Source organism: Dermacentor silvarum, chromosome 10, assembly GCF_013339745.2.
Source record: "Dermacentor silvarum isolate Dsil-2018 chromosome 10, BIME_Dsil_1.4, whole genome shotgun sequence".
Classification (NCBI taxonomy): Eukaryota; Metazoa; Arthropoda; class Arachnida; order Ixodida; family Ixodidae; genus Dermacentor; species Dermacentor silvarum.
Genome location: NC_051163.1, coordinates 21,513,651 through 21,576,022, shown reverse-complemented (window position 1 = coordinate 21,576,022; position 62,372 = coordinate 21,513,651). Strand labels below are relative to the sequence as shown.

At 46.2% G+C, this 62,372-nt stretch overlaps 3 protein-coding genes and 1 long non-coding RNA gene across 4 annotated transcripts in view; 1 reads left to right on the top strand and 3 right to left on the bottom strand.

The window, feature by feature from the left end:
• Nucleotides 1-2,269: 2,269 nt before the first annotated feature.
• LOC119466188 (sodium- and chloride-dependent neutral and basic amino acid transporter B(0+)) lies at nucleotides 2,270-9,091 on the bottom strand. The gene is made up of 5 exons (XM_037726682.2): nucleotides 8,971-9,091; nucleotides 7,842-7,973; nucleotides 7,017-7,186; nucleotides 4,603-4,787; nucleotides 2,270-2,429 (listed from the first exon to the last, which is right to left on the bottom strand). The coding sequence occupies exons 1-5, from the start codon at nucleotides 9,089-9,091 to the stop codon at nucleotides 2,270-2,272; spliced, it is 768 nt and encodes a 255-aa protein (XP_037582610.2).
• A 15,607-nt stretch (nucleotides 9,092-24,698) lies between these two features.
• LOC125940516 (uncharacterized) lies at nucleotides 24,699-27,362 on the bottom strand. Its single transcript, XR_007463717.1, has 3 exons — nucleotides 27,255-27,362; nucleotides 25,957-26,085; nucleotides 24,699-24,793 (listed from the first exon to the last, which is right to left on the bottom strand). It is a non-coding gene; the product is annotated as an uncharacterized LOC125940516 (long non-coding RNA).
• A 46-nt stretch (nucleotides 27,363-27,408) lies between these two features.
• LOC119430917 (sodium- and chloride-dependent glycine transporter 1) lies at nucleotides 27,409-44,869 on the bottom strand. Its single transcript, XM_049657492.1, has 9 exons — nucleotides 44,644-44,869; nucleotides 43,494-43,625; nucleotides 42,295-42,467; nucleotides 37,346-37,521; nucleotides 36,691-36,823; nucleotides 36,145-36,282; nucleotides 33,592-33,695; nucleotides 32,256-32,380; nucleotides 27,409-27,434 (listed from the first exon to the last, which is right to left on the bottom strand). Exons 1-9 carry the CDS (start codon nucleotides 44,867-44,869, stop codon nucleotides 27,409-27,411), a joined length of 1,233 nt encoding a protein of 410 aa, XP_049513449.1.
• A 7,129-nt stretch (nucleotides 44,870-51,998) lies between these two features.
• LOC119430916 (sodium-dependent proline transporter-like) overlaps nucleotides 51,999-62,372 on the top strand; it is a 20,255-nt gene continuing 9,881 nt past the window's right edge. The window contains exons 1-5 of the mRNA XM_049657491.1: nucleotides 51,999-52,185; nucleotides 53,398-53,529; nucleotides 54,290-54,459; nucleotides 60,828-61,012; nucleotides 61,533-61,797. Coding sequence (XP_049513448.1) covers nucleotides 52,065-52,185; nucleotides 53,398-53,529; nucleotides 54,290-54,459; nucleotides 60,828-61,012; nucleotides 61,533-61,797 — 873 coding nt within the window. The 5' untranslated portion in view covers nucleotides 51,999-52,064. The remainder of the gene's footprint in view (nucleotides 52,186-53,397; nucleotides 53,530-54,289; nucleotides 54,460-60,827; nucleotides 61,013-61,532; nucleotides 61,798-62,372) is intronic.

The window sequence follows — 62,372 nt, the reverse complement described above, 5'->3', positions numbered from 1 at the left end:
TTTCGAAACTAACAGTAAATATATTAGATAACAAAAAAAAAAAAGCCTTTGAAGCGAACGTAGTTCTTACCAGAGTGTCAAACCGAAACGTCTTACGCGCAAGCGTAGATGGCCCGTCTGTCATATCGGAGAATTTATGTTTGTTGTCGCGAGGGAAGCGAGCGCCGGATGAGAAATGCGCCCGGAGGTGGAGAAGGAAATTGCGCGCCGGGGAAAGTACGGAGGAGCGCGCTGAGTGCGCGGAAAAGCAGCGCTACTTAGAGGAAAGTCTAGGTGATGTTGAGCGAAGTGGGAAAAGAGGCGAAGCATCGCATAGGAGGAGGGTAGGCGAGACGCACTGGGTTGACCTCCTCTGGTAGTTGCTACGGGTTCTATGTGCGCTGTGGACGTACCGGGTTCGTCTGTAATGACATCGTCTCCACGCGCCGTATGCTGTATGAGCGACTGAAAGCGCGCGACGGTGAGCCGACGATGGCCGCTCAATCTCGCGCGCGCAAGGAAGAAAAGCGGGAAGGAAGCGCGCCGTCTTCCGTCGCACGCAAGGCACCAGTGGGAGAGGTGGGAAGAGGGGGGGGGAGCATTCTATTCCGGCCACTGCTGCTCATGGAGCGGAACTGAACCGCGCATGGCGGTTCAGTTCCGGTTCAACTCCGGGTAGAGAAAAAATAACAGCGCCAGCCGGTTCGAACAGGTTCAATTTCATTTGCATAACCGAACAATAATTACAGGAAAACAGCGCAAATTTATTTTGTACAAGAACTCGGCACTACTGATAAGCTGTACTGAAAGATTGCGCCTGTTGTGAGCTCTTCAGGCCACCGCACGTAGTTACAAAATATTTATGCAGATACAACCCCAATGCTGGAATCTGTGTGAAGCGAAGTTTTATTGAGGGAGGATAAGAGAGAGTATATTGACGAAACGCAGAGAGGTCCTCCAACCTGCCACTCTGCTTAAGGGGAAAAGGAAGAGAAGAAAAATAGGGGACGGACGAGTAAAGATAAAAACAGACATGCGATACGTTCACAGCCTTGAATATAGGCCTGTGATAACTAAATATTCTAAGAGAGCCTTGATAGCTCGCTTCACTGATACGTCTGGTCGACGGCCCAGTGACAGTTTTACACTGAACGGCCAACGAAGAGTTCAATGGCTGCCGTTCACATTCATACTGGGGACAAGCACCAACTATATATGTGCTGCACTGTCTCGGGTATCTTGCACGCGTGACAGTCTGCCGAGTGCGCGCGCCAGATATTATCGCCAGATATTATCGCTTTAACACAACACCTAGTCCGCTCAGACCCCCCCTGACGCAATACGCTAAAAACCGTACTAACGGGTGCTGCTGATTTTAAAATCACCGGAAGATGGCTTGTATTTACAACTGAGGTAGCATATAGTTGAGGCACAAGCGTAAAAGATAGTTGTGTGCGTAAGCGGATAGCCGAGCCTTCTCCAGCCGCCCTCTTTCAAAGCTGTGTTGTCTACTGGAGAGGGCTGCGGCGCAGCTACAAACGTACTGTTTAACGGCTCCGTTCTCTACGGAATTACGCAATGAAACAAAAGGTTGTCGCAGTTTCACCTGAAAGGTGAAGCATCAATTGCGATAGCAAACTTGTACAGAGCTATACGGAGTAATGATATTAGCTTTATCAGCTGTATAAACTTGGACATGCAGCAGCATCGGCAACACGCAGAACTGTTGTCGACGCCATCCGCGTTTTGCCCGCGTTCGCTCAAAATGCGTGCGGCGTTGGTGACTGTTGCCGGAGCCTCTGATATAAATAGGCACTGCGTGCCGCAGCTAAACGTCGCCTCCTTTCCCTCCCCCTCCCCCACGGCCTCTCGCTCGTCGGAAGAAGGCGCGTTTGCTCTACATACATGGTGATTGTGAAGGAGAACAGAGACGCCTACTTCTGCAGCCTTAAGCGAGCACGGCGCAGAACGCGCGTTTGTTCTCTGCCGTGCGTTCACTCCCCGTGAAAGACGCGCCCCTCGCGCCCTTTCACTCGCACGGCTCCGTTCTCTACGGAATTACGCAATGAAACAATAAACGCTACCTAAAACGTCCTAACTGCAAGGAACATATATACTCCTTCGAGCACATCATTCCTTTATTAATGCGAATTGCTTTCGAGAAGTGTTCTGCTATTAGCTTACATTGGCAATCATCGTCATTTGTTTTCTGCCCTTTTTATTTATTTAATGTTTGTTAAATACGTGTTCTTTCTCTTCTCGGCATGAGGAAATCATCTCGATCACATAGCTAAGCGAGACAGGCTGCCATGCGCACCTTGCCAGACGACTTGATACCCTTAAAGACGCACAGGAAGATGCAGATCCAGGCGATCAGCAGACAGACCAGGAGCTTCGGCTGCACCTCGCCTAGGTTGTCGATGCCGTCGCTCAAGTTCACCACGTGTTTCCTGAAAAGCACCGTCCGACGCGTGCAACTGCTATATTACACGACGCACGCTGCTCAATATTTGATGGAACATGTTAAGAGTGATACAGATGGACGGGTCAAAGGGACATGAGTGTACAGCACGGGCACTGGGCATCAACTGAATTTAGTGCGAGCTTAAGTTCGATGGAAGCCCGTCTGGTCGGGATGAAACATGACAAAGAAAGACGTACACAGACCAAATAAAACTATAAAAGCAAGACGTTACGGCTTCCATACGGAAGCCTTGTTCACAATCTGTTTCTGAACAAGGCTTCCGTTTGCGTGAATGCATTATTTTTCTGTGCGCAGCTCTCTGCGTCTTTTTATTTCGCGACATATTGGCTGGCGCGGGGCAAACCATGGCAATCGAAACAAGCGCGAACGAGACCAAACAAAGCAAACCAAACAAGATCGCGTGAGAGCTGGAGCTGAGGCGAGCAGACGATAGTACGCAGCGAGCGGTCCGGCTGACACCCCATACGAGTACGCATCGTGCGGTCGGGCGGGTCCACATGTCATCAATTTCCCGCGCAGACGTCACTGAAGCGGCCGCTCTCATTGGTCTCCGCCGTTCGCGGCTCGCGTCTTTCATCTTCCCGCTCCGCGTTCGCTCTTTCATCTTTCGCTGTGCTCGTTCGCTCGGTTACGCCGACGCTCAACGCAGGAACGGGCGCCTGAGCTGCGCTCTAAAAAAAAAAATTCGTACCTTGCACTCGAGTCGCAAATAAAGAGACAGCGGAGCTGATGGACACCTAGCTAGTCCTGGCTTTTGGGCTAGGCTGAGCACTATACCAAGTCATCCTCAGCATTTTACTTAATTTATTGATTATTGATCGAGTATTGATTAGCTATTGACTGGCTATCGATTGGCTATCGCAAGGTATTGGCCCCGTATGTGGGCAAGGCTATGCACTACCAAGTCATCCCCAGCATTTACCGGAATTTATTGAATATTTGTCAATTATCGATTAGCTATTGATTGGATATCGATTGGATATCGATGACTGACTATGCTTAAGTAGTCCCAACCATGCTTAGCTGGACTTAGCCAGGCTCAGCTTCGCTAGTTCACAGGGGTATGTGCCATTGCGCTTGGACCCTTTCTGCACTGCCACCAGGATCGGCCCACATTTTTTCCGACGACGGACGGACTAAGTGCCGGCTTAAACAGCTCCGCTGTCCATAAGTAGGAATAAATAATATTGACGAGAGAACGGCCTTGAGGCAGAGAACGGCCTTGAAGGTAGACCCTGCGCAAACGAGAGGTGGCTTCACTGCACAAATGTGGATGGCAAAATGGCGGACTTATGCGCAACTCTGGCTCCCTGCGGGAGCAATATACAGTAACTTTACGTGACCTAACAGCGCTGGTGTGCGGGCTCGGGTGACAAACCCTCTTGAAGAAGTCCCTCCACAAGAGAACTACGGATAATCTTTTGCTTGCTTGCTCTTTTGCCCGTGCTTTCTGCTTAACGGGTCCCTTAAAAGGGCCCTGAAAAACCTTTCTCTCACTCTCGTTACAACAGAAGCTATGATTCTCACTCTTTGCTGTGTGCTTTATTTCGTAATAGAGCACGTTCCCATACGCGGCTGCTATTGGTCGCTGCGGTCGGCTACACCTGGGCCGCCGCGAAGTGCCGCCACGAGTCCACTGACTAAGTTCACTGCAGCGTGCTGAGGACAACCGCATTTGGCGTACGTTTAGTGTGTCGTATACGCACCAAAATAAGAAATCGTGGGCTCTACGTTAGCACCCAAAATGAAATTTGAACTGCGCGCCACAGTGACATTTCGAAGGTGGAGCGTTGTGGCCCCACCCCGCCGTAGCCTTCGCAGTGCAAGACATTGAAGAAGCACAGGGGAGGCCATGGTTGATTGCCAATGACTCCGTTTCTGCTTAACGCACTGAACTACAGTTTCCGGCAGGGTATTTCTGAAATAGCATATTTTCACTTCGAATAGCTTTCTCCACTTCAATAAAAGTGGTTCAGGGCGCCTTTAAAGCCAACTTTACTAGAGTAGGCTTAAAGCTCTCGCTTTAAAGACATTTGCCCTGTCGCCCAATTGCATATGCATATAGTAGACTCCTATTACTCTATCCTCTCTACATGTTATCACTTCTCCCGGTCCGTTTGCATCCGGTCGCGGCTTACCAGAAGAACTGCTGCGTGGCGGGCTCCGTTGCGTTGGTGCAGTTTGTGAGGGCCGCCCTGTAGGTCTTGTTTTCCACCATGACCACCTTACCTAGCCACTTGACCGGCACGGCGTCTTTATCGGTTGAGTTGGCGTGCTCGAACGTGTTGAAGAGCTCGCGGTCCACTCGGGAACACGGTACACGCTGCGGTCATTGACGTACCGATTGTTAACATAAAAAAATCCTTCGCAGGTGATGCCAACCTGAGCAACTGATATGTCCATAACAGCGATGCTGTATATTAGCGAGTTCGATCTCGCCATTCAGAACATAAAAGGGCTTGTTTGCTATAGCAACAACGCCGCCCCGGCCCGGGGCTCTCCGTTGCTTTACGATGATACCGGGTGTTTCCAGTGAACACTTTAAAAAATGTTTAAAGTTGACTGTGGCAGATAGCACAATTCTGCTTCATGAGCTGGTATACTCGAAGAGGCGAACATTAACATTACTCGCGCAAAAAAATTGAAATCCATAATCGAATAATTGACAAAAGTTCGCTAATAAGGTTTTTACCTAATTATATCTTATGACCTCCATTGCAATTTACAAATTCTAGCCGTGGAATTGGTAAGGTAGATCAGGATGACACAAGTTTCGATATAATAAGGCGAAAGCTGCAGGTGCGCATGTTGGCGGTGCCCTTGGCGGTAAAACACGTTGTGGGGCTAGTTGGTGCATAGCTTTCAAAAGATGAAGCGCCAACAGTGACAGCACATTAGGAAGGAACAAAGACAGGCGCTTCATCTTTTGAAACCCTTGGCGGTGACCTTGGCGAAACTGGGCCGTGACGAAAAATGGCAGACGCCGCAAGAAATGCTTGGATTGAGGTCACATTTTCCACGGAGGTTCCTGTAAACAAAGTAAGTTAGTGGCTTTGAAAAGAAAATTCGGTATGTTTTGGTCTGGGTGGGAATCGAACCCAGGCCTCGGGCGTGCGAGGCGAGTACGCTACCCTGAAGCCGCGGCTGCTCCACGGTTCGGGCATACTAAAGGTGTGCCTAGTGCGTGCGTGACTGCACACGTCACGTCGCAGCCATCTCGCTGACTAAAGGCGTGGCCTAGGACCGTGCACTAACATGCTGCACTTTAGGTACAACGTTAAGTGTTCATATGTGGCGTTCAGGATGTCGTCTCACTGCCACTCGTGTACTTCCCATTGCGGCTCGTTATGTCTTGCAAGAAGTCTAGTCCCGATTGTATAAATTAGTGCATCACCAATATGTCATACAAACAAATCTAACCCCGATTGCATAACTTTATGAATTACCAAATGTGCAGCAGGCTTTTGCCTTCTTGAGCTGCAAGAGTGTAACACCTGTCCGAACTTTTTTCATTCCCGAACTTTGCGCAGAAATGCATTGGGCATTCCAGTTAATCTTGTGCTTCAACGCATAAAACGACGTTTCGTTAAGAAAGTAACTGGAACGCCCAATGCACTTCCACGGAAAGTTCGGGAATTCATATCTCGAAACTGGTGTCATCCTGAGAATTCGTTCCAAGTGGACACGTCTTGCAGATCTCCACGGCTAGAATTTGTTAACTGCAACATGGGTCATACGGTAATTAGTTTAACACTTAATCAGTGAATTTTCGTTAATTAGACGATTATGCATTGAAATTTTTCGTGCAAGTAATGTGCGCCTCATCGAGTAGACCAGCTCATGAACTAGAATTGTGCTATCTGCCACAGGCAACCTTTAAAATTTTTGAAAGTGTTCGCACGTCGGGGCTCTGCCAGTCGGTGCGGTGATCTGTGCGATGCCTCAATATATCGCGAAATTAAAACACGTATACAGTTGCGCTCAAATTTCGCATTATCTTTTTTTCTAAACTTCGTCCTTTTGGCTTTAAACAGTTTTGCGGATTTGCAAGACCGAACCATTTTGAAACAATATAGCGCGTTAGAAATGCGAAAACTCGCAATTATTATGCGTACGTGCAGAAACTTGCTGCCTTCATGCGTTTCGAAAAGTACGATTTCTTGGAATTTTAGAAATATAAGGCGTGATAAATAAAGCAACAAGACCATCTGAAGCCACGAGCACGAAGAATAGACCAGTACATGCACTAACCCATTAATTTCCATGGCAGCTGAAAGATTGAAGCGCGAGATTTCCCTCTGGCGATTTTAGTAGGCAGCTTTATTGCACATATAAGTGGAACCTCGTTGTAACCAAGTCGTAGCTATCGCAAAAGTACATTCGTTATATCCGATATACGTTATAAGCACCACATTCGTCCACCTGCCTCATATCGGCAAGAAGAAACATTTCCAACTTGCTTCGCTATATCCAACATTTCGTTACATACGTGTTCGTTATATCGAGGTTATATACCGCTTGCCACGCGAAATGGCGTAAGTGCAAGCCGTACCGCGTTGGCGCCTCGCACGTAGCAGTTCTCGTCGGCCCAGGCCGGGTCGCAGAAGGACCACGGCAGCACCTCGTAGCACGAGTAGTAGGCGTACAGCAGCGCGTACGCCAGTATGACGTTGTAGTAGATGGCGATACCGAAGCACGCGTACGGCATGCACAGCCCCACACCTGCAGGATTGATTGATTGATTTGTTTCGCCACAGTACAGTGTAACAATAAGCGGAGGGACTCCTGCGCATGCACATTCTCACAGCGGTATACACCTGCTGAGGGTTCGGCAAGCTTTCGACGTCTTCGTGTATGTGGTGTGAATCACACTCGTGCATACAGAGATCAGTCAGCCAATTCGCTAAGTTACTCGGAACTTGCCAAGTTTAGGCTCTGGCTCCGTCCTCCGTTCGAATACAACGTAGTCCGTTTTTAATGATAAAGAATTAACGAGGCATGAGCAGGCACCCTCAAAATTTATGACGTCACGATTTTTGCGTCTTTTTCTGGCTCACCATGGTAAGAGTAAGTTTTATCGCACTGCAGAACGGTAATTTACTAAAACATACCAAATAATTTTTTTTCTCTTAAGCAAAATTGAAACAAAAATTTAACAAACATTTAAATACTTTGGTAAGAATACTGCGTCCATCTAAACTGATTCGGTGGTTTCCTTTAGCCTCCCTGTTAAACGTGTGAAGATTGCCTGAACGTTCCTTGAATAAACGCAACATTCGTACAGTCCCTAGATCGCTTCCTGCGTAAGAACGGTGTCCGCGTGTGGGTTGTTTCGGCGGCAAAGGCCCCTCTGCGAGGACGTCACGGGTTCGCGTACCTTGCGCCAGGGGCATCGCGTTGAAGGCCGAGACGGCGCCAGCGCCACCGAACTGTCCGAAAACGAGCTCCATGTAGTACATCGGCCGGCCAATGAGTGCCACGATGATGACATACGGGATCAGGAAGGCCGCTGCATGGCAGCACAAGAGGCACGTAGGCACCCATTTAGTACGGGCTTAATCAAAGCCCTTGCAGTACGCGTCAAAATAGCGAGTGAATAATAATCGTGAACTTCCAGGCCAATCGCAACGAGATTTTGGAAGGAGTAAAACAATAGAGCCTAGTTTCCGATAGCGTTGATAAATCAAACCTCGCTATAAGGAACCTGGCACCTAACACAGAAGTACCTTCGTTATATCCGATATTTGTTATAAGCAACACATAGGTAAAACACGCGCAATCTTGCCAATTCCAGTCATGCGTTCAGGAACACTTACTAGCACGTGAAAAGCCTAGTTTCCAATAGCGCCGATAAATCAAACCTCGTTATAGCAAAGTTGCATCCGACAAGCAAATACCTTCTTTATATCCGATATTCGTTGTAAGAAACACCGAGGTAAAGCACGCGCAATCTTGTATGTTGCAGTCATGCATTCAGGAACCTAAACTCGCCATGCTATGTCTGCGAATGTGGCCATCTGTATTACAGATTCGAAAATACACTACCAGGACATCGTTATTAGGCCGCCACTGACGTCTACGTCGTGCATTGACGTAACAGCTCCAAGCCTACACGCTTAGACGTCATTCGCAGCGAAACAGGAAAGGACGCGGCCTTTTTGTTTTATCCTCATCGCCAGTAAAACACTTCGCATCGTTTCTTGCTTGCCTGTTTTGTAAGGGAAAAAAATGTTTAATATATAAAATAAAAACCGTCAAATGAGCACCTCAATATTGGAGAAGCAAGCTACTGCAAATGCGTGGTTAGTGTGGGTGCGTGTCGGCAAATAAGCGTACGGACGAACTAGGCAGAACAACGATGCATCTCGTTGCTTGACATAACAATTAAGTCTGATAAATAAAGGAACGTATAATGAGAATGTTTATTAAAACCAAAGCAGTGGTAATCTTTCTAAAGTTGCTAGAATGAAGGCGCAGGTCACTGTATACGTCACAGTATCACGTGCCTCCTCCGTTCTCGTAGACGAGGTAGGGAAACCTCCAAATGTTGCCCAAGCCGACGGACAGGCCGACGCAGGCGAGCACGAACTCGAACTTGTTCGCCCAGCGTTCTCGCTCCACTGGCATCTGCACCAACGAGAGAACTCGTTAATCACTCGACCGTTGGCGCATGCGCACTGTGTCGCCACCGGTAAGCTGGAGTATAGCCTCTTGCATTTTTTTTTCAGGGCCTGCTCAGTGAGCGCTAAAACTAGCGGCCAATTAAAAGGGTGCCATTTTCCCCAATAGTTGTCTAGAGTTTATGGGCATGTTTAGGGTCACTTCACATTTCTTAAATCAAACGTCATGCAGAAGCAAAGCAGCGGGCCCGGAAAAGTCAGCAGCACCGGACAAAAGTTGGCGTTGCTATAGCAATAACGGGTATAAAAAAAGTCACAGGCCTGCGCGGCACACGCAGCACAGTCACAGCGTAAGCTGGTGGAGCGGCTCAAGAGTAGCTCCAATTTGGGCACCACGCACAACAGGGTCTTCGCGGCAGTCTGTTCGCCTCGTTTTGACGAGGACGATCTGAACTTCCGCCGGCGTCGGCGGCGAGCTGCGGCTTGTAATGCTCTCTGCACAGCAGTCTGCTGAGCCCGATCAAGCCTTACAACTGCAACTTAAATCTTGGGCGTTTGCAGGCAGGCTGCGTTTGCAGGCATCTTAACTAGATGGCGCCACCATACTGGCGGAGGCTGGGGATCGCGTTTTTTTTATTGCGCGCCTCGTCTGAATGGCATCTCGTTGTCTGCGCCTGCGCACGATGCGTTTGCAGGTGCCTTAACTAGATGGCGCCACCATACTGGCGGAGGCTTGCGTGGACGCTTGCTTGCCTCAGTGTTAGAGTATCTGGCTCCCATGCAGTGGGCGTAGGTTAGATCCCGGCGAGAACCGGTTATTTTTTTCGTATTTCCAGCGATAACGGTTACGTTCGCCGGACGCCGTCGGCAGAGGCGGCGGACACCATCGCGAACCGAAACGGCTATTGGAATGAGCCCATAACAGCTTACGCAGTAAAAATTGAGAATATGCTTACGTAACGTGGTGCCGCCAACGTGAGCAATTTTCTCGTATCCCGGAGTCGATAAGGCATTAAAAAAAAATACAGGAGGCTATAGGTTGGAGTTCTCTTTTCATCTACTTCGATGACAAGTCCGCTCACAGACGAGATATTAGATCATTTTTGTTTTTCCTTATTAGCATTTACGGATTACCGGAGTAAATCGAGTCCACAACAGTCCTTGTGGCGCGATATTGCGACGTTAATTGAGTTCAACCAGAGCGCATGTAGCTATTCGCGCAGTCACAGTCGATGTTCAACTTAGCTGGCGGCGCGTAAAGGTATCGGTAGCCTCACAATCACGAATAGTCGTTTTTGTTTAATTTTCGTTTGAATAGAACAGCATGAAGTACATTGTTAATGACGTTTTGTGGTTCAACAAACTGTCGGAAGATGTCGGTACCGTCGCTGCTGCTGCTGTTTACACATGTCACTGCTACAGCGGTATTCAGTGAATTGCAAAACGTACACGAACAGGCTAAAAGTTTCCATTGAGACCCTGCACTCGACTGTCATATCAGCGCGGGAGGCCACTAAATCTCTGTTGCATTTTTTTTCATGCGTTAGCATTCTTAAGGCCCGGCCGCACGCCCTGCCCTGGTCACACACAGTGGACACACACGAGTGCTTGCGTGTGTCCACTTGCTTGTCCCCGTCTGTCACTGCCCTTGAACAATCCTAGGGAATGAACAACGTATGGGTTCTTTCTGAAACTCGTATGGGAAGTCCTGTGTGGGTTTCCTGTGGAGCTTCGTGCTAGTCTCTTGTGAATGACAACGTTTCTCTTTCATTAAACTTCCGCCACCTTGGCAATTTCCGCAAAACCTCTTTTTTTTCCCACAAAGCGACATACACAACATCCCACAGCACCGTTTCCCGCGGACACGTCCTCGAAAGTGACAACAAGGTATCTCTGACACAAAGCGAATGATCTCCACTCACGCTGAAACAGGTTGTTCGGAACGCTTGAGATGAGAGACTGAGCTTCGGTAGTGCGCGGAGGTGCAAACTGCGCTGACCGTTGGAATAGTAGATGACGATGATAGTGATCGTGACGTCAAAGATTGTGGCGCACGCCCACTAAGGAAGAAAATATAAATAAACGAAATCGAGATGAAAATGAAGTCTTTGACTTGAGCAATGAGACGTGGACGAAATAACTCGTGTGTTTGAGTTAACAGGAATGAGATCTGCAGCACATCATTAAAGAGTTATCTCTATTTCTCTCTCTCTCTCTCTCAAAAGAATCACCGAAAATTGCCGGAAGGAGACACAGACAAAAATAAGTAAAAGAGTGTTAATGTTAACAATTTAGCCGGCGGGAGTCACAAAGAAAATATTTTATAGCGATGCATACATTCCAGTGGGTGTCCCTGTTGTGATGATGACCGTTTAGAAACGAACGTTTCTTGTTAGCATACTTGTTAGAAGATGACGAAGAGAGAGTGTAACACCGCAAAACACGCGGATGGTGGAAATCGTTTGGGAAGGAAATAATAATTAAGGTAAAGCTGGTTTCCCTTCTTTAATAATGACTGTCTTTCACATCATCCATGAATTTTATTTAGTTTGATTGTCTTGTATTTTATATTTTCAATATTTATAGGAAAAATTTGCCATATCTTGTCCATTTTTTTCTTCGTTAAGTCATTTTTGCATTTCTCTGCTCTTGCAAGGCTGACTACTGGTTTACGTATTCTTCCTTCATTTACTACCTGTTTCATCGGAATATTAGACTAACCTGTTCTGTAAGATACTCTAACCCCATTCTTGCCTATTCCTCACGGTTCGCTTGTGCCATTTTGATGGAAGAAACAAACAAAAAAAAAAAAAAACGGACCGACATACAGAAACATAGACAGAAGAACTTACTCAGGAAACTAACAACCAAGAAACAAGCAAATTTCAGGAGCTCCCTTTGATACGGCACAAGCAACTTGAGTTATGGGTTACGCTCAAAAAAAGCATGTTCATGTGCTCATGCGAATAATCATGTCCATAATATGTTGAACATGATTCATGTGCATCAGCTTCCACCTCTTACTCATGAACACCGCCTTTTCATTTAGGTTGAATTAGATTTACCTGAGGGATCAGACGGAGGAGTTGGGAAAATTGTGCTTCCTAGCTGTTGCTCCGTTTAATCTAGCAGAGGGGTGAAATGTTGTTTGGACGGAACGTTCTGGTTCGAGCCGACGTCTTGGCTTACCCTTCTAATCTCTTTTTCTCTGTGATGAAGCGGCATGGCTTGTATACCTCCAGGGCTAAATAGTTGGTGTAGGTGTCATAAATCCCCATGACACCAACACTCTAAAAGGTGTTTACACGCTTTGGGGCTTATCTTAATTGACTCTGAACAATAATAATGTTCATGACACCCACACTATAAAATAAGTTTACACCCTTTGGGGCTTATTTTACTCTAAACAATCATAATGTCCATGACATCCAAACTCTAAAAGGAGTTTACACCCTTTGGGGCTTATCTTGACTCCAAACAATAATAATATCCATGACACTCACACTCTAAAATGAGTTTACACCCAATGGGGCTTATCTCGACTCGAAATAACAATAATGTCCACGACACTCACACTCTAAAATGAGTTTACACCCAATGGGGCTTATCTCGACTCCAAATAACAATAATGTCCACGACACTCACACTCTAAAAGGCGTTTACACCCTTTGGGATATATCCTGACTACAAACAATAATAATGTTCATGACACCCTTACTCTAATAGGCGTTTACACCCTTTGGAGCTTATTTTGACCCCAAACAATAATGGTCATCGATCTCGCGCGCCTTTATTTTTTCTTTAACGCTGTGCGCCCGCCACTTCCAGGTCACGAACGGCATGCGCGTTATCAGCATGACACAGCATTCTCGACAGGGAAGTAGCGAGCGCAGCACTCTAAAAAAAAGTTTACACCCTTTGGGTTGTATCTTGTCCCCAAACAATAATAATCGCCATCTGCGTTGCTTGCGTGTCCGTTCTTGAAAACTCAGCGCTCGCTACTTTCCTGCCGAGAATGCTGTGTCACGCTGATAACGCGCAAGCCTTTCGTGACTATAGAAAGTACCGGGCTCGCAGCGTTAAAGAAAGGAAATGCGGACAAGACAGATGACGGATTATCGTTTGAGGACAAGATACTACCCAAAGGGTGTAAACTTTTTTTAGAGTGAGAGTCTTCAAGAAAGTAAACGCAAGCAAGACAGATGACAATTTTTGTTTGCGCACAAGATATGCCCCAAAGGGTGCAAACCTTTTTTCCGAAACGTACACCCAGGGGTTGGTCGAAAATGAGGTGGGTAATTTGAGATGAAATAGTAGTCGTTACGTTGCAATCATAGAAACATTTGATAAACGTAAAAAAAATGGAATTAACATCATCGAGGAGATAGGTTTAAATTTTGAAGCAAACATTTCTTCGGCCGAACCAATTGAATAACATAGGCATCAAATATAGTTTCGGTCGCAAATTATATATTGTTTGGGTCGGTCGGTCGACTCTCAGGGACATGGTACAAATTACTCTGCAAGATCGGCCGAGACACCGGGAGGGGTCAAGAATATATATATATATATATATATATATATATATATATATATATATATATATGACAATATATGTAAAAGATCAGGAATTATAAACATGAAACGAAACACGAACTTTGGAGGTCTTCAATCAAGTCATTTCCGGCATCTCCGAATCTCTCCCCCCCCCCTGTTTACATTTTTTCGATCATGGGCTGGTATGCTATATGTAACGGGTTTCGTCAAGGTTTCTATGGTCTATTTCTTGCCACCCACCATCGCAGGTATACGGTCATATGTATCTGAGATAACAACTGATGCAGCGTATTCCTGGCATCCTTTATAATCCCGCCATGCGGCTATCTGCCACGTTTAAGGAACACCGTTTGCTTGTAACAATGGCGAAAAGGACTCGTATTTGTTGCAAGAGCTTACGTCTATGGAACTGTAACGGCGGCGATGGTGACGTTCCCGTCGTGCAACCTTTCTGAAAGTAATTTACCCGCTATCGATCGAGCAAAGTCTTAAACGTGCACGTGGCAGCGTTTGCATATAAAAAGCTTGTTAATGCTTCTCTATCCCGTACAATGTCACGGGAACTAAATACAATTTAAACAGAGTGGCACATGGAGCAGCTAAAATTTTTAACAAATTTGGGGCTAAAAGTGGTGCGAAGACTGGGCTAACAGCGAAGCTGGTGGCCGTTCCCTAACTTTGTCTTTGCTTTCTTTGCTTAACTTGGTTTGGCTTGGCTGGTTCTTAGCCAAGCTTAGCCGACCCCGAGTATCGGGACGATACTATAGGCGCGCAGCACTCTACAGTCCGGCGCGAGGCGTGGCCGACGGACGCCGGTTACGTCGGCCACCCTCGCGCTGTGGCGAGGGTAACCTGGGAGAGGGTGGTAACCTCGCCGAGCGATGACGTCACGTGCTTCGCGTAACAACGCCTCGCACGGTCGCACCAGCTGTGCGAGGTGTTGCTAGGCAACGCGCGGTGACGTCATCGCCAGGCGCAGTTTTCTGCTAGTGCTCCACGGCCTAACCAAACGCTGAAACAGCTCCGCTGTTAAAAAAAAATAGCTCAAGTTGTGAATTATCACTTGTCAAAACTGGAAACACGGTTGGTTGTGAGGGGCGCAGTAGTGGATATCTCCGTATTATTTTGACCACCCGGCCTTCGTTATGGTGCATGCACAACAGAGAGTACACGAGCATTTTTGCATATATACCGTCTATATCGGAATGCAGCCGCCGCGATGAGGAGTCTAACACGCGTCCTCGTGCCCAGCAACTCACCGCGATAGCCACTGAGCTACCACGACAACCAAATTGAGAGATTCACAATGCCATGGTAATAAAGAAAGTGTAAGAGAAGAGGTATCAAGCAATATTGTATGGTCAGCATAAGTAATGGCTATTATTATTATTATATTTGTATTGTTCGCACTCCTTTCAACAAACACCAAAAAGAAAACGTAGAAAAATGGTTCTGCGCCCAGCGCGCGAGCTATCTTAGTCAGGCCGTGATAAGAAGATGTACACAGCCGAATGGCGCCGGTGACGGCGACGATATATGTTGCGGCGATCGTCTCCGACCCTCACTCGTTGTCCGGGCCCGACAACGCCGACATTAGGGCGATCGCCCGGAGTCGCGCCAGTTCTTCGGGGCTGAACGTCGACTGGCCGGCCGAGTCCCCCCCGGGAGGGCTGCTGGGCCCGCTGACAGAGGGCCGCGTCGAGGACCGGCGGTCGGATGGCACCATCGACGCGGGACCTCCGCTGACAGAACGTCTGGAAGCGGCGGACGGATGCGCAGGAAAGCCGCCACTCACGGACGCACGTGGAGCGCCGAGCTCCGGATGGAATTCGCCGGGTGGTCCGGCACTGCTGGAGCGCCGAGGAAGGCCGTACGAGAAACTTGCCCGGCTCATGGATCGCCGGGGGCCCGTCATGTGCGGAGATACGCTGATGGAAGGTCGCGAAAGAGCCGAACCCCGCATGAGATTCTCTTCGCTTACGGAACGGCGCGTTGGTCCTCCGAGAGGCTGCAATCCGAAGCCGGGACCGCTGATGGACATCCTGGAAGAAGCGCCGGGCAACCCGGCAGCTGATGGACTTTCGCACGGCGGCGATGGACTTTCGCCGGAAGTCTCTGACGGCCTTCTTGACCTGCTCCGCCGCTTGCAACTCCATCTCGGGCCCGGATTCCGACACCGACTCGAGAAGCGTGACCTTGATGCTGGGTCGCCGCAGGACATCGCTGTAGCTCAGCACGGGAGGGCCGTGAACGGTGCTCAGACGCCGCGCGTACGTCGAGGTCTTCTTTATCCTGTTCTCGGACTCATCGGCCGGCGCGCTGATGGTGATGTGACCCTTGGGCCGACGTTTGGCGGGACCTTTGGCGTGGCTGTCCCAACCTTCTGCCTGGTGCGTCGCCCCCGGAGACATCGTCGCTATTCCGGATGTGCCCTGGGTGTGTGGTGGGATACCGATGCCGAGAGATTCGGCTACCGGAGCACCCATTTGGCTCGGTGATCCCAGCTGGACTGGAGGCGCTGCTGATGCCGGCGCCGGTTCTTGCTCGGCAGTGTCCGGTGGCTCGAACGGCTTCTTCGGCTTCGATTCCGGCTCTGTGGCGTCCGAAGTCGTACCGGCGGACATGGTCAACCTGCGCAGCTTGTGCAACACCTCCATTCGCTTCAACTCGTTAGCGGTGCGGCCCGTTGCCATCGACATGCGACGGATGGCGGCCTTGCGGAAGGCGTGTGCGTCGCGCTTGCCGTCTTCATCTGGCGCCGCGTCCTCGGGCAGCGCGATTCGAATGCCGCCGGCTTTGGGCGGTCGCTTCGTCACAGCATCGGCGGTCGGTTTCCCTGAGGGGGTCGTGGTGCCAAGGCGGCTTGCCTGGCGGAAAAGAGGAGAGACTGATGTTACCATTTAAGGATTAACGAAGCCAAGTTGTCTACAGAATAACTGACGGGTAGGCTGTGGCACTGGTGCTCATTTGTGGGTACTGATAGTCGTAGCGTGGAATGAATTGGACGCAGGAAAACACCCAAGAACATGCGTTGTAAGTGCGACTTTCACCGTGTCTTCCACCATAAGCTAGTAAATCGGCGAAGATTTCATTCATTCATTTTCAAGTTTCAAGATAGTTTCACAGCGTTCAATATTGTTTGCATTGCATCACGTGTTCGCGATGAACTGAGAACAGATTCGACCAGTGCACGCAATACGGGCAACACGTCTGTCAACTCATCACAGGCCACGATGACGGATATGAGGACATGTTTGTTTAAAAAAAAAACATTTACGACCATCCTTTGACCTGAAGTCATGTGGATTACTCGTAGGGCGTTACGATCATCCTGTGACCGAACTCATGTAGGTGACACGTCATGGAGTAACGAAATCAGGTTGACATGTACGCTGTAGATTCGGGCTGGAGCAGACGACCGCCATTCTTTAACGCCTATACTACATACGAGTTTTAAAACGATTGTACAGGCTCAAGTCAACGGTTCCGCTGGAGCTCACGGGATATAATCTGGACCGCTTTAATTTACCTAAGAATTTATGATGTATTGCTAGGTGAAAAGTGACAAAAAGTAGGTACGACGATATTTTGAGCAAAAACTTGTACCCCCTTTGATGAGCTGCTGTGTACAGCTGTGACCAGGGGACTAAGACCAACAAATTTATGTACGACGCATTTTGACAGCTCATTGCCGTTATATATATATATATATATATATATATATATATATATATATATATATATATATATGAGGACATGTGAGGACATATCAGGAGATTTTTTTTGCCAACCTACTTATTAAAAAAAAAAACTGCAGCACACTCCTCCACTCTCCTCACTGTCATAGCTAGTCTCTGCTTTTGAACACTTCCAGTTTTCTCAGTCGCCTATCTATAAATGTAGGATGAGCTATATTCATGTTAGGAACATAAAGTCAGAACGCCGACCATAGTGGTGATGTTAACGTTACGGCTTCCCACCCGTAAGCCTAGTTCACTGAACTAAAATACTTAAAACATCGAAATCGTTTCAGTAATCTCTTCAGATAGCCTGCGTAGGAAGTTGGAAAATTACTGTCGTCCCGAATAAGCCTCTATTTCCTGCCTTTATGCTTTGTCAGTATGGTCAAAGATCCCAGGTATTGCCGCTCCATCCAGTTCTTTTTCCTGGAAACAATACAACCATTTCTAACGCGTTGATTTTTCATTTACTAACGTAAAAACCAGTTAAATGGGTATTCTTAATTAAATGAACGCTGCGGATCACGGTTATGTACATATATTTTGCCTCAAATACGCCAGAGGTTTTCTTTGCGGTGTGTAATGTTGACGTGTATGACCACGTGCCAACAATGCTAGTAGCTTGGTTGGTTTTGGCCGGGCGGTTGAATCGAGTCACAGACGGACAGATAGACAGACGGACAAGTTTTTTCGCGTTTAGGTAGCCCAATTTAAAACTCGGGCAGCGCCGCGCGCGCAGCTGGGTTCTGCAGCACCAGCAGATGGCGCTCGCCTCCGCGCATCCTTAGGGTGCCTACATGCAACCTCTGTTTTAGGGTGGTGACAACAGCAAAATTTTGACTGCTATTTACCGCCAAATTTGGCAAGCAGCCATTTTGGTTCCCGATCTCGCTAGAAGTCGCGGCGCATTCCTGCTTTCTTTTTGTCACGCTTTTATGTCCACATGTTGATACGCGATCTATTAAATTTGTTTATTTCAGTTTAATACCAATGCGCACACGAAACCTGCATACATGTTTAATGTACTAGTTGCCTCTTCCTTTCATTTTAACACATTGCATTTATATTGCATGTCGTGCAACACGTTTAAGCCAACAAGTTATAAGGCACGGTGGCATGCTCGTGGTAGTGTTATCTAACACCAAGAATGTGAACTTCATTAAGCATTGTCGTTGCCTTCCATTTGTACGTAATATATAAAGGGTGTTTTTCAAAGTGTGCTGCACTAACTACTGCACTTCGCATGTTTAGCTAAAACGTAGACGTGCTGTGCATTGCGCTCACACACGCTTCATGTCTCTGGCTACTGAGGCCAAAGTTTATTGAAGAAACTTAGTTTCACGTCAACAGAGGTTGCGGCAAACGTGGTCTGTATGCGGTTCTTTCGCCATTTCGATTCCCACATTTTACAATTCGTCGGAACGTTTAACCCGCTCATTTAGCTGACGGCGGCAAGTACCCTTACAAAGGATGTCAGCACCCTAAAGCAGCGCTTGCATGTAGGCTCCCTACGCATCCGCAGCAGCGGCGGCGCCGGCCGTGCGGGGAAAAAAGAACCAGAAAGCTCGCCTTTGCTCATAGCGTTCGCCGCCAGCGCTTCCCAGTAAAGATTACGGTTAAATAAGCTGCAGTTGCCGGGAAGCGGCAACTGTAGCATACGAAGCAGGGAGTGACCTAACTACACATTCGTATGTAAAATAAGAAACCGCCTAGCAACTGATTTGTGTTGTGACAATGCTATGGGAAAGCAACATATAGTGAGGACTCCTGAAGAGCAGCGTGCATACGAGGCGCGGCAAAAGTATGGTTAAGTGCATTTCTCTTCTCTCTCGTCCACTTCTAGGTGCTTCTCTCTTTGTAGGTGCACTAAGTAGCGGCGCAAGCCAGGTCGCGTTCCGTTGAAGCGTCTCAGGCTAATAATTAGGTAAAGCTCATTTGAATGTCGCTGTGTGAATAATTTCAAGCTACGTCACAATCGGTAATTGTTCTAGTTGTTTACAGTTTCGCTGTCCAACCATCTTCGCAGCGTAAATTGGAGACCATTTTTTTTCTGTTCCTAGTATAAATTTACTTCCCAACCACACGAGAAATCATTGAGTTGTCGATTTCAGTCTGAGACACCACTCAGATTTACGAGTCAAGACATTGCTGAGAAAAGCAATTGTTGCACTGACAAACCCAAGTCCCCCTATCGAAGCGTGGGCTACAGCCTTAGATGCCTTTTTTTTTCGCTCACATGTTGATTTCATGAAATCTCTATCTGCCTGTCAACACGCGTTTTCTCGGCGTTTTGTGAAAAAACGTATTTAAGCGCCAACTTCCGCACCTTAGTGATGACAGTCGGTGGAGACGACGTCAACGGCGATTTGACGCCACCGTGCTTTTCCAGAAACTCCAGGTATCCCTGGAACAGTTCCGGGTTGTCGGGGCCCCATATCGGTTTCGGTCGGCAAACTGCGCCGAAATCCTGCGGCAGTCCGATATAGTTAACCCATTATTTGTGGAGTTTAGGCTGGTCTATATACAGTAAATGTTCTATTATCGAGATCTGTCTGTAGATAGCTTATGTCGAATAGTGTATAAAATTGTAAGGCCGTAAGTCAATATGCTGTCTATAGACAAGTCCATTGAATATGTCCATAGAAAGTCTGTAGAATTGTCAGGCATTCTATAGACTGTAAATAAATGTCGTAAGGGGTAACGTTCCGAAACTGCACAGTGGACTGGTCTATATGAATATTCTAAACACAGACATCTGTCTATAGATAGCTTATGGACAATAGTCTGAACTTCAAACTGTAAGGCCGTAAATCTATATACTGTCTATAGACCACCCTAATGAATATGTCCATAGAAAGTCTATAGAGCTTACAGACAAATATCTACAGATATTCTATACATTGTAAAGGAATGTTGCAAGGGGAACGTCCCGAAACTTCACAATAGAATATGAGGGACGCCGCGATGCAGGACTCTGGAGTAATTTTCACCAACAGGCATTTTTTGACGTGCATCCAAAGCACTGTACGGGAGCGTTCTTGCATTCAGCCTCCACCGGAATGCGGTGGGCGGGACTCGAACCCGCGACCTTAGCAGCCGCTACTCCACATCGGGCGGGTAAGTTGGAAAAGGGTTGCAAAGAAAGTACAAGGGACACACTCAAGAGGATCTCTCATGGGACGCCTAAAGTGCTTCACTAAATCGGTTTTGACGGTTAAGATGATAGAGTTTTGTACATACAATCAATTTCCATTTATTTGACGGGAAAACCGTTATTGTTACCAGTCAAAAAGCCGGACATATTAGCCCCCCCCCCCTTCTTTTTTTAAGGCAGAGTAAAGAGAAAGATTAATTTCAGCTGTTGTAGTAAATTACCTTTCTACAATACCAGAAGAGGCCACTCTTACCGTGAGGAAAGAGATACTTGGCAAGCTAGAAGAGACGCCAGAATGAAAGGCTGGTGCCGACGCCACCGTAGAATTCCCGCAACAGCTTGTCGTGACGTCATATGGCCTATGACGGCGTCTACTTGGATTTAGTTAGCTTTTTTATCGTTGTCTTTTTTATCGTTAGAAATAGACCACATCGTAATCTGAAAGTGCCAAAAGCTGAATTCAGCAAGTCTAAATAAATTTTTATTCAGCCGCAACGGCTCAAATACGAGAAAATTTACTTTGAAATCTGTGACGTCACACTAACGTTTCGGCGATGGGGCTTCGGCGCGAAGTTTAAAAAAATGGACAATGCAATTCGGCCTTCATTTTCTTCCTTGATCAAACTCTTACTGCGAAATTAAGGACAAAAAAAAGAATTTTATATGAGCGCTTGATCAACATAAACTGATTCAGAATTTTCTGTAGTGTCTATTTTATATTTTTCGCCGAAACCTAAGCTCCCGTCACTAGGTCACTAATCACTAATATAATCACGCTAAGTCACTACTCTTCGCCTATCTCCATGGATTGGCAACATATCACAATTGCGAGTCTTTGTTTTTATTTTCATTCCAATGGGATATCTTTGTTGACAAATGTGGCCCGGAGCAAGCGCTAATGCGATCCATGACGTCACACGTATAAATGCTTCGCAGTTGAAGAAAAATTTGTCCCGGTCCGTGGTGGATGGTAGAGCCGCCGCCCCGGAAAGGCGTTGGTCCCGGGTTCGATTCCTCCCTCCCCAGACCAGGATAAATTTTTGTTCAACTGTGAAGCCTTTCATCTCCTTCTTCCTTCATTTCCTCTCCCCTTCCTTTTTTTTTTGTTGAGGAGCACGTATTGGGTTTCCTTTATAGTCTCGGGCTACTGTCGGACGCATGAATCGACACATGAGCATGCAGGAGTTCATGTGTCGATTGAGTTCACGTGTCCCAAGGTAATCCACCGTGGAGGGAACCTCGTATGCAAGTGGCATACCGGAAAGGAAAGTGTTGTGATCAAATCAGAGAAACGCGATTTGTTTGACGTCACAGCAGCTGACGAAATGGACATGTACACTAGGTGGGCACCTAGTGAACATGTCCATTTCTTCTGCTGCTGAAGGTCTGATTGGTTGGGCTGGGTACACTTCAGGAGGAGACAGGCGCTCCTAGCCAATCAGCACTTCAGCAGCAGACGAAATGGACACGTCCACAAGGTGGACACTGTGCAATTCGGTTTTGCGGGAGGCGCTTTTATAGAAACGTATGTTATTGACGGATATATAGCGTCGATTTCGCTAATTGCGGAGCAGGATCGATGAGGTTCTTACAAAGTGCGCAGCGTACAGCTCGGCGTACGCGAAGAGGGGGATCTGCAGCAGTCCAAAGGCGGAGACGCACCAGCCGATCATCTTGGCGCCCACCGGGTACTTGTAGTTCTCGAAGTACAGGTCCCGCTGCTTGCCGAACAGAGAGAACAGCATTGCGAACTGCAACGCGCGCAAATGCGACACCAAGTACTGTCACTGTATTGATTCCCGATTCAGCGAGGAAGGAAACGGAGACTGGACAGGGGAACATTGGCTTTATCGTATCTGTTCGATTACATCGTTAGTCGCAATCAAAGAGGTGTCTTTGTTCGCGGTTTCTTAATATAGATTGTTGTTATACATTTGGTTCAACTTAATGCATTTAACTCTTCGCTATGCTACTTTTTTATGTCATCAATACAAGTATCGGTGTGGTTTGTAACCTTGGGACCTCTGCATATTCCTATATGTATTACTACGGTGCGCTCATAGGACAGACGGACGGACGGAAATTGACTGCATGGCATGGGCGTGTCGTGTGCAAATAATCCTCGGGCAGTAGCCATAGCCCTTTTTGCTCGCAGCTTCGAGTTCGGTTCTTCTTGGTTCCGCGCTAAGTATTCTGTACTCTCTCATGCCAGGGCAGCGCGAGGATTTTAGAAAGCTGTAGGCGTGTGGGGTGTGCGAATGTTCGATACTTTCGAATAACGAATCAAATAGGACACTATTCGATTCGTAGACCGAATCGAATAGTCACTATTCGTAGATAGGAATATTTTTCGAATAGTTTTCGAATATCTTATAATGTCAACTGCACGCACTCAAACACAAAATTGGAGAAAAAGTACGATAATTTTCATGCCCGCGAGCATAACATACGCATAAAACTCGAGAACTTACGTAGTGCAACAGGTTACGTACTGCAACAGGCTACGTTACACGGATCATTCGCACTCTCTGAAAAGGCATGTATATGCGAACAAACTGCTTAATTGTTCCTAATTGTCCATTCATGCATTTCAATAAATAACGATTGGTAATGCGCAGTGTAATGACAGAAAATTATTAAGCCTATGAATACTAGGATGTGAATACCGTTTTAAGTCAATTGTGAAAAAGTACGCTTATTTACTATTCGAAAAGTATTCTACATTCGATTCGATTAGCTTCTGACACTATTCGATTCGTACTTGATTCGGTTTTAAAAAAAAATCGCTATTCGCACACCCCTAAGCGTGAGTAATCACTTAGGTGGAGATTCGCTGAGGAAAAACGCACGCCGAGAGCGCAGGGTGCGAACACACGCAGGCAGAGATCCAGGTAGCAGCACTGGCGACGGCCCATCGCGAACTCGAAGTCTAATCCCAGTCTTGTCACTCCTGAAACACACACGCACAAGATGGCATAAAAAAAGAGTTCTCGCATATGGCCTGTGAATATGAGCTGACCCGAAGATTAATCTTGAAGTTTACGAAATAACGAAACACAAGAGACAGGCGTGCACAGTGGCGCCGGTGGCGTCATCTTGTGACGCCGGCCAGAAGCACTAGTCGCAGCATAACCTGTAAGATTTGTAGGTGCGCGCGAAAGCAGGCGTGCGCCTACAGATCTCGGAGGACTTGCATCGACCTATAGCTGTAATTGCCGTGTTCTACCTATATGCTCATGCAAGGCGTTGGCGGCAACCATTGGCGTATCGTGGATTTGTTTTCTGTTTTCTTTTTTTACTGCGATAGCAATTGTACGGACACTCAATGCAAGCTCGCGCCGCCGTTGGCGCCGTTGCCGTTGTGCTCTTCTGACATCGACGGCGCATGCGCAGCCCGCGCGCGTATGTTTAAGGTCTCGAGAGACGCGCAGTGCGATTGGCTGCAAAAAACGGCGAAGCCAAGTGGAGCCGAGTGAAGCCGAATGAACGCTCCACTCAGTGGACTCTGCAGCGAAGCCAAGACAAGCGTTCTACTTTTCTCTGCTGGCCAGTGTTCGCGTTCCAGCGCTGTCGTGACCTCACCATGGTCCATACAGCGCATTATGAGCCGGAACACACTGTATAAAGTTCAAGCTGCAAACGCCGACGGTTTTTCCTTCGGTCCATATCGTGCACCATCGAGGTGCCACATCCGCAACGCCAATGGCTGCTGCGCACCACATCACGTCAGTGTTTTGAGATGACTGGTATCTGCAAGGGCGCTGTTTCCACTGCGCGGTGGCACCAGCTGCCTCGTTTGCTGTGTCACAAGATGGCGCTATGACGTCACAAGACGCCACAGTGCCGCCGCTACCGTCAACGTTTTCTGTGCTCCGGTACACTCCGTAAACGGCAACACGTTTATGGACAGGCTAATTAAAAGGATCTGGATTGTGTGTGCTACACGAATTGTGAACTTTCGTTCCCAATGCTCAACTTTTTTCAACACTAAATAAAGACGGAATAAAAACGCGTGACCCGAGGCTACCTGCAACTACCTCCTTACGCCAGCTAAACAGCGAGCCCGCCAAAAGAGACATTTCCGATTTCACAATGGAATAGGCGTTATTGTAGTCGTGGGAAGAATGCAAGTAGGCCCCCTGTGAAGGCAGTGCTCACCGTAAAATATCACGATGACGCAGATTTCGACGAAGGCGATTATCGGTATCAGCATTCCCCCTACGTACGCGTCAAGAAGGAAGGCCAGGTAAATACCATTCTGCCAATGAAAAAAAGGGAAGGAAGAAGAAAATCAAAAGAAGAGTTGGCATCACTTTCGCGTTGTATGCGTTCGCGACATTCTGTACCGGCTCCTTGGTTGGTAGGGGTTGGGGGCTAACATCTATTATGTGTAACTATTGGTTTAATATACAGGGTGTCCCAGCTACCACGCAGCACGATATAAAAAAAAGAGGAACGGCGTTACGCGAAGCAGACCTAGTGCGTACTGTTTCCAGTGCAGTGGAGTATCCGCCAGTAATTTTTTCGTTACTGAGATTTAATTAGGTAATTGTAATTAATTATCTAACTCGAGATGTACTGTCCTAATTATCAAAGTGCCAGTGAGAAAATTGTAGAGGCAACATGAAATACTGCCGATACAGCTTTCTGTTGCTCAATACGTGCTACATAAAAGTGTTTTTCCGAGCGTGAAAGAAGCCCGCGAATACACGCAAAGTGCCTCGAGCGGCGTTTTACTGCAGCCGCCCACTCCCGCCAGGCCGGAAGGCTTCGAGGGGAGGGGGGGAGGGGGGGGGGAGGAGGAGTACATCCTGCGCCGCGAGCGCCCGCCCGCGTGGCTGTATCTTGAAATCTATCTGCGGTGAGGGCAGAGTCCGCGCTCCCTGTGTTTTGGCGGCTTAGATCGCGTTGATGCGAGCGCCGGCACGAAGCTGAATTCCTCGCTGCTGCTACTGCGCTACGCACTCCAGCGTCTTGTTAGCGAGTTTCCGCGGTCATCGAGTGAGATGCGTTCATGTTTGCTTGTGCGTGCGTGACACCATGCTTGTTAATTTAATTAGTGTGCCTATGTTAACAAGTTTATCTGGCCGATAAAACTACTATCCTTACGTTGTATAGCTGTCCACTAATTTGCTATCGCAATAGATGTTCGCCTTTCAGGCGAAACTGCGCCATTTTTTAATAAGGCAGGATATGTGTTGAAGATACATCGAATTAAATGATAATGACGCGTTTACTGTAAAACGGACCTCCCACTTTCTCTCGGCATGGCCTCCGAGAAGGAGCGGCGACACCGAGCGTGGTACCCGATCTCGGAGGCCACGCTCAAGCGTATGTTGAACATAAAGCTCGGAGCACTCCTCTTCGGCAACGTCGCACAGACGGCTATAATTGCCGCGAAACAGTGTAGTCTGTTCTTACCTGCATCGCCAGTGGCATGGAGGCAAAGAACGCGATGAGGCTGTAGGTGAATGCCGTCCGGGGTCTTCGGGCGCGTATGCAGGTGAACTCGTCACTCAGCGGCGTCAGTACCGCCTCCACCATGAGGCTCTGCGCGAGAGTCGACACTATAGCGACGTTCACAGGAACCCAATAAAGTAGGGTAGAGTCGGGTCGTCGGGCCTAAAACCGATCGTCGGACTCATGCAAACGCTAGCGAATTGTACGGAGTGAGCGTCGAGGTGCGCTCGGTCAACCCGCCTTACAAGGGGCGAGTTGACATTGGCAGAAATCGCGACATTACAGTGGTTTCGCGCAAGTCTCAGCGCTGGCTGGCCCGACCCGTCCGCGTTCACACGAACGCTGCAAACGGGTCGGACTGGGTCAACCTACCCCATGCAGTTGTGTCGGGCTGACTCACCCCAACTCGACACTCGTTGAGCCCGACCGTCTAGCGTTCACATGAACTCGACAGGTCGATTCCGGCCCGACAAGGCGACTCGACCCGCTTCTGTCGCGTTCGTGTGAACGCTCTGTTATAAACGCGGTCGCATCGGGCTCGGTCACTTCGACTTCTCAGTCGACCCGCTCGCGTAGAGCTCGTGTAACCAGAGACTAATGACCCATTAAACGATGAATCTGGACCCTCATTATATATACTTCAACGCTTACACAAAGCAAATACTGGGACTCGTAACGTTAGGCCTTTTCGCGGCCGTACCTAGGCTAATTTATGTTCTATCAACAGCAGGCGAACTAGGGGAGCCTCAGCTATGGCATGCCTTGTCTTCGTCTGGAGCTGTCTTCGCCTTGACGAAGACAGTAAGTCCAGGCCAAGACAAGAGAGGTAACAAACACACGACCCGTTGTTTAAATGTTGGCTTAGGCTGTTCGTAACCTCAGACGAAAATCTCCTAAGCATTATATATATATATATATATATATATATATATATATATATATATATATATATCTGCAAGGCACTAGCATGTCACGCATTCAGTATTGCCTCTTAGCACACTATTATTCCAAGATCGACGTACTAACAAGCCTGCACTGCGACACTAGTTGACTCCGCGCGAGTAGAGCGCCGTTAAAGCTGAACTCACACGGCGGACCGAATCGCTGATTCAGTCCGCGGACGAGCCTGACGTGTCGCACTGGTATCCATCCAATCAGCGTGCTGCGTCGCCTGGCTAAGTCGCTCTCGTGGTGCGATATTCGTTGCAGCTTAGAAAAGCGAAACAAGAGAGAAAATGGAAAAGGAGAGCCCTGCTCACGTTCGAGTCGAGCGCGCAGAGGACGAAGGCGCCGAAGAAGCCGGCGCTCCACACGTACGCGTAGTCGATGTCGGCGACCGCCTCGGTGAACGAGAGGAAGAACAGGCTCAAGCCTGCGAGAATGACGGGTCACGTGGGATTCGGGATGAATCGCTTATCCGAGCAGAGACGAGATAAGGGCTGTCGAGAGAGACACGATGAGACCAGTCCGGAATGATTGAGCTGCTGTTGTTGTATCCTATCAAGTATGTGGCCCCTACCGATTATGGTGGATTGACCAAGAAATGGATGGGTTATTCCAATTGACAATGAAGAATGAATTTCCCAATATCTATGGACCTAGCGCTGTAGAACGTAAAATTATCTGTTAAAATGAAATCAGTAAAGTCAGATCGAATGAATAATAATTAATTTAAAGATACAGAAAAACAAAAAGATAGAATTTCGCAGGTCATTCGGTTGGATTGCATAAGAAATATTTGGACAGCGGAGCAAACGTCGCTTGTGCTTGCGTGGTGCGTGCGAGTATCCCTGTCTTCGTCTTCGGTTTGCGTTCATTAGTCTTTCAAATTGATTGTAAATGAATGCGAAAATGTATCGTCATCATCAGCCTATTTTATGTCCACTGCAGTACGAAGGCCTCTCCCTGCAATCTCCGATTACCCTTGTCTTGCGCTAGCTGATTCCAACTTGCGTCTGCGAATTTCCTAATTTCATCAACACACATATTTTCTGCCGTCCTCGACTGCGCTTCCCTTCCCCTGGTAATCATTCGGTAACTATAATGGTCGTCCGGTTATCTACACTACCCATTACATGGCCTGCCCAGCTCCACTTTTTCCTCAATAGACAGTTTTAGTTTAACGTTAGCGTAATAGCGGGGTTAAGGGAAATAGCGTTACCGTTCCGCAAACGAACTTTGCAGAAAGAGAGTTTTAGTATAGCGTGATCGCGTAGTTTACATGCGGGACGCTATTCCATTACGCTTTGAATTTCGCATACATAGGGCACCTAAGTCTATGTGTGTGTGCGTCCGGATAGTGCTAGAGGCAGCGCAATGGAAGCCAGGAGAGCGTTGTATTTTTACTTCCCACTGTCCGCCGATCTGCAGCGAAGCAGAGAAGCAGTACAAGCTGTCTACCATAGCCTCCGAAATGTTCCCATCTCAGAGGCCATATGCAATCGTCGCGCCTATCTAGTAAGTCCAGACTTTACCGACAGGTGGCGCTCGCATCTCGGAGTAAACAGATCAGCCGTAGAGATCAGCAAGAGACGATTAGAGTACTGGTGGAAAAAAAAACAGGGAAAAGATGGATACGACCTGATCTCCTAAAATCATAGGCAGCGGTACAAGAAAAATTTTTGAAAAAGGTATACAAAAATGCGAGATAAAGAACATGTGTAGTATACCTGATTAAATCAAGCAGGCTAGGTGACTATTTGTCGCCACCCCGTTTCAAAGGGGATGCCAATAAATCATCATCATCATCATCATTGGGGGAACTACAGAATGGGTTCAGGCCAGGCAGACGCTTAGAAGACAATATGTTTGTACTAACTCAGTGCATAGAGATTTCAGTAGCTCAGAAAAGACCTTTATGGGTAGCATTTCTAGATATTAAAGGAGCTTATGACAACGTAGACAGGGAATTGTTGTGGGATATTCTTCAATACGAAGGCATAGATGACGATTTCGTGGAGCTGCTGAGGGAGATATATCGAGACAACCAAGTACAAGTGGCATGGGAAGGCCGAAAAGGAAATGAAATGGTGGGAATTCACCAAGGATTGAAGCAAGGATGCCCTCTGTCACCATTGTTGTTCACTCTTTACGTCAAGGGCATAGAAAGACGACTGGAAAACAGCGAATTAGGTTTTGATTTATCCTACATGCGTAATGGACAAATGGTGCAACAGAAGGTTCCTGGATTGATGTACGCAGACGACATTGTGCTACTAGCGGACAATAAAAAAGATTTACAGATACTTGCGAATATCTGTGGGAACGCAGCGACAAATCTAGGCCTTAAGTTTAGCACAGAGAAATCAGGGATTATGATCTTTAATGAACACACGAGTAACTTCGTGGTGTCAATTCAACAGCAAGTAATACCCATAGTGAAGCAATATAAGTACCTCGGCGTACACATAAACGAAGGAAAGAATTACTCAAGCAACCACCAAGATCATCTGAAAATAAAGGGGAAGCGGAATGCAGCATTAATGAAACACAGAGCACTGTGGGGCCACAATAAGTATGAGGTGGTGCGTGGAATCTGGAAAGGAGTAATGGTGCCAGCGCTAACATTCGCAAATGCCATTATATGCTTAAAATCGGATATATTGGCGGGTTTGGAAGTTAACCAAAGATCAGTAGGCCGGTTGGCTTTGGGAGCACACGGTAATACGACAAATGAGGCAGTGCATGGAGACATGGGTTGGGCCTCTTTTGAAGTCAGAGAAGCACAAAGCAAAATTAGTTTTGAAGAAAGGCTCAGGAACATGGATGAAAATAAATGGGCGGCTAAAGTGCACAAGTATCTCTACATGAAAAGCGTGGACACAGAATGGAGGAAGAGGTCAAGGAAGTTGGCAACCAAGTACAGGATAATCCAAACTGTAAATAGACAACCAGGGGTCATCAGAAAGAAAGTGAGAGAAATAGAGACCGTGAATTGGATGCAAAGAATGGAAACGAAAAGGACAATGGAGATTTACAAGAATGAGAAGAAAGAAATTAGAAGGGAAAATCTGTACGATAACACAAAGGGCAGTGCCTTGCTATTTGAGGCTCGAGCCGGTTGCCTAAGGACGAAAACATATCGGAACAAATATTCGGAACTAGATGAGACATGTGTATTCTGCAGTAAAGATCCAGAGACCACTCAGCACATCCTAATGGAATGCGACGGGATCCACCCAGCGAGAACCGTAGGTAACGTGCAACTCCCAGAAGCGCTTGGGTTTAAAGTGGAAGGAAACATAAACAGATCAGCCGTAGAGATCAGCAAGAGACGATTAGAGTACTGGTGGAAAAAAAGCAGGGAAAAGATGGATACGACCTGATCTCTTAAAATCATAGGCAGCGGTACAAGCTAAATTTTTGAAAAAGGTATACAAAAATGCTAGATAAAGAACATGTGTAGTATACCTGATTAAATCAAGCAGGCTAGGTGACTATTTGTCGCCACCCCGTTTCAAAGGGGATGCCAATAAATCATCATCAATCATCATCATATTTCTCTCGTTAGGCTTAGGCGCGTTCGAAACGAGAAGAGATCTCGAAAATTCCTCAAGATTAGCCATAACACTATCTCGGCGAAGCGGCACGAGACTAAGCAAAAGCCGTTTACGCAGTCACTTGCTACGAACGAAGTGAATTCTACAAAACAACGCCAAATTCAGTTCGAAGCGGGCGACCGGGACCGCCGCCATTTTTTTATGTAAACTACGTAAACACGCTAACACGGTAACGTTAACTCTGAGAAATAGCGTGCGCACGGTAAACGGTATGGGTCGTCTAGCGTTCTGCGCATGCGCATTTCGATCCCGCTATTGCGGTACGCCCGCTATTCCGGTAACCACGCTAAACTAAAACTGTCTAATGTCAACTAGAATATCGGCTATACCCGCTTGCTCTCTGATCCACACCGCTCTCTTCTTGTCTCTTAAGGCGAGGCCTAACATTTTTCGTTCTATCGCTCTTTGTGCGGTCCTTAACTTGTTCTCGAGCTTCTTTGTTAACCTCCAAGTTTCTGCCCCATATGTTAGCACCGGTAGAATGCAATGATTGTACACTTTTCTTTTCAACGACAGTGGTAAGCTCCCAGTCAGGATTTGGCAATGCCTGCCGTAAGCACTCCAACTCAATTTTATTCTTCTGTAAATTTCTTTCTCGTGATCAGGGTCCCCTGTGAGTAATTGACCTAGATAAACGTACTCCTTTACAGACTATAGAGGCTGATTGGCGATCCTGAATTCTTGTTCCCTTGCCAGGCTATTGAACATTATCTTTGTCTTCTGCATATTAATCTTCAACCCCACTCTAACGATGCGAAGATATACACCCAGCAAAAACCGTAGGAAGCGCTAGCGTTCAAAACTGATGGGGAGCATTTGATAGGTGAAAATAAGGACGATATTGTTTTTTAGTATTAGTGGACATGCAACAGGAAAGAGACGGCAACGGGATAATAACAGACACGGGTAACTTAACGAGATAAGGCAGAGATAAACAGAGTAATAAATTACGATATTGTGGTATAAAAGGTACAGACAGGAATAAGGGTGCCTCGGAAAGGCTGGCCTGTGTTTCGATAGTGGGCCTACCTTCGTCAGAGGCGGTCTTATCATCCTCGGCAGTATCTCTGTTTGCAACTTTTACACCTCAGTGTGCTACTCCATCTCTGATCTCCCTTCTTTATTTTAGATTAGGATATGGTAACGCATAAGAAGCTCACACAGGCTATAGGTGACTATTTGTTGCCCCGCCGATTAAAAGGGGATGACATTTGAAATCATCATCATCATCATTATCATCATCTTTAACAGGTCGACGAGGAGCTCAGAGCCGACACTCGCGTCTGAACTTGGCGGAATAAAATAAACTATGAGGCATCATCACGTCATGAAGCCAGCCTTGGAAAACGAACTCTCCGAGAAGCCATTGTCTCCGCTTTTTCACTCGCGTTTAAGTCCAACACGTGATCTCTAAGACTAGATTTAGTCTGGCCAAGAATGTGTGTTTCCCGGTTATTTATTATTCGACGCGTACTTGTTCGGCTGCCCTGCAGCATCTCTGCCTTCTTCAGTGCGGCAGCACTAAAACCTACCGCGCGCTTCAAAGTGACGATCACGTGTTCGGCCGACTCGTTTGGCTCCAATCGCGCGGCGCAACGCTGCCTCCCAATTCTTTCCCTCCTCCATTCGCGTGGACGCTGTGGTCACCCACACAAATTACACATAAAAAAGTGCGCACTCGAATGAGGGATTCGTACTGACCGTGGCGTGCTAGTTCCTCGATGGGCGTGTCCAGCCGCTCGGACTGACTGCCCAGCACCGAGAAGACCACGGCGCCGCTGAACAGACCCAACACCACTTCGGCCAGGGCCACGCCCGCAACCACACTGCGAAGGACGGTTAACACGGCGTTTGTTCGCCGCGATATGCAGCCTGTTGTGGGCTCCGCTCGGAATGACGTCGCTGTTTTCGCTTGTCAATATATATAACCTTTGCCTTCTTATATAGCTGTCTTTATGGCTTTATATTGTCACGTGCCAAAAAGACAGCCGACCTTTCGTTGATACAGGCGTTCAGTCCGAGTCTCCAACCGTCAGCACAGCATAAGACAAAAGAAAGCACAGGCTCCGGCCCGCGGATTGACGCGTCTTCGTCTGCTTCTTCATTGACGTCCGTTAAAAGCGACTTGGCCAATTCTGGTCCGTAGACTAACAAACGTGTTGTTTGGAGAAGGGTTTATAAACTGTAGTCAACGAAAAATTTAAAGCCAGTCCACATAGTCTGTAAAGTGTAGACTTCTAAGATTATATGTTTATATACTTCCTAGAGACTGTCTAAAAAGGTTTACAGACGTTATAGTCAATACAAAGTCTAACGCCAGTCTACGGCGTGTTTGTAAAGTGCTGACTTCAAGGAATACCCATATAAAATTTAGGAGACACTTAAGCTTCGCATTAAGAGTAGAACGCGATAGCATTCAAAGGTCCCTGACTGCTTCTCACGCTTCCCGGCAACTGCAGCTTATGCAACCGTAACCTTTACCGGGAAGCGCTTGAAGCGAGCGCTATGCACGAAGGCGAGCTATCGGGTTCTTTTTCTTTCTTTCCCCCGCACGGCCGGCACCGCCGCTGCCGCGGATGGATGTATGGATGCTGGATAGATGCTATGCGGCTCCCTTTGAATGGGTGGTGGCTATGCGCCCCTAAGCTCTTGTTATTATTTTTCCTAATGCCCTACCTTTATTTTTGAGAATACACACAACTACAAAGAATTCCAAGCATCAAACTTTTTGAACCATTACTGGAAACTCTCCCAGTAATGGCCATTACCATTAATGGTAATGGCCTCCATGCGCAGAGGCAAGCGCCATCTGGTGGTGCTGCAAGGAACCGAGCGGCGTTCGCCGTGCTGTGATTGGTAGAAAATTTTCGCTCACGGTCAACGCACGGTCAACGCCGGATTTTCTCGCTAACGGTGCCCTTAAAGCTTTCGCTTTAATACTTTCTACAGACTGCATAAGTAGATTCTTCAGAGGGCGGTGAACAAGTTCAACCATCGCTCGCCTATACGTCGCCTTCCAGAAAGGCATTGCGCTCACGTGTAGGTTCCGCTGGAGAATTGGTTGAAGCTGCCCACGTTGATGATGACGCCAGTGGAGACTCCGCCGCTCAGGAGGCTGTGCTGCATCGCCTCGTACCACACCTGCGCGGTCCAGTGCGCGTGCGCGCGCCGCTTCACTGAGTGAGTGACGCAGAAAACAACGGATTGGGAATGAACTGCCCCTCAACACCAAAGCTGCTATAGCAAAATTACTACAGATGCCCTATTGAATACAAAGGAAGTGGTAATAAAAAATGTCGAAGAAAATTTGTATACAATGGTAATATCTCTGGGCCTAAGAAAGGCCTTCTATTCAGTCAAACACGAAGCACTTTTCAGTGAGCTGTCTTCTTACGGAATTATAGGGTGCGCGCTTAACCTGATTAGAAGCTATCTGCAAAATCCTAAACAATATGTACACTGTGTTTGTCATCGCCCAAGCTAACAAAGGACTCTATTTTAGGACCGCTTTTCTTCTTGCTTTATATAAGTGATATCACTAGTATCTCACTAACAATGTGTACGCGTATGACATGAATGCTTTCTTATCTAGCGTTGTATTTATTAACACGGGGATAAAAGCAAATCGGTGGTTAAGAGAGTTGTGAAAGTGGTTAGATCTAAACGAGCTCCCATAAAATGTCCATAAAACAAAGTACGTCATTTTTAGGTCTCGAAGCCACGCGAGTTAATCTTTGCAGTCTTATTTCTGTAACCTTAAAATAGAACGCACGAACAGTATAAGATTTTCGGTGTTGTTTTGCATGAACGTTTATCTTGGAATAAACAGGTTAGTCATTTAAACCTGAAGCTGTAACGCATAATATATGCTTTGGCAAAGATGAGACGCCAAATAAGAGTTGGGTTCAGGCCAAATCTATATTTTTCTTTGATAGAATCACATACACTGTATTGTATTCTCACATGGGGCAGAACTACGAGTACTAGCGAACAAAAGGCTAGTGACGTTGCAAAAAAAGTCTATCCAGTGCGCTTGAATGTTTGCGAAACACGGACTCTACTAAAACATTTCCGTTATCGTTACAAATTGCTCTTAGTAAGCAAACTAACACACATGCAGACTCGCGACATACATTTATACTGAGGTTAAAATAGATCCACAAATATTTGAAAAACGTACCTCATGATAAACAGAGTTGTCAGCTCAGAAAAGTGTGTTAGTGATTGCCAAAACTAAGCACAAATTATGGCGAGACAGAGCCTTAACTTCTTGATTCCTGCTTTCTTGAACGATAACAGAAATATTGAAACTTAAATTCAGCAAGCACAGTCCATAAGTCATTTCAGAAAGGTACTTTATAGAGATCGGTTAACGGACCAATCCTGCTCTTGGTATTCTTTTTTTCAGGGCTTAGAATGCAGGTAATACAAAACTTGACACTTTTCTTTCTTTCTTTTTCTTGATGTCAGGCTCAGTTTTTCCTGTGTATTTAAGTTTACACAGCAAACGGCTAATGGGTGTTCTTTAACTAATTGCTTATAGAATGCTGTTTAGTTATGCGATCTCTTGAAGAATTCCGTCTACCTCTTGGTAAAACCATTTCCTGTTTGTTGTTTATGTATATTTTGTCGAGGTATTTAAGTTGATTTGGCTAGAGTGCATCACAATTTATATTCCGCTGACTTTTTAATTTTGTGACACGATGGTATTATGTAACCGTTGTTGTTTGAGAGTACAAAATATCGAGGACAGGTGCAGACAAGCACCTTTAGTCCCTGGTTTTCCTTGGTTTATTTTTTATTTGGCGTAAATTGGCCTGTTCTCCAAATGAGTATAAAACGAATATTTGCAACGAAAAGGGAAAGTGAAACTGAAATAAACTGAAACTGAAATTGATATACGTACGTGCATCGAAGAGGCAATACGGCCTTTGGGCTATCGGTTCGTCTAGTTTTGTAGAGTGTTAATTGATACGCTGATAATTAAAGCTTTGATTGATTTATTTTTTGACAGATTGATTGATTGATTGATTGAACACCCTCGAAAGACTGGAGTTCATGGCTGATTGAACAGTGCGGAAACAAACAAAAGCAGGAGACCAGCGCACCAGACAAACGCTAACTTCGAACTTGTGTTTAAACTTGAGTCTAGAACTTAACTTGTTCCTAGAACCTCTTGTCTCGCGTTTTCGTTTGATTTCGCGCTGTTTAGCCAACCACAATGTCGTACAAACTTCCAACTTTCCGTTCTCGTAAAGCCAGGATTCACGAGAAAGAAAGTTAACAAAGACGTTTTTCGAATACCGGCCAGTTGATATATTGATAGCCGCTCCTAACCCTTTGATAGATACGTGTAAGTTTCGCCCTGAATAAAATACAGTTGATATAGTCAGCAGCGTGAGTCGTTTGTTCGCCTTTTTACCCGTTTCGCGAATTCAGCTGACACGCATCCGTGTCTACGTACCAACTGGTTCAGATTCACAGAGTGTTGCCCATCTTATTTGACTCGCTCTGGTGACGTATGCAGCGTAGCTTAGCCAAAACTACGGTACGCAAATTCGTACGACAAACGAGTCCAAGGTATGCAAACCCTGATGTTGAGTAGCTTGCTCCACTCCGGCTTGAGCATGTAGTGGATGCCGAAGTCGGCCCCGGGCAACCGCACCAGTCCGCGTAACAGGAGAACCGACAGTAGCGTGTACGACACAAGTGACGTCACGTAGACGACCTGCGCAGCCGCAGAAGCAGACGCCGTGTGCGAAGGTAAAAGTTGAAGGCTATAGTTGCAACGAAATTTTGCTTTCGCTAAGTAAGTAATAAAATGAATAAGCGCATACTACCAAAGCAATCGCGGCAAAGCTACAGGGATGATAATCGTCTAATTTTGGTATTAGCTGCCTTTAAACAGCACATAAGCAGACGACATAGAGCAGAAGACCTTGCCGACGATGCGGAAATCACCTGGTGATTAGCGGAAATGACGCAAGTCCCAGTACATCGCCTCCTAAGCCAATACTAGTATCTGTAGTCTTTTATTACTCTATCAGTAGTTTAGAAAAATCTATCGAAGTATCAATAGTCCATTTACTGATAGTTTCAAATCACTGTACTGTCTAGATGCGTATTGGGGTCGCACCTTCCTAGACAGGCGTATGCCCCTGGCGGTGGTCAAGTAAAAGACAATCCAGCAGATGCCGATGCAGACAAGGATGTCGATGCGGAAGTTGCCAGTCATGCTCACGCTCTCGCTCAAGCCCAGGATGTGACGGCTGCAATAAGTCACCATACGCGGCACGTTTATGCAACTGACACACACACGCACACACGCACACACACGCACACACACAGACACACACAAATAAAATACAAATTACGCCAAGCAGGTAAGGTAAACCAGAAATGCGAACTTCTAGGTCTACCCTTATTAAAAACGATTAAGAATCAAGTTAGATGACTGCTAGTGACGGAGGACGTCTGCTTTAGAGGCATGGTTAGATTGCATGTTGAAACAAGGTGCGAATATTGAAATGTGAAGTATAATTCGACTTGTTTAGCTACGCTACCTACCCGTACTATGACGCTACGCTTGGTGCAACACGCTAACACAACCCAAACGCTATCCTTGCAAGCTCTCTGACACAAGAGTTGAGAACAAATCGCGAGATTCGGCACTGACAACGTGCATACAGTTGAGGCGCGCAGGATTCTCTATCTCACCGACCCAATCCGCGAGGCTTGGCAAAGCACAGCGAATGCGTATATGCGCACGATAGAGCGTGCGACCGACTCACAAGTAAAACTGCTCGGCGGCCGTGTTGGTGCCGTACTGGCATCCGTCGGACTTGTTCTTGTACACGTCGTCGGGCACGTAGAAGACCAGGTCCTCGTACTCCACCTCGCGACCCTCGGTCAGGTTGGCGTGCGCGTAGTGCTCGGCCAACCAACGCGTGACGTCCTTGCAGGGCACCTGCGCTTTCGCGCGCTTTCCTCGTCTCGTCTTAACTATTTCTTAACGGCGTTGCTACGTGCCCTTGGCACAGAAGAGCTATCGATCCGAAATAGCGACCCCGTCTATATTGTGCCGGGTGTTTTCATTTTGTTACGACCGCGTCTTATCGTTCTGTCCCCCGCATAGATCACCACAAGGTACACCTTACTTCTTATCGCACTAACACTTTTTTTTTTTTTTTTTTTTAATTCTTTCATCCCACGCACGTCCATTGACTGGAACAACGCCTCCTTTACTAGGATGCCTGGCACGTCAGCGCCGAAGCCCCCGCTCAACCCTCTCCTGTTTACGCGCGCCGCAGCCGCGCAGCGGCGCTGTGTTCTGACACTATCGTGCGCCCCACCGGCACTGCTAGTGCCCGCGCATTATCGGTGGTAGCCCATTCGGAGTCAGGATTAACGTTCTAGGTCTTAATTTTTCTCGGCGCCCGACGTGCTGCTTTTTATCGTTTGTCTTGCCGCTTCATTGCTCGGCCTAATAACCGCAGTTGAAGCCCAGCCACACGGTATTGCTGCGTGCCCTTTTGCATGTCAAGCCAGCGCAAGAAGCTCCCTGGCTTTTCTGTCTTGTATATCTCGCGTAGTTAGTGAAAAAATTGCGTGTGAGAACTGTGTGGCTTTAGTTAAGAAGGCAAAGAGAAACTCTGTTATGGATGGGTTGATTTCCCACCAAGATAGGGGTGGCCTCTACTACCCGACAGTAGAACTCATTAGTTCTTTGTGGTCTGAAGAAATATGTGGAATGCTATCAAACCGAAAATCTCTCCTGAAACCTATGGATCAGTGTTTGTAGCGCAGCGTGAGTGTAATCGCAGTCTTGCCTGTGTTGAAACGTGAAAGCTGCAACGATGACCATGGGAGGCTTTTGTACAGCTCATATGAAGAAAATGTATGAAGCCGATATCTGCATCTAATAAATGTAGACTTTGATGTTCTTTGTTTGTTTAGTGAAGTGATTTTATCGGACTGCAGGCATGAAAAACTATGATAACAGTGTTATGAATTGGGGAACCTTTCTTCCCTATTCCTTGCTTTCAATAATTGTTGGCTTCCTTAATATGTATATATGGCATAACGAACCCCCTCATTTCCCTACCCTTGTTTGTGATAGCAAAGTCATTTCCTGTTTTGCACGTCTATTAACTGTCAATCTTTTGCATTTTTCTTCATAGGTGGGACTGCTGCTAATATGCATAAACAGTGTCATACTTATTCCTGCCATAAAATGTTTACATATCTTTTTCTTCTGTGTTCATAATTTACTTAGCATTATGTGCATGAGCCCATATTTGATCTCGCTTTGCATTCATGCTTTTTGTCTTTTTTCATATTGAATCAATAATTGTAATTATGCGTTATCTGCAACATGCCCTTTTAGCAAAGAATATTTAGCCTGCACTTCTGCTGCAGTAAATAAACAGTTATTATTGCGATAGCAATTATATGGACACTCAAAAGCAGATTTCTGCCGTCGCCGTCGCCGTCGCCGTCGCCGTGAGGTTCCGTATGACGTCATTTGGAGATGAAATCGTCGCCGCGCGCCGAACGCTGTATGTGCGAGTGAAAGGGCGCGAGGGGCGCGTCTTTCACGGGGAGTGAACGCACGGCGGAGAACAAACGCGCGTTCTGCGCCGTGCTCGCTTAAGGGCTGCAGAATTAGGCGTCTCGTTTCTCCTTTACAATCACCATATATGTAGAGCAAACGCGCCTTCTTCAGACGCGCGAGAGGCCGTGGGGGAGGGGAAAGGAAGGAACGCGACGTTTAGCTGCGGCACCAAGTGCCTATTTATATGAGAGGCTCCAGCAACAGTCACCAACGCCGCACGCATTTTGAGCTAACGCGGGCAAAACGCCGATGGCGTCGACAACAGTTCTGCGTGTTGTTGCTACCAAAGCCGCTCACCTTACTTCGTATGACATTGCTATGTTGCTATCGCATTCATTGCTTCGCCCTTAGGGCGAAACTGTGACATTTTTTTTTATTTTACTTCATTTACTTTCTCATTTCGTCTTCAAAACTACCTAATTTCACTCTGCTGAGCTTTGCAAATCTTGAAGCACAATTTTTTTTCACCGTTCAGCACTGCAAACCTTCGGAGAGGGACCGGAGCAGTGACTTTCTATGCGGAGCAAGCGGTGCGTAGTGTCAGAAGTTAGCGCCACCTCACGGAAAACCGGAGAAACACAGCGGTCCCGGACGAACAATAGGAGCGCGGCCGACGTGCCAGGCATCTCAGAGTAGAGGAGGCGCTGACTGGAACCACCTACCCTTCGATACCGTTCCCATTTCGGACAATGACCTATATTGCGCAACCATACACAATTGCTTATTTGATGACGCATGAAGTGTTTTTTTTTTTTTCGTTTATACGCTGTTCTTCGCCACTGTACCTTCATTCGAACTTTCCGTTGTGTTAGCTTAACATTGCCTCCTCCTATGTATTGTAGATGTTATTAGCATTGTACTTGTTATTACATTTGATATTTTGTTTGTTATTTATGTGTCCCACTCAACTCTGTAAAGCTCTGTGCACTTGAGAGAAAATGAATGAATGAATGAATGAATGAATGAATCAATCAATCAATCAATCAATCAATCAATCAATCAATCAATCAATCAATCAATAAACTGAAGCTTTATTATTACTTTTTTTGCAAACCCTTCTGGAGTTTTCTGACTATAGACGCTGCTATGCAGCTGAATTGAGCACGTGCACACGAGAGTACGTACAGCACGCGCCGATTTGCATTAGGCCAAAGATGCAGGAAAGGAGCGGGCGAATAACAGCCACCCTTACGCCACTGTATTTTGCGTCGTATGCTCCTCTATGCATACACCTTTTCTATATCATTGGTCCCTCTACAAACATCAAACATCGCCGAAAGTTTTACACCAGCAGCAAAGTAAAATCCACTTGGTTACTGCTGCATTAACTCTGTTTGTCTGGTTGAGCTCTGTGCCACCAGGTGGCTGGCGCTCTGTTTGCCGCTCACGTTTGCGTCACCGCCGATCTGGCAAAACGTCCGGTCAGCCAGCGCTTGCCAGAATTCCGGGCACGCTAAAGCTCTCTATTAGAGAGTTTTAGCGTGTCCGGCATTATGCTTTAATGTCTTATTATTATTATTATTATTATTATTATTATTATTATTATTATTATTATTATTATTATTATTATTATTATTATTATTATTATTATTTTATTAACGTGTCCAGTAATACTTATTAGTCTGAGAATATTTAAGATAAAAGGCATGCGCTGCGAATGCAATGTTTCATGACATTTGTTTCTCATAATTTTGAGAAAGAATTTAGTCAAGAACGTAAGACATGGTATTGTCAACTTTAGTGCCAGAACAGTTTTGCAATATAACCCGCTGGGAGCTCACCACTGTCGTTGAAAAGAAAAGTGTACAATCATCGCATTCTACCGGTGCGAATATATATGGGACAGAAACTTGGAGGTTAACAAAGAAGCTCGAGAACAAGTTAAAGGCCGCACAAAGAGCGATGGAACGAAAAATAGGCTTAACGTTAAGAGACGGGAAGAGAGCTGTGTGTATCACAGAACAAACGAGGATAGCCGATATTCTAGTTGACATTAAGCGGAAGAAATGGAGCTGGGCAGGCCATGTAATGCGTAGGTGGGATAACCGGTGGACCATTAGAGTTACAGAATGGGTACCATGGGAAGCGCAGTCGAGGACGGCAGAAAACTAGGTGGGGTGTCGAAGTTCGGAAATTTCCAGGCGCAAGTTGGAATCAGCTATCGCAAGACAGGGGTAATTGGAGATCGCAGGGAGAGGCCTTCGTCCTGCAGTGGACATAAAATATAGGCTGATGATGATAACCCGCAAGTACGGCATGGATAAGCGTATAGCATGCGTATACCTAAATATATGAGGAGCCTCACGGCAACGCCGACGGCGAAAATTCGCTTGGACAGTCCATATAGTTGCTATCGCAACAAAATGACGAAGACAAGTGGACACGCATGGTCCCGCTTTGCTTAACGGGCTCTGCAAGAGCCAGGGCAGCGTTCTGGCTTCCACTGCTGGCGTGAACGTCGCGCGCACACCTGTTAGCCTCCCAGCTTAGCAGCTGCGTGCATACCACACAGTGATACATATACACTGGTATGAGCTGAACGGAAAGTAAGCGTCAAGCTAAGCGCAATTAAGTGTAATTAAACGGAAAGCTAAGTGTAACAAGTTTAATTTCAGAAAGGGGCCCAACCGGGAGCGGCCAGACTGGGTCGCGAATGCTGGCGTCACTCGGTCACCGTTCCTTGACGTTATGTCCGCCCTGCTACGTCACACTAGGTATACGTAATTCAATCATTGGACGCTGACGAACGCCGACAGTTTACCGTCGGTCTCATCTCGCGCACCATCGCGATGCGGCGTCGGGAACGCCGCTACCGCCGTCCTTCATCGTACCAGCGTCGTGAGACGCCTGCTATCTCCCAAGGGGCGCTGTTCCTGGTGCGCCGCCGCAGTCGCCTCGCGTGCGACGTCGCGCCGTGTCGCATCCGCGCGTGGTTAGAACACCGTGCGCGGAGGTCGAGCCCAACGCTATACTTTGTTATATCGCTTGGAATGACTCACCCTTCGGGCGAAACTGCGCATTCTTCTTGTTTTCTTTTTATTTCATAAGTACACAATTAACATTAAAACGAACACCAGATACAAATGGGGCGCGTGGACCGCTTGTGGAGGATGCAACCGCGCTCACCATTCCCGGCTGGCGCACGAAGCAGGCGGCGTCGGCGCCCCACGTCTCGTCGCACGTGGCCCACGGCAGCCGATCGCTGAGCGACTTCCACGCGAACAGCATGGCGTGCGCCGTGAAGCACACGAAGTACGTGCTGATCAGCAGGCTCACGTAGCACATGCAGATGCCGATGCCTGCAGCAGGCGCGTCACGGTGATGGGAACGGACAGGCCTTGAAAGTTGCGCGCTAGGCCTACTGAACGAGAAAGTCGACTGCACGATATAATCGACCGATCTATCGACTTGGCATTGCTTTTGTCCTCTATACAGTCAACTTTCTCAACAAAGAAATACACGCGGAGCTTTTACAGAATGTGCTAGACAGGTCTAAAGCGAGATTTTATCTCTGTTCAGTCATCCCTTTTAACTGTTTACCATTAATGTATATTTACGAAAATAATAACCTCAATTGATGGAGGGCCTCTTAACTGACTCTTTAAGGCGGTGACACCCTAAGAATGCAGTGGCAAATATATACACCGCTGTTCAACTCGAACAGAATTCGTATAGATGCGCCAACCAACTATGTTCGCTCATTGCCATGACGTCACGGTGGGGACGAACTTCTTTCAATGTGGGCGTGTCTAGGGGATTATGCTTTGTAGCGCGGAGGCTCGGAGGAGTGTGGTTTTTGGGGGCGGAGCTTGTACTGAATCTTTACGCTGCCACCGAGTATAGGCAACTTACCAGATGAAGCGCTGTGTACGTAGCGCTATAGATTTCACACTAGCAATCTTGGCGCGAAACTGTATTCATATAAATCAATGCGAGTTTGGCCCAATACAGGCAATAGCACCAAGTTCTCTTTAGAGCGAAGCTTTTCTTTGCGAACCTGATAGGCCTGCTAACTGAATAGGCCAACCTGCTAGCTCAATAGGCCAACCAATCACAGCGAAGGACGCGCGCCGCTGGCTTTGATCTACGATAATCGTAGATCATCTACAAACTATGATAATCTACTAACAATGACAACTACTTTGACAATGGCGCCCTCTAAGTGGCATCACTGGGCGGGCACAAAAAAAAAAAGAAAAAAAAACATAATACAGGAGGCCATGGTAAACACGTTGTCGTTGTGTCGGTGTTCGTCCTCGTTGTCTTCTGCATCTCATGCGCGGGAAAGCCCAGATTAAGCAGCTACTGCGCACCCACATGCGCACCTTTGCCGATGGGCGCGCACCGCCAGACGCCGACGGAACCCTGGCTGGAGAACTGTCCCAGGAAGAGCTCCATGAAGAACACCGGCTTGGCCACGGTCAGCGACACCACCACGTACGAGACCAGAAAGGCGGCTGCACACGGCAAAATTTATCCACTGTAGAAACGCGTCCCTACTGCGCCGGGATACATGGTGGCTACATTTCTGCTCGGCAGGGACATCCCGATATCATCGTAAGTTTCGTTGACCGTACGTTTAGGTACGAAGTTGGATGCCTTCCACCACCCATCTAAACAACAATTATAACTAGCTAACCAACCAACCAACCAACGAACACCGGTAAAGCGAGAACACTGCGGCAATGAAACACGAAGATTAAGAGGACATGAAACACGAAGAATAAGAGGACATGCACATGCAAGCGCCCGAGGACACATACAAGTCCTCTCCTCTTCATGTTTCGTTGTCGTAGTGCTTTAGTTTCCCAATGATGGAATACCAAATAGCCAAACTATTCATCGTACTGCTAACTACCTAACGTATTAACAACTAACTAGTCAGCGATTCTCAATCTCCTATAGCCGTCGCTATAGATAAATATATTACAGTGAACGGAACAACTAACCCTTCAAGTTTATTAAATTTACTAAGATATAGTTTGGGCGCGGGCTCTCTTTCTTTTTATTTCTTTTTACCGGCGGCGTGTAACACTCACAGAAGAATATTTCTGGCTGCGCCACTGTCTGCCAGTATATACCCTGGTCAGTATTGTGCAGTTTTGTACTGGCTACGGTAACACACTACTCGGAAATGAAATGCTTTCTCAGATGCTGGGGTCCGTAAAATTTCGACGCCGACTGTGCATGACGTCCACAAAGCCTCGCCAGACTTTTCGCTCTCTCTTCAAACAAACCGCGCTCAACAAGGTAGCGTGTCAGCATTGGTCCTCGCACTTCTACCAAGCACCTCTCCCCTTAGCTAAAAATTTGAGGAAGTACTTTTCTAATGTCACCCTATACGTCATTCGAGCAGGGCAGAGCCCGTAAGAGCTACCAGTGCAAAACCTCTTCAGCCGAAATGTTCGACCCTTTGAAGTACGCAATGGTTGCTGGTTAAAGACTGGAAAGTACGGCAGGTGTTGTCTCTCGCACCTCCACCGTTGGCCCGGACGAGCGACGGCATTCTCCAGAAGCTCCCCAGGCCCATGGACAGGCCGAGGCAGGAGAGAAACAGTTCGCATTGGTTTCCCCAGGTGGCGCGGGCCTCTCCAGGCAGCTCCTCTTCCTCCGAGCTGCTCACTCCCTCATCCTCGGTCTCCTCCTCATCCGTATCACCCGCTTTCCCGTCCGGCACAGCAACTGGCGGGATACTGGCCATGGCCGGAACTTCCGTGCTACTCTGAAAGGAACAGAGACAGCTAAGGTACATAAAGAGAGAGAGAGAGAGAGAGAGAGAAGAGAGAGAAAGAAAGAACATTAATGAGCAAAAATAGGGTTATGGGACCCGTAGGGCGAGTCCTCAGTCCAGGCCTCCAGTTGCCGCCGCCACGCACCGGGCCGGGTCGAAGAGGCTCAATTGAGTCTCCAGGTCAGTCCGGGCGAGGACTGACCGGAGACTCCGCGGTCATCGAGTGAGATGCGCTCATGTTTGCTTGTGCGCGCGTGATACCGCGCTTGTTAATTTAGTTGGTCTGCCTACGTTCACAAGTTTATATGGGTGATAAAACTACTATCCTTACTTTGTATATAGCTGTCCACTAATTTGCTATCGCAATCAATGCTTCACCTTTATGACGAAATTGCGACTTTTTTCTGTAACCTCGCTCTCATAGAAAGACAGGCGGCTTTCGGAATAAATGCGGCGGATCTTAACACTGCTAGTGCATGCTGGGTGAATGCAGTGCCCGCGCCTAGAGTAAGATAATCGAGGGAATGGTACTTACGAAGTCAATTGGAGTCGCTGGCTAAAACAAAATTGCTTAAGTGACGTTCAAGGACGACAAGCCGAATCACGGGTAGCGTTCTTCTTCTTCTATGAAAACATGATAGCGATGATCATGATCCTGAGCCCGCGGAGGGCAACTCCGGCGACTTTTTTCGAGGTCAGCGGGTATCAACGAAATTTATAACTACGCGTTCTCGTCGGCACTCTGTAATCATCTGCGTCCAACGGTAAGACTGAAGTTTATTTTGTTTCACTTGTAAATTAACTTGAAGAGATTGCCGTACATATTCCCGACTGTAATCCGCGAATGCATTATTGTTATTTTTGTGACGAAAGTGGCTAACTGGTGCACGTTCATGATTACGTTGCGCCCAGTTTTACACTGGCAAAAAGATGACGCAGAAGGGAACAAGAAAGTGGAAGGCCACTCTCTGCTATGCAAATAAAGTTTTTGTCTTAATTCTAATGAACATACTTGAAACCGCCTGCTTTTTGGCCAATCCCCTGTAGTGGATATGAGCCAGTATTTGGAGACAAGAGAAGATTGCACTTCTTCCATCCGGGTCCTTCTTCCCCTCTTCGTCATCTTTTTGCCACTGAGAAACTCAGCCCAACGTAACCATCACCAGACTTTTACCTAAGCTACAGGTAATTAATTACTTACAACAAATACATTCTTGGTAGTTTTTATTGCTAGGTAACGATCATTGTAACTCGATTACTTTCTTTCAGTACCCAATCACGTGTAACCACGTTACTAATTATTGACGGTCGAGACAAGCTGGTACAGCCGACGCAGCTTTGAGCACTTGAATTTGGAGGGGAGCATCCGGGGGAACACAGTGGGACATCCGGCGTCTTGTGGCCATGTGACAGCCTCGCGCATGCGCATGTTCATATAGGTAAATCCGGGCGCTTGGTATTTATTTTTGTCGTCATAAAGCTGCACCAGATGTTGGCCGCCGATTTGAACCGGCGCTGCATGTTGTGGCTCGACAGCTACGACCACATCGGACGTCGTTGCCAGGAAATTGAAAAAAAAAAAAACGGATGTTTATTTTTAGCTTTTCACTGGTCCTGCTGAAGCCGCCTTCTCCGAGACCCAACAACTGTGAAGCGCTGAGCGTCGCATACGGCGTCAGGAGATAGCGGAAATGACTTGATTGTAGACTAGCTGTCCAAAGCTCGTGTTTCGTTTCGTGTTTATATTCCCCGAAATTCTTTTTACATTCTTGGCTGCTCCTCCCGCCTTCGATATCTCGACCGCTCTTGCAGAGTAGTTTGCGCCACGTCACTGAGGGTCAACCAACCAACCAAACAACCAACCGCAACACTATATATTTTGATGCCTATGTTATTCGCTTGGTTCGGCCGAAGAAATGTTTGCTTCAAAACTATCTCCTTGAGGATGTTAAGTACTGATTGAAAAACGCTTTACTCGGACTTAACGTAACAAATTAACAACAAAAAGGTATAGACATTTCGCCACCTATATAACTGGAATCTTCAGTATGCACTGACACAAATGAGGGGAGGTCCCAGTCTTCTTATCACACACGTCCTTGTAAACGCGTACGGTAGAGAGCCACGGTTGGTGTTGCACGCCGATGCGCCACAGCGGATGAACCAGGATTCCAGGAGTTTTATTTTCCCTCACTTTTGCTCTCGGGCCAGTGTCGTCGGATTGTCAAGGTCGAAACTATGCCCAGTCGTCTAGCAGTGTTCGACAAGTTCCGTCTTTGAACGCGTTGCATGGGTGGCCTTGGCAACGTCTCCTTTGTGTTCTTTCAACATCGTTGTCCTTTTTCTGCCCGTTTCGCCAATGTAAGTCGCGTCACAATTAATCCCCGCATCTGATTTTATAGATGACCCCGCTCTGATCGTCCGCAGTGGTGCGGTCTTTCGGTTTCGTGAACACATTCCCCAAGGTACAATGGGGCTTAAAACGGTTTGCTGTTAATTTGTTATGTTAAGTCGGAGTAAAACATTTTCCAATCACGAATTCACCCGGCTTTTGCAACATTGTTGATGCTAATTCCGTTTTTTACGTTTACCAAATGTGGCTACGATTGAAACGTAACGACGACTGTTTATTCTGTCCAAATGACATTGCACCCCTCCATTATCCGTTTTGTTTGTTTCTTGTTGTTGCTTTTTCGTTTTTTCCGTGTCCATGAAACATTTTAAAGTAGTTTTCAAGCAGTATCTTAGCCCTACATAGGGTAACGGAGAAACAGCTAGAAGCAAACTCCTCCATCTGATCCCTCACTAATCTAGTTCATCTCACCGAAAGGGAAAGATGCGTGCGTGTTTGTGTGCGCCAGATAGGCCCTGTGCAAGTAATTACACTCGGGATGTGTCTTTCTGTCAGACAATGAATTAATTCACTCTCTTTCTACTATGGCGTACTGGTCATCTAAAAAGGTATATACACTGACTGCTGAGGAGAGCCTGTGGTGCCAAATTCCATCCCCGGACTAAATTTCGGCTCCACTGCGACTCTTTCTTTCTCGGGAGCCGGCTGAGGTTTCCTTTTCAGCTTCAGTCGGGCTGCTTTCCACCAGTAAAGACGTAAAACCGTAAGGCGGGTGGTATAGACTCCACTTTTAACGTTATACATATCGCCTATGCCCTGCCGTCAGGTATTATTTGCGAGAGCACGAAATTGTGCTAGTTGATTTCTGAATAGCCTGGCGAACAGCGCGACTGACGACAGGAGAAGGAATCTGTTCCGTTTTCCTTTCTCGCTGTTCGCCATGGTAGCGATGGTTTAGCGATGGTGTATCATGGTCTAGCGATGGTCTAGCGCTGTTCGTCATAGTAGAGTAGGCCTCTAAACGGCTTCAGTTCATGCGACCACACTGTGCGTGCAAGTTTGCGCAGTGCTTTCCAGTAGCGGCTTGTCCGCACAGCTGGATCTCGCACTTTTCTCCGACACACTGCGCTTTGTGTAGTTTGCGATAATAATGCGATAACAGTGGCGTGTGTACATTCCGTGGTGTCAAACAGCGATAGCTGTGACGTACGCGTTATATCCAATTTACTGACTTTGGCTATCTGGCCGCCGGTCATGGTCCAGTGCTCAAGACCCTCAGAAACTTGAATCATTAGGTATATCGGGATTCACTCGGTGATCAGGTTGCCGGTCGTTGGCACGGCCCCGACTCCTTATTAAGAGCTCATGGTTCGCGTAACAATGATTCCCGCAGCGCGCAATATTTACGTAGTTTTTCCCATTTGGTCTGTCGTAAAAAACATTGTTCAGCATATGTGAGAATTTACTTTAACCGAGTTTCGTGTTAACAAGACTCTGTAGTGCAATTGAGCCACTGACTGTCATCCCTCGAAGGAGGTTTGAGTGCGAACGCGCTGGGCGTTTCGGGCAGCGATTGTTTATATCTGCTTGCACTTCTAATTTGCTATGTCAAGTCGGAGTAAAACTTTTTTCAATCACGATTGTTGCTTTTTCGTTTTTTCCGTGTCCATGAAACATTTTAAAGTAGTTTTCAAGCAGGTATCTTAGCCCATACATAAGGTAAACGGAGAAACAGCTAGGAAGCAAACTCCTCCATCTGATCCCTCAGCTAAATCTAGTTCAATCTCACCGAAAAGGGAGAAGATGGGCGGTGTTGATGAGTAAGAGATGGAAGCTGATGCACATGAATCATGTTCAACGTATAATGAACATGATGATTTCCATGAGTGCATGAACATAGTTTCTTGAGCGTAACCCATAACCCAAGTTGTTTGTGCCGTATACCCGTATCAAAGCGAGCTCCTGAAATTTGCTTCTTTCCTTGTCTGTTAGTTTCCTGAGTAAGTTCTACTATGTTTCTGTATGTCGGTATGTTTGTTTTGTTTCTTTGTTTCTTCCATCAAAATTACACAAGCGAACCGTGAGGAATAGGCAAGGAATGGGGCTTAAGTAGCTAACAGAACAGATTAGTCTAATTTCCAACGAAACAGGTGGTAAATGAAGGAAGAATGCGTAAACCAGTAGTCAGCTTTGCAAGAGGAGGAAAATGCAGAAATAGTTGACTAAAAAAATGGACAAGATGTTGCAAATTTTGTGTAGAAGTATTGAAAATATATTATACGAGTAGAAGACAATAATTTAAAACAATATTCATGGATGATGTGAAATACAACCATGATTAAAGTAGGGAAACAGCTTCACCTTAATTATTATTTGCTTCCCACACGATTTCCACCATCCGCGTGTTTTGCGGTGTTACACTCTCTCTTCGTCATCTTCTAACAAGTATGCTAATAAGAAACGTTCGTTTATAAACGGTCATCATCACAACAGGGACACCCACTGGAATGTATGCATCGCTATAAAACATTTTTCTTTGGGACTTCCGCCGGCTAAATTGTTAACATTAACATTCTTTTACGCTTTCTTTCTGTGTCTCCTTTTGGCAATTTCTTTTTGTGATTCCTCTTAGAGAGAGAGAGAGAGAGTATTTAATGATATGCTGGTAGATCTCATTCCTGTAAACTCAAATACACGAGTCATTTAGTCCACGTCTCATCGCTCAATTAAGTCACACACTTTGTTTATTTTCATCTCGATTTCATTCATTTATATGTTCTTCATCAGTGGGCGTGTGCTACAATCTTTGAAGTTATGATTATCATCATCATCATATATTATTCCAACCGATCACCGCAGTTTGCATGCACAAGAGAAAGCAAAATCTTAGAATTGCATTTCGAAAACTTGGCCTATTATTAACCTCACCAACCATTCCCTCCTTTGGGGCGACTTCACTGGGACACAGACAAAGGGATGCTTTTCTTGCAGTTTACAATTTCATTAGAGATACAAAAAGAGTGCCTTGCTGAATTTCTAGAGTTATGAATTATTCCTATTATTTCACGGCTTTATGACAAAATTACTTTATCTCGAAATTTTTTAATAGTATTTTTCTAAGGACTGCTATGCTGATTAAGTTTTTGTTAAATTTCTCATGAACATAGTTGAAACCGCCTGCTTCTTGGCCAGTCCCCACTAGTGGGTATGAGCCAAAGTTTAGGAAACAAGACAAGACAAGACCTTCGCGCAATACCCAAGCTCATCTCTCATCTCAAGCCTTCCGAACAACCCGTTTCAGTGTGAGTGCAGATCATTCGCTTTGTGTCAGATATTCTGCTGCACCTTGTTGTCACTTTCGAGGACGTGTCCGCGGGAAACGGTACTGTGACATGTAGAGTATCTGGCTTTGTGGAAAAGAGAGGTTTTGCGGAAATTGCCAACGTGGAGGAAGCTTAATGAAAGATAAATGGTGTCATTCACAAGAGAGTATACCATGAAGCTACAAAGGAAAATGTCATGCATGCATGACATGTTTATTACCAGCCGGCTTGGCTGGGGTACAAACGTAGAGAGAGCCAGGAGTCGAAGTGAATGTATCAGGTACCCGCCGCTCACAGGCGAGGGTGGCGCTGCCTGCGCTCACGGTTGCCAACCCTTCACTGCTGAATACACAACAAAACCGCATGCAAGACTTCCCATACGGGTTTCAGAAAGAACCCACTCCCGTTCTTCCCCATGATTATTTAAGGGTAGTGACAGACGGGAACAAGACAGTGGACACCCACAAGCCACTTACTTGTCCTCGTTGTCAATACGTCTAAACAATCCTATGTATGTCTTAACAACAAGACCTCAAGTCAATGATTATCGGTCTCTTCCCATACTGATTATCTCCCCATGAGTGTTCTCCGAAAGAACCCGTATGGGTTCTTTCGGAGAACGCTCGTGATGATGACACTCAAGGCCAGGGTCTCAATGGAAAGTTTTGTCCTGTTCGTGTACGCGTTGCAGTTTACGGAACACCAGGGTACCAGTGGCATGTATACAGCAGCACAAGCAGCAGCGACAGTACCGACATCTTGTTAAAGTTTGCTGAACCCCACAACGTCATAAACGATGTCGTAATTCCTGCTGTTCTATTGAAAGGAAAATGAAAAAAAAAACACTATTCATGATTATGAGGCTGCCGACACCTTTACGCGTCGCCAGCTAAGTTGCACATCGACTGTGGCAGCACTAATAGCTACATGCGCTCCGGTTGAACTCAACGTCGCAATATCGTGCCACAATGGCTGCTGTGGACTTCGTTGTCTCCGGTAATACGTAAATGCTAATGCGGAGAAGCAAAAAAAGATCTTATATCTCGTCTGTGAACGGCTTGTCGTCGAAGGTAGGTGAAAAGACATCTCCAACATATGGCCTCCTCTATTTTTTTTAAATGCCCGGATACGAGACAATTGTCCACGGCGGCGGCATCACGTTACGTAAGCACGCTCTCAGTTATTTTATACCCGTTATTGCTAGAGCATGGACAACTTTTATCCGGTGCTGCTGATGTTTTCGAGCCCGCTGTTTTACTTTTGCACGACGTTTTATTAAAGAAACGTGACGTGACCCTAAGCATGCCCATAAACTCTGTTCAACTATTGGGGAAATGGCGCCCTTTTAAGTGACCGGCAGTTTTGGCGTTCACTGAGCAGGCCCTGAAAAAAAAAAATTGTACCAGAGGCTATGCTCCAACTTACCGGTGGCGACACATTGCGCATGCGCCAACGGTCGAGTGATTAACGAGTTCTCTCGTTGGCGCAGATGCCAGGGGAGCGAGAACGCTGGGCGAGCAAGTTCGAGTTCGTGCTCGCCTGCGTCGGCCTCTCCGTCGGCTTGGGCAACATATGGAGGTTTCCCTACCTCGTCTACGAGAACGGAGGAGGCACGTGATACTGTGACGTATACAGTGACCTGCGCCTTCATTCTAGCAACTTTAGAAAGATTACCACTGCCTTCGGTTTTGATACAAATTCTTGTTATACGTTCCTTTATTTATCAGACTTGATTGTTCTGTAAAGCAACGAGATGCGTCGTTGTGTTGCCTGCGTCGTCCGTACGCTTATTTGCCGACAGGCGACCACACCTAACCATGCATTTGAAGTAGCCCGCTTCTCCAATATTGAGGTGCTCATTTGGCGGTTTTTATTTCACATATTAAACTTTTTTTTCCTTTCCAAAGCAGGTAGGCAAGCAGGAAAGATGCGGAATGTTTTACTGGCGATGCAGATGAATGAATGAATGAATAAAGGCTTTATTTTAAGGAAGGCGAAAGCTCTGGAATGCTGTTGAGGAATTAGGTGGGAAAGGAATCTAGGTTCGCGGATTGGTGGCTGATCCTCAGCTTCATCTCAGCCTATGTAGACTCTGGTACTTATGCTAGGGGCATGTTCAGATCCGTCGCTCTCGCTTTGTCTGGTCGAACTCTCCTGCACAACTCGTAAAAAAAATGGCGGCTTCTGTTCCTGTTTCGCTGCGAATGACATCTAAGCGCGCAGGCTTGGAGCTGCTACGTCAGTACACGGTGTAGACGTTAATGGCGGCCTAATAGCGATGCCTTAGTAGTGTATTTTAGAATATGCAATACAGGTGGCCACATTCGCAGACAGAGCACGGCGAGTTTATGTTGCTGAACGCATGACTGCAATTGACAAGATTGCGCGTGCTTTACCTCGGTGTTTCTTACAAGGGATATTGGATATAACGAAAGTATTTTCTTGTCGGGTGTGACTTCGCTATAACGAGGTTTGACTTATCCACGCTATAGGGAACAAGGCTTTTTACGTGCTAGTGAGTGTTCCTGAACGCATGACTGGAATTGACAAGATTGCGCGTGTTTTACCTACGTGTTGCTTGTAACAAATATCGGATATAACGAAGGTACTTCTGTGTTAGGTGCCAGGTTTCTTATAGCGAAGTTTGATTTAAGAACGCTATCGAAAACTAGGCTCTATAGTTTTACTCCTTCCAAAATCTTGTTGCAATTGGCCTGAAAGTTCACGCTTATTTTTTAATCGCTATTTTGGCGTGTACTGCAAGGACTTTGATTAAGCCTGTACTAAATGGGTGCCTACGTGTCTACTGTGCTGCCAAGCAGCGGCCTTCCTGATCCCGTATATCATCATCGTGGCGCTCATTGGCCGGCCGATGTACTACATGGAGCTCGTTTTCGGACAGTTCGGCGGTGGTGGCGCCGTCGCGGCCTTCAACTCGATGCCCCTGGCGCAAGGTACGCGAACCCACGACCTCCTCGTCGAGGGATCTTTGCCGCCGAAACAACCCACGCATGTGTAGCGAATGGGGACACGGACACCGCTCCTACGCAAGAAGCGATCTAGAGACTGTACGACTGTTGCGTTTATTGAAGGAACGTTGAGGCAATCTCCACACGTTTAACAGGGATGCTAAAGGAAATCACCGAGTCAGTTTAGATGGACGCAGGGTTCTTTCAAAACTATTTAAATGTTTGTTAAATTTTTCTGTCAATTTTGCTAAAGAGAAAAAAAATCATTTGGTAAGTGTTAGTAAATTACCGTTCTGCAATACGAAAAAACTTACTTTTACCATGTTGAGCCAGAAAAAGACGCAAGAACCGTGACGTCATAAATTTTGAGGGCGCCTGCTCGTGCCTCGTTAATTCTTTAACATTAAAAATGGACTGCGTCATAGTCGAACGGAGGACGGAGCCAGAGCCTAAAGTTAACAAGTTTCGAGTAACTTAGCGAATCGGCTGACTGATCTCTGTATGCGCGAGTGTGATTCACACCGCATACACGAATACACGAGGACACAGTTGCACATGCTCAGTGCAGGATAGCTGGTGTATTTATGTTGTTTCTTTCCGAAAATAAACAGTTGTGAGTAAGCGCTCGTGTGTCCCCCTTCACTGTGTCCTTGTGGATTGTGTGCGCTAAATATTTCACTCTGTATTGGTATACTGTACTGTGACGAAACAAACAAATCAATCAATCAATCAATCAATTCTGCAGGTGTGGGGCTGTGCATGCCGTACGCGTGCTTCGGTATCGCCATCTACTACAACGTCATATTGGCGTACGCGCTGCTGTACGCCTACTACTCGTGCTACAAGGTGCTGCCGTGGTCCTTCTGCGACCCGGCCTGGGCCGACGAGAACTGCTACGTGCGAGGCGCCAACGCGGTACGGCTTGCACTTACGCCATTTCGCGTGCGCAAGCGGTATATAATAGTCTAACCTCGATATAACGAACACGGATGTAACGAAATGTTGGATGTAGCGAAGCAAGTGGGAAATGTTTGTTTTTGCCGACACGGGGCAGGTGGACGAATGTGATGCTTACAACGTATATCGGATATAACGAATACACTTTTGCAATAGACGTGACTTCGCTACAGCGAGGTTCAGCTTATATGTACAGTAGAGTCGCCTACTAAAATTACCAAAGGGAAATCTTTCGCTGCGGCATTTCAACTGCCATAGAAATTAATGGGTTAGTGCATGAATTTGTCTATTCTTCGTGCTCGCGCCTTCGGACGTTCTTGTCGGTTTGTTCATCACGCCTTGTTTTTCTAAATTTCCAAGCAATCGTACATACCGAAACGCATGAAGGCAGTACGTTTCTGCATGCACTCATCATAATTGCGAGTTTTTCCCCATTTATAACGTACTATTTTGTTTGAAAACGTGGCAATCTTGCAAAACCACAAAGCCATTTGAAGCCAGCAGGATGAAGCTTAGAAAAAAAAAAAAAAAAAAACGTGTACCACCACCCATCATTCCCAGGCTGGCCTAACCGCCATACGCTGGCACTTCACATGGACAATGGCGCCATATTTCTCTAGAGTAATTTTTTATAAGAAACCCGTAGGTATATATGGTCGATAGATGCTGCTACTTGCAGAAGCGTTGTAGTTCAGCTTGTTGGGTACATTTTTAAAATCATTTGGAGGAGCGCTAAACGATGGCTAAACGTTCGTTGAAATAAAAACTTGTTGTTAGTCTGCGCCCCTTTGTTGTCTCTGGTTGTCGCGTCGTTTAGCGCTCCTCCAAATAAGTTTAAAGGTGCTCTTAACCTACTATTGGGATCGGCGTTCGTAACGTCAATTACGCAGGCGCCGTCGACCTGCTATTGAAAAATCAGATAGTCCAATTCCAGCTTGTGATCAGTTCAGACACGTAGACGGTTTTAGACAAAGCATATAAGTTACGCGAATAATCAATCAATCAATCAATCAATCAATCAATCAATCAATCAATCAATTGTTTATAATATTGGCCAATCAATCATTCATTCTTTATCGGCCCCAGGAACTATCATGAATTTTGGGTTCTGGCGCATACATACATAACAAAAAAAAAAAGAAAACGGCAGAAGAATGTCATTAAAACAAAACAATGAATAAAAATAATCTTGAAAAGAAGAGTGTACATACAACAAAGCGCAAAATGAATACAAAAGAAAAAGGAGAAGGGCAGTTGAACAATATGTGAAACAGTCACACAACAACGCAAAGCTCGGAAAAGAACAATGAGAGAGAGAGAGTTGTGGAAAATATGAAGATCATGAAAGTAAGCGTTATAAAGAGTGTATATTCTGTGGACGGTCGAGTGTTGGTGATAACAGGCCGGAACATTGAAAGGTCTATGCTCTCTGGTAATCTTACGCGAAATACGAAGCATGATGCAGCTGAGGAGTTCGGGCCAGGTGAGGATACCATGAGGTAGTTAGAAAAGAAACAGAAAGTCAGCGCGGTTACACCGGCAGCAAAGTAAGGGTAATGATAACAATCCAACAGAGCTAGAGCAAGGTCCAGTGTCCGTGTTGGCAAAGCAGTGATGATATATGCTTAGAAATGTAATAATAATAATAATAATAATAATAATAATAATAATAATAATAATAATAATAATAATAATAATAATAATAATAATAATTTATTGATACACATCCAATAGCAATACAAAGAAACGGGCCTGTCTAAGTCCATGAGGACTTGTGTGACTAGGCCCGGCAGAGTCGGTACAGCGATGTGGTTACATATTTACATATTAACTCATTTTTTAACATCTTTCAGACAAATAGTTGGTACTAATTACATATTAACAGACAATGACATTGCAAAAAAAAGATACAAAAGCATAAATCATTGCAATAACGAATGGGAACAATAATTAAACATTTCGACAATAATTTCTTCAACTGTTTTTTTGAAGTTGCAGAAAAGAATTCATCAGACAAATCATTAAATATTTTTGGGATGTATACTATTCTTCTAGATTCTCCATACCTAGTAGCAGAATAGGGTGTTCTAAAACGTTTTTTTTTTTCTCTCAACAATCGAGCAGCAATGTATGCCTCTTTAAGTTCATCACTCCAATTATGGCGAATAATAACCGTCCTGATAAACAAATCCTCGAAAGCGCGCAAAACCCCAATTCATGAAATATATTATTGGAGTTTAGTGCAGTACCATATGCCACATTTTTTAATATATTTTTTAGTAATGTATCAATCCGATTTTTCCAGCTCTCTGAACAAAAGGCGAAAATTGTTATGCCATACCTCAGCACACTGTATGCTAGTGCGTGAACTATCATTTTCTTGATTGGTACAGGTACTAAGCCCTCTATGTTAAAGAGTAGATATGCAACACTCCTTAGTTTACCACATAAAAATGCCATATGATAGTGCCATGACATGCCGCTGTGGAACGTTATACCCAGATATTTGAATGTCTCTATATATTCTATAGCAGTACATGTACATGAATTGCATTGTTCATCATGTAAAAATATTGGTAAGTTTATGTTTTGAGTTTTTAATGGACTTCGAAAGCACATGAGTTTGCTTTTCTTAGCATTTATAAATACACAATTTTCTTCAAACCATTGCATAGCCTTATGAACTGCACTTTGTAGAGTGTTAATAGCTTCCTCATAACGTATGTGGCGTCTGAGTAGGACCGTATCATCTGCATATTGATACACCGTCGCTTTTCTGATTATCGAGGGAAAGTCGTTCATAAATACATTGAATAACAGCGGTGACAACACCGATCCTTGGGGAACACCAGCTGTAATATATCTCCTATTGCTAACATTTTCTTTACTACCCATGACCACCTGGGACCTGTCATGAAGATAATTATAGAGAAGATCAAAAAAGGGTCCCCTGAAACCCAAACGAAACAACTTTTCCAATAAAATGTCATGGTTAACAGTTTCAAACGCTTTTGCAAAATCCAAAAACAAAGCACAACTATACAGGTTGTTATCTAGAGCAGAACATATATCATCGGTAAACTCTTCTAACAGTGTTATAGTACTTCGCTCAGCAATAAATCCGAACTGTCTTGGTGTTAGTACAGAAAATTTCTTTAAGAAGGAAGTCATACAATCAAACAGAAACTTTTCTAGTATTTGGGAGAGTATAGGCAAAATGGAGATAGGCCTATAATTTTCCACATCATCTTTTTTCCCAGTTTTATACAGTGGCTTAACAATTTCGGTTTTTAATGTTTCTGGAATTGATGCGGTGTTTATAAAACCATTAATCATAAAAAGTAGTTTGTCTGCTAATGTGTCAAAATGTCTTCTTAGTGTGGCAACAGCCACCCCATCTGTACCTGGTTGTTTACTAGTTCGAAAACTGAAAATTATTCTCATCAAGTCTTCTTTCGTCAACGTAGGCAAAAAAGCAGATGCTTCGACAGTTTATTTGAGTGAGCAAGTGTGTCTCTGCGACTGCGCAGTATTATAAAAACGTGTGAAAAATTGATTGAACTTATCTACCACTATATCTGGCCTATCTGAAAAGGATTCTAGGAACTTCGTAGGCGCGACACTATTGCCTCGGGGATTATTTATTAAGGCCCATGTTTTTGCTGAATTTTTGTATGCTTGATTGAATCTGCCTAAAAAATACCGCCGTTTTGCTGATCTCAAGAGAGCAACGACCCTATTTCTCGCAATCTTATATTCCGTTTTCAATTCTTTGTTTTTCGGCGTACACTTGCTCCTTTTCCACAGCCAATCTCTGTAGGAAATAGCTCTCATTATGTCAGCCGTAAACCAGGCGTAATCTTTTCTTTGTTTTTTAGTTATTGTATGCATACTAGAAAGCTCAAACTTCTTTAGCTGCTCACAAAATTTTTAATACATTCCAGTATAGTTCGAATCCCCAGTCATTTGAGCCCAGTCAAACTGTGCAATCAAATGATCAAATGTTTTCCTATTAAAAATCTGCACTTCCATTTGTTTGCTATTATCTTTTTCTTCTGACTTGTCCTTTCCTGGAAGGGGCAGATTTGCACTAATGCGACATGCCACAAAATAGTGATCCGCTATCTTTTGACTAATGACACAAGCCGCTAATGAATAATTTGGTGCTCTTATTGCTATGTGGTGTAGACAGGAGGATACTAGTCTATTTTGCAGGAGTTCTTCTCTCGTAGGTTGATTTATAGTCATTCTGCACAATAATAATAATAATAATAATAATAATAATAATAATAATAATAATAATAATAATAATAATAATAATAATAATAATAATAATAATAATAATAATAATAATAATAGTAATAATAGACGTCGAGCGACGTTAATTTGCAAGACGCGGATAGACTTTGCCCAAGTAGTATTTTAGACCATCTTAAAGGGGCCCTGAACCACTTTTTATCGAAGTGAAGAAATACATTTGAAGTGAAAATTGGCAATTTCAGAAATACTTTGCCGCAAAAGTGCTTCAATGCGTTCTGCAGAATCGGAGTTACTGGCAATCAAATACGGCCTACGCTCTGCTCACCTTCCTCCTTTAATACCTTGCACTGCGAAGGCTACGGCGGAGTGGGGCGGGGCCGCAACGGTCCACCTTCGAAATGTCACCGTGGCGCGCAGTTCAAATTTCATTTTGGATGTTAACGTAGACGCCAGGACTTCAGATTTTGGTGCCTACGGCGCGCTAAACGTAAGCCAATCACGGTTGTCCACAGCAAGCAGCCAGTGGACTCGTGGTGGCACCCCGCGGCGGCCACGGTGTAGCCGAGCGCAACGACCAATAGCAGCCGCGTATGGAGATGTGCCTTATTACGTAATAAAGCACACAGAAGAGAGTGAGAATCGTGGCTTCTGTTGAAACGAGAGTGTTTGAGAGAAAGGTAACTTCGCGCTCCGCTTGCGAGCTCCACGCACCGCCTACGACAGCAAAACGTTGCTGAGATGTTCACAGCAGCGTATGCTACCCGCGGACTATGTTATTTCCCCAAGACTGAGTGGTGGTTCAGGGCCCCTCTAAGAAACACAGCTCCATCAGAGACACGATCTTGAAAGAAAGAAGCAGTGGGACAGGCACTGTTCTCACGCGTCGCATGTCCCGTCACTTCTTTCTTTCTTGTCCAGGTCACTATCTGAGCTGTGTTCCTAAGTGAAATTACATTATCTCGCCCAAATGTCAGTTTTGTTCGCCATGGGAGAAACGATGCGGCTAGTGGCTGTGTGAAGTGTGCTTGATCTGCATGATGTCTTCGAATCTAGCGCCTTAAAACTTCCCCGAGAGGAAGCGTACGCATAATAACTTTTTACAGCGAATGTTCCCAGCCGTTTTCGTGCGGCAAAGTCGATATCAATCAGCTGGGCAATCTGTGTCGAAGTCCCTAAATGTCTTGCTTTTAAACGTAATTAATAATAATTACAAAATAAAGTTAGCTTGTGTACGCCTCACACAAAAGACATCACTTCCTCATCGCGCTTTTTGTTTTTGCCAGTAATCCTGTAATTGTTTTTTCTCGTCGCGTCTTACCGGCTTCACATTGGAGGTCAGCAGGGAGTATGTACGGCGGCGGCAGTGAGTAACAGTGATGGAGCGGTCATGTAACCTAACAACAACGGGGAGCCCGAGAGCGGCCGTATGACCACGGTGTCGGTGCAAGATAAATCATCAGTAAGAACAGACATGCCAACAGACTATGGGTACTTCTGAAGGGTGTGCTTGAACTCACTTGTACAGCGTCGCTGAAATTAAGGCGAAAGCTTATGCGGCGCATGGGTCGAAAAATCCGTCGTCCCGCGTTATGGCGCCGAAATTAACGGTGTCACCAACAAAGGTCGTAAGCTCGAGTGCCTCAACTTTCTCTACCTTAATTAAGATAGCGCTAATTAAGGCACTCGGAACCACGACCTTTGGTGGGAGTCGCGAACCACCTTTGGTGGGAGAAAACTGTAGGAACTAAGAACTCGAATGATTCGTAGTGTCACTATGGTGCAACCAACCAAACAAAGGTCGTGGGTTCGTGTGCCTTAATCAACTCTACCTTAATTAACCGTTGGTGTTAGGGCGAAGTTAATTAAGACACGTGTTTAATTAAGGTATATTTATTCAAGGCACTCAAACCCACGACCTTTGGTGGGAGTCAAACCCTCGACTTTTGGTGCTCGTGATGCTTTCACATTCATCCACGTAAGGATAATTAAGTGCCCCTTGAATTCCTTTTGTGTGTGTGTGTGTGTGTGTGTGTGTGTGCTAACAATCGGTACGTCAATGACCGCAGCGCGTACCGTGTTCCCGAGTGGACCGCGAGCTCTTCGAGACGTTCGAGCACGCCAACTCAACCGATAAAGACGCCGTGCCGGTCAAGTGGCTGGACAAGGTGGTTATGGTCGAAAACAAGACCTACAGGGTGGCCCTCGCGAACTGCACCAACGCAACGGAGCCCGCCACGCAGCAGTTTTTTTGGTAAGCCGCGACCGGATGCAAACGGACACGGAGAGATGATAACAGAGAGGATAGAGTAATAGGAGTCAACTATATGCATATGCAGTATAGAGCGATATGGTAAATGTCTTTTCAACGATGGATTCGTACCAACGAGCTCACATCCATGCCCTTGCATAGTAAATATTTATCCGTAGGTCACTTGAGAAGTGACTTTCTGCAGATAGGGTTTGTCACCCGAGCTCGCACTCCGGCGCTGTTAGATCATGTAGAGCAGCCCGGGGGCGTGACCCGACTAGTCCAGGAAGTTGTACATCACTTTTTTTTGTTTATTTTTTTAGGTGCCGCCTGAGCGCAATAGGGACCCGGCCGGTCTGTCAGGCGCGCTTGGCGTCTGACCGCGAACGCGTGCTCCAGGCAGGCCACGCGTAGAGCCCCGGTTAGCTAGACGCCGGCCGGGCGATTGGTTAGACGGTCGACCATACGACGACCGAGCTTATAGGTGGCCAATAGCTTTGCACTAAAGCCAGATGATGCCCAGTGCCCGTGCTGTCCACTCGTGTCCCTTTGACCCGTCCATCTGTAGCACTCTTAACATGTTCCACCAAATATTGAGCAGCGTGCATCATGTTGTGTATCGGTTACACGCTCGGCGTCGGACGGTGCTTTCCAGGAAACACGTAGTGAACTTGAGCGACGGCATCGATAACCTAGGCGAGGTACAGCCCAAGCTGCTCGTCTGTCTGCTGATCGCCTGGATCTGCATCTTCCTGTGCGTCTTCAAGGGCATCAAGTCGTCCGGCAAGGTGCGCATGGCCAGCCGTCTCGCCGAAATATGCGTGATCGAGATGATTTCCCAATTCAGAGATGAGAAATAACGCGTACTTATCAAACATTAGATAAATAAAATAGCGCAGAAACAATCGACGAAGAATTTTAACGTAAACGCTAATAGCAGAACACTTGTAGAAAGCAGTTCGTGTTAATAAACAAACGATGTGCTCGAAGGAGTATGTTTCTTTTAGTTAGGACGTTTAGGTAGCGTTTGCTTGTTTCATTACGTAATTCCGTAGAGTACGGAGCCGTTGACCAGTACATCTTTAGCTGCACCCAATATCTCCGGAAGACGACATAGTGAAGGAAGGCGGCGGCAGAAGGCACGACTGTGCGCTTAAGCGCATAGCTCTCTTACCTTTTGCAGACGATGTTACGAAAGCCGTGTCTTCAGCGGAGCGAAGTTCTACATTCGCACTGTCGCCCCTAGCTTCACAACATCCGCAATAGCCCTGGCTGATCAAACTTGACGAAATATTTATCTCACCGTCCCGAATGCCACATCTAGAGCTCATAGGTTTCTGTGAGCCAGAGTATTGAACCGGAA

Excerpts from the sequence above, each read along its gene's own strand:
- LOC119466188 (XM_037726682.2), bottom strand. The coding sequence starts at position 9,091 with ATGCCAGTGGAGCGAGAACGCTGGGCGAACAAGTTCGAGTTCGTGCTC. Across the intron at positions 7,187-7,841 it reads CGCGATGCCCCTGGCGCAAG|GTGTGGGGCTGTGCATGCCG; the intron begins GTACGCGAACCC and ends TCAATCCTGCAG. Across the intron at positions 4,788-7,016 it reads ACGTGCGAGGCGCCAACGCG|CGTGTACCGTGTTCCCGAGT; the intron begins GTACGGCTTGCA and ends CAATGACCGCAG.
- LOC119430917 (XM_049657492.1), bottom strand. The coding sequence starts at position 44,869 with ATGGCCAGTATCCCGCCAGTTGCTGTGCCGGACGGGAAAGCGGGTGAT. Across the intron at positions 43,626-44,643 it reads CGTCCGGGCCAACGGTGGAG|CCGCCTTTCTGGTCTCGTAC; the intron begins GTGCGAGAGACA and ends TGCCGTGTGCAG. Across the intron at positions 36,283-36,690 it reads GCATACGCCTGTCTAGGAAG|GTCGTCTACGTGACGTCACT; the intron begins GTGCGACCCCAA and ends GCGGCTGCGCAG.